This window comes from Alligator mississippiensis, chromosome 1 (assembly GCF_030867095.1).
Source record: "Alligator mississippiensis isolate rAllMis1 chromosome 1, rAllMis1, whole genome shotgun sequence".
Taxonomy (NCBI): domain Eukaryota; kingdom Metazoa; phylum Chordata; order Crocodylia; family Alligatoridae; genus Alligator; species Alligator mississippiensis.
This window is the reverse complement of record NC_081824.1, coordinates 82,558,379-82,619,326: the sequence shown is the minus strand read 5'-3', so window position 1 is coordinate 82,619,326 and position 60,948 is coordinate 82,558,379. Positions and strand designations below refer to the sequence as shown.

Here is a 60,948-nt window from a genome sequence, read left to right as displayed (position 1 = left end):
TGCGTGAAGTACATGGTTAGATTTTGCTGTTCCATTGCCGTAGCAGCACACTATACTGGGGGAGCAGGTCACTACGGCGATGTAGCTGGCGATCATGTGTAGCCCTGCGTGATCACTACGGTGCCGGAAGGCAATGTGTAGATATACCCATACACTATGTTCTTGCCATGTATAGAATGAAATACCACAGGAAGTAAGTTTCTCACCATGTATAATAACCATTAGTCTTTTTACTAACAGTTAGCAAACAATTCCAATTTTTCCAACATTTTTGTTTTTGTAAGTCATGTTTCCTAGTTTGTAATCATTTTTGTTGAATACTTCTGATCTTCTAATGACGTTTGCTGGACCCTTTTCAGTTTGTTCACATTTTTCTTCAAATGTGGTGCCCAGAACTAGATACAGTACTCAATCAGTGCTGAACAGAATGGAGGAGTCTCTTCCCTTGACTTGCGGGTGGGGTAACATTCCTGTTAACACAACCCAGTATGCTATTGGATTTTTTAGCAAAAAGAACAAGCTTTTGGCTCATATTTAGCTTGCAGTCCACTATAACCACCGTAGTTCTTTTCTGCAGTACTGCAGTCATTCCCCAGTCCCTATTAGCACATTTAATTGTTCTGATTTAAGTGCAAGACTTATAGAATTTCATTTGATTAATTTTGGACCATTTCTCCAATTAATCAAGGACATTCTGAATCCTAATTCTATTTTCCAAAGTGCAAAATTCACTCTCCCCAGCTTGGTGTCACCTGCATATTTACTAAGTGTACATTCAACCCCAGCTTCCAAATCATAAATGAAGATATTGAACAGTACCAGACCCCATAAGAACCCCACTAGATACCTTTACCCAATTAGATCCTGGAAATGTTTTTCAGATTATACTTGGGTGGGGAAAATAGTCTTAAGTATGAGAAAGAAAAACGTCTATTTTCTACAGTCAAACCTTCTAATTATCCGGAAGTTTCAGATGACCAGTGTTTTTGTCTACGACTTTGCTTTAATCAAGGTGACGTTACACCTTAGTCATAAACCGTAATAACAGCATTTAAAAATGCGAGCATTTGCACTTTAAAGCTCATCAATTTTTAAGTGCAGTCCAAGCATCTCTGGGCCATGCAACCTAGCTCATGTTAGCTCCTAGTCTGCTCCATGGAATTCAAACAACCAAGTTACAGTCCTCCAGCATCCCAGGAAGCACTGCTTCCAGCCCCTCTCCCTCCCCCACAGAACAGGGATAAGAGTCCAGGCATCCTGGCTCGTAGCCATACCCCCCCACCCATCAAGCCTCAAGTGGCAAGTCATAGCTGTGCAGGCAAGAAATGATATCTGGGAAGGGGCAGGAGACTGCTGACCGGGTTTTTCTCCACGATCCTCTTCTCTCACTGCAGGGAGAGAGAGGCTGGCCCCAGGGTGGCAGTTCAAGATCAGCCTAAGCCTGAAGATCAGGGTGCGAAAAGGGCCCGGGGAGTGAAGGGGCTGGAAAAGGACTGAGAGAGGGCACGCTGGGAGAGGAAGCGTCGGGGAAAGCGTTGGGGAAATGCCACAGAGGGAAGAGCCAAGGCAGAGAGCCTCAGCGTGGCTTGCTGGGAAGGGGAAGCTGCAGCAGGACGTCAGCCTGGAGAGGGGCTAGCAGCGAGCCAGGGAGCAGCTGGGCAGAGTGGCTGCGAAGATCGGAGGAGCTGGAGGAGATGAGGCAGAGCCAGGAAGCCTCGCATGGAGAGCAGAGCCATTGGCACGCCCCAGTAAAGAGCAGCTGGGCAGCTGCACGTGGCTCACCAGAAAAGCTGAGCCAGCTGTGCACCCTGGTGAAGGATGGCTGGGAAGACACATGTGGCTTGCCCAGAGAGCTGAGCCAGCTGTGCACCCTGGTGAAGAACTGGAGGGAGAAGGGCTCAGAGCTCCAACTGGACGGGCAGCATTGGAGCCCAGAGGTACCCAGTGGGGAAGAGTGGGGACGGAAGCCAGGAGGCAATGCCAGGCCTAGCAGGGAAGCCCCAACTGGACCTGAGGCTAGTCAGAGCTCGGAAGTGATCCATTGGGGTGAGAGTAGACCCTAGGAGGGCTGAAGCCCTAGTGATGAGGCAGAACATGAAGTCCCAAGCAGCATCGAGGCCAGGAGCGGTGGCTGGCTGGGTGGGTACCTGGGGGCACAGCAAGGCACTAAGAATTCCCACTCAGAGTATGGCAAGAACCGATAGCCACAAGTCTATACCAGCGGAGGCTGGTCAATTGTACTTTAAATTAATTCCTAAGTTATTATTGAAAGAATTGCCTAAAGCAAATCTGTGATGAGGTCAGTCACAGGGATGTTAGTCCATGCCAAAGGATGGCTGACAACAGGCCGACAACTTGGGAGCAGCACATACAGGCTCTTCCTGGAAGGGGCTGGGCTGGGATGCGCTTGGGGCAGGCAGCAGTGGCAGTGCTGGGAGGCCAGCTATGGGGGCGGTGGGGGGCTGCAGCCACCCCATTCACCACAGCCTCAACGCCCCCTCCCAGTGCTGCCAGTCACCCCGACCTTCCCTGGGTGCAGGCTGGCCCAGCCCCTGCCAGGAAGACCCCAGAGCAGCTCTGGCCCCAGTCCACAGCTGCAGCCTGCTCTGCCTAGATCTGGGAGGCACATGCCTCCCCACCAGGGTGCACACAGTGGCAGGCGCTGCCCTGCCCCCCGATGAACCATGGCTCCATCCTGAGCCCTGCCACGGCTGTGCAGCCCCAGCCTCACTCCCTCCCTCACTGTGGAGGCATTGATCTACCCCCACCCCCAAGTCTCTTCTTTCCCCCCTTCCCTTCCACCACAACAGACTTACCAGCTGGACACAGCTCTCCATACTGCTGAGCTGTGCTATGTGCTGCACTATGGCTGCACGCATGCATGGGGCATTTATTGGCCACATTATTGGCCACATCAGGCCAATTTCCGATGCAGTCAATTTTCTCTATAACAGTGCCGATCCAATATCGGACCCATGTATTGGTGCACCTCTGCTTCCTTGATTCACATTCTTTTTTTATAAAGTGCAGACAATCCCCTCAAACATTTTGTGGAGAGTGCAGAGTGAGTGGGGTAAGAGTGGAGATTGGGAACAGAACTGCTGCCTTGCAACCCCTTTCTATCATTTAAATAAAGCTATATTTAAAATGCATCTCTCTAGGAAAGTCTTAGAGAATTTATGGAGCAGTAATGAATCCAAAATCCATTCCCAGGTAACTTGATACAAGTGAAAATTCCCTAAGCAGCTGGGGAAAAAAAAGAAGGTATTAAAAAGAAAGCTGCAGCTTTGCCTAGGGAAGCAGTGCTTTGTTAGCAAGTCTGCCAGGAATAAGTCTAGTTGCAGAAGCCACATAGATACAGCTTCTAATCAGACTGCTGGAAAGGATGTAATTCTTATACTTAAAGGTCAAGAAAGTACCTTTTAGTTGAGAACAGGAATGGGGTTACATGTACTGCATCTCTTAGCAAATACTAAGAGTGTTGACAGTAGTAAGGTGTGGGGAGGGACTGACACCTAGCATTTAAAGCTAAGTATGTTGAGATTGATGTGCAGCTTGTTTTTCATTTTCCCTGATACACGAAGAGGTAGCCTTAGCTTCTGTAGAGAATCTCTGGTCTCTACGATATGTATCCTAAAAATAAACTGCTTTCCTATTCCTCATCCACAAGCCCATCATATGTAGAAAAAAAAGAAATTGAGTAAAATAGTGAGCTTTGAATAGACCATCTCTTCCCCCTCCACCCTAACACTTACCTAAGAACACTAAAGACTGTTCTTCTGCACTTGAAACATTCAGTGTTTACTATTTCTGGACCTAGAATACTAGCGAGCAATTAATTCCCAAATGAAATTTCCTTGAAGTCATCATAGCAAGAGAACATCACTGGGTCCGGATTGCTCCTTTCTTATTAATTTGAAAGGATGTCTCTTTTATCATTTCCATTTTAAGGCCTGCAACGTAACACATTCAATGCATTATGTAGGAAGACTTATAATAAGTTAATAATTTTTCTGTATTAGGCAAAATTACAGAGGTACTCAAAATGACTTGTAAAACAAATCAAATTAAATAGCAGCAATTGTAATCTAAGCAACAAGTATAAAGACCATCAACCACTATTTAAGTCGATAGCAGAAAATACATTTTAAATATTTCATTATTTAACTTTATTAAAATAATTGTAAATTTGCACACAATGTCAGATTAGATATTATTTACAAAAGCTATCAATGCCAAATAAAAGTGTTTACATTTAATATATGAAAATTAAAATTACTTTGAATGACAAATATTTCTTATATGCAAACAATATTGCTTTACCAAAGTTAAAGTAGTCAGAATATTTTCCCCCTTTTGCTTCTCACTGTCCTTTTTCATCAGGAAACATGAAATAGGATTATGTTTACCAGAATTAGGATGCTACTACCTTCGTCTCTGAGCTTGGGGAGAAGAGAATGAACCTGCTCTCTTTCGTGATTGGTACAAGACCAATACTTAGCCGTACTGAAGTTTAGTAATGCCAAAAAAAAGAGAACTATTTATATATTTCATTTTGAAAACATACATAAATGGGTAAGACAAAAGGCAGTATTTTGGTTGCATATTTGATGTAAAGTGGTTTTTCATTTGTTGGAGCAACATTTTAGGGGACATTTTAATTTAACATTACCCAATATAAACTCTACTGGAGATACAGGTTTTGTAAGTAACACTAGCTGTTTAATACCCCATAGGTACTGAACAATAGACAGCAGTCAATGGGGTCTTGACAAGAATAGAAGAGTTATTTTCATTGGGCAGGAATTCTCTCTTATCTTCTTATTCAGACTTGATCCTATGCAATATCTAGAATACTGAAAGCATACATAACAGCATACTGCAATGGCAGCATAAGCTGATGCAAACTCAACATACCTAAAACTGTACTTTTGAAAAGTTTCCTCTTTGAAACAAAGTAAAAATAAATACAAACAACATGAAAACTTTATCATTAATCAGTATTTGCAGAATTCAAATTTGCATACTTTTACAATTTCTTTTCTCCTTCCTTCCATCCAAAGCGAGTTGTTAAAATAAAACAAGGGGTGGAAATATAGTGAAATAACATCAAATACTTCTCAGAACAGGATAGCTCCAGACAAAAAAACATGTAGCAGAGAGTCAAACCGACATTTTACTTTCTTTTAGGAAATGTGTGCCAAGATGAACAAAATCTCACATCCAAATCTTTTTAAGTAAGAATGTCTCCTTACGGGATAGTGAACCTTTAAGGAACTGCTTTAAGAGTCATAAATGAGGCTAAGCCTGTCCACTAAATGAATGAGCAGGCTATGTTAGCTACTGCAGTCAGTGTCACCATCCTCAGGCCCACCCTCAATGCCAAATAAAGAACTACAGATAATTTTTTCCCTCATCAGTTTTCTAAGGGTTCCTTAATAAAGGAATGATTAAAAAATAACAATAGTGTATGGAATTCATTAGGAATGAAACAATCCTATATCTCTACCCATTAGTATATACATCTTTATTGGACTCATCCATTATTTTTGCTCTCTTGCAAAGCCAGGCCTGCACACTTTGTTATTAACCCTCCCACTGCCCAGAATAAAGCCAAATATTTCTGAAAACATACCAAAGATATAATAAACGAGCTTTCAATTCTACACAGTGTTGCTTTAAAATTATGGTTTAGGCATGCAAAAAATATTTGTGAATCCAGACAAACTTATGAATTGCTGTAATTACTATTCCATTAAGAAGAAAGAAAAAACAGTCAGAAAAGAACCTATAGACAGATATCGGAGAATGTGCGATCAAAGAATAACCATGCCTGAACCACCACATAAAAAGGTGCCATCTTAAAACTTTACCTTTGTAGCTAGCATTGCTCTTGCGGTGTTATATAACACAATGAATGCTCTTGAGTATCGTTTCATTTTTAAATAATTTATTCAGTTAATCAAATCTGTGATGAGCATCCATCTGTTGTGCTTTATACTGCATTCACCAGTACCATTAAAGTTTACCAAATCTAAGGCTACAATCCCATCCTCTACCACTACAACAAAATGAACATTATCCCTTAAAGAAAAAAAAAATATTCTGACTGTTTCATGGACTGGGATGAATTTATTAGATCTTTACTCCTCTGTTACAGAAGGTTTTCTGGGCCTGAGGACAAGATCTTTGACAGAGGCTGTCACTTCTTGGAGCTCTTTTCGAATATCTTCTGCACCTTCTTCCTCCTCTTGATTATCCATTGTGTCATCATCTCCTTGCCCAATCTTTTTATTCTGGTTGATCAACTGTTTCACCACTAATCCTTGGTATTTGACTAGAAGAGAATGCTGATCCTGAGGAAAAGAATGAAATGGTTATGGTTATGAAAAAACAGTACAGCTGAATTAAAAATAAAACGTTGCATAAAGAAACGGCCAATAGGAAACATTTTTCCATGAAGACATTTTACAACCTAATATTCTTGTACAAGTATTTTGTGCATCACAAATAAAAGATACAGAATAATAAAAATGCATCTGCACTGCAAATACAGTGTGCTTTGCTACTGTAGGAGGAAATGCCATTCATGGACCAACTACTATTTCAGCAGATTAGGATGTTGCATTTTGATAAATTTTGTGGTGCACCATTTCCTTAAAACTGAATTGGAAGAATTCTGGATGTATCCTTACTCCATCTGAGAGACAGAAAGGTCAGAGGATGAAGCCCAACCCTTGCAATGTGAATCCAATTAAAATCCAGATGTCTGTAACATCTGGTGAACGCTTATATTGCTTATTCAATTGAACTATTCTGTCAGTGGTTCAGAGAAAGGACAATGTTTTAACCACTGTCATCTAGACACTTCCTGCCTCTGAATCATCCTCATGGATCACTATAATTTACAGCTGTCACTTTGCTACAGAGTTAGTGACAGCAAACAGATCAAAAGTTTTATACTATATACAGACAGTAATAGTAACAAAAGCAAAATCAGTTAATCTCATCCACCAGAACTATTCAATGTTGGGCAGTCACAGGCTTTTCATGTTTTCTAATAGAAAAAAGGTACCATGCTTTTATTAAAAAAAAAGGAAAAGACATTACTGGATGAAAATTCATTACTGGAATACCTCTGGGATCTTAGTACTTAGGAAAGCAATGATCTGTGGCACACATCTTCCTGGTGCATGAACCATGCAGTGGGTTGAAAACTGAAACAACAGGACTGATGTAAGATGCAGAACGAGAGCTGGGTCTTCTGTGACTTTTAGCTGTTCAATCAAAGCCTGTCTATGCTGGAACAGAACCTGCCTACGGAAACAAAATATGTACTGTAAAAACGTTCTTTATCAAGCTAAAAATCTAAAAATGTGCTTATAGAGTAATATTCATTTTTCCTTCCTGGACTGATTCCTGACATTGGTGTAGGACATGGGTGTCAAATGTATGGCCCACAGGTCAACAGAAATAACATGGTCTGCTGCAGAATCAGAGGCCCTGTGACCCTGGTGGACATAATCATAGAAGGGTTGGGGTGGACATAATCATAGTAGGCAGAAGGGTGAGCAAAGGCTGTATCACCTTGCTCTCCCTGTAATCATCTGTTTCGCCACTGCTTGTTCTACCCCTGCCCCTCCCCCCTTCCAAAACTGCCCTAATCCCTGCCATTGTCCCCACCAGAGCTGTTGCCCTGTGCTGGGTCCTACCTGTGAAGGAGCCCCACAATCTAGGTCTACCTTGGATCACAGGGTGAGCCCGATATCCCGATTTAGGATTTTCAGCAGGGCTCAGTATTGGCTGAGAGCTTGTGAAAATCCCACCCTGAACTTTAAAAATAACCTCTCAATGCATCAAGTGATATAAAGAAATTGATTCCAAAACCAAAAATATTGTTTCACATTTACTTCACTCCTATATTGCAGGTTAAAGATATAAGCCTGGGTTGTATTCTGGCTACCAGCTATCTAAGATTTAGTAGCTGTTTGCCCAAAAAATGTGTCCTGCCTCAGGAAAGCAATCCTGTACCACATGGGATGGTGGGGGGGGGGACAGCTGTCCCACTGTCTCTATGGGTAGCCGTATACACTTAGGTTATATTCCCTCACTCATGGAGAAATCATTTACATAACACAAGATGCATAATGCGTCACAAGAAGCGCTCAGAACCTGGGACTTTCCTCAGACTTATGACACAACTGGTTCCTGAAAACCGTGTCAAGTTGAAACGTAACTCAGAACCAATTTTCCCATAGAAAACAATGTTATAAATGGGGGATTGGTTCCTGAACCAAGGCCCAATACCAGATTTTCACCAAAAATAACCCAGAATTTTGTACTCAATCAATTATAGATGAGTAATATAGCTACATTAATGTACTTATATTGTACATAGCAATCATATTGATTTGGAAGAACTTCTTTGAGGTGACTTTGCTGGACTTTTTGAAGGGTTCTTGGCTGGAGTCTTCTCAGGAGTCTTGGCTGCTGGTTTTTCTGGAGTCTTGTCTGCTTTCTTAAAGAAAGTGTCCAAGGAAGTTTGGACAGATGTTCTCCAGGGAGATGGGCAACGCAGCGAACTTGTTCGCTGGCGTGGCATCGGATCAAGCGTTGTAAAATTGAAACTGACGTCAGAAAGTTGAAACAGGGTGTCAATTCATAACCAACCGTTGTAAGTGTAAAACGTTGGAACTCGAAATGCTGTAAGTCAAGGACTGCCTGTAGTCACTTCAAAAGGCCACAGACTCAGACTCCTTCATGTTTACTGTGGCGGTGCACTTGTAGTGCCTGCCACTCTAAGGGCTGAGTCAGGCAGGCAGCAGGTGCCTGATTGTGGTGGCCATTTTAAAACACAGGCCAGCTATATAAACACAGCAGTTTGCTGCTGGCAGCCTTGGCTGAACTGCTGTATGAAACACCCGGCAGGTAAGCGCAGGAGGCTCTTGGTCCTGGGCATGACCTAAAAATGCACCCTGCCAGGGAAGGAAGGCGTGGTGGGACTGCCAGTGGCATGGCAGTCCCACTCAAAACCAGGACCACTCACCTCCCTTGTGAAAGGTGGGTCAGGGCACCTCAATAATCCCTAGCCCCCACAACTCTGTGGGTATAAGGGGGTCAGGCATGACTATGGCCACCTGAGCCCAGGGGGTGTAAGACCCCAGGTGGGGCCAGGCATGTCTGCAGCCACCTGATCCCCCACAGGGGACTGAGACCCCAGAGGCCCCAGGGAGGGGACAGATGTGTAGGCCCATAGAGGGGGCAGTAGTGAGGACCCTGATGAGGGTTGAGTAGGGCTGAGGGACAGCCTGAAGGGCAGCACATAGGACAAACCCCTGAGGAACACATTGCTGGATATGAGAGCCCCGGTGAAGGGCTACAGTGGAGTTAGCCCTCTGTGTGGTGAACTGGCTGGCCACTAACCAGGTGAGGGTTGCAGGAGAGGCACAGCAGACTGCATGTCACCACACAAGATGTGATCCGGATAAGGCCCCAAAGCCTATGGGAACCGCTCCAAGGAGCAGTGTAGAACAAGTTGTCGATGCGAGAAAGAGACTCTGTGAGAGGTGGCGGAGTGTGAGAGGCGCTAGTGAAAAGAGGGCGGTAAGAATGTGTGTGTGAAAGAGGCCTGACGAAGGAGTAAGTTAGCCCGGCTTTAGGCCAGGAGCATAGTGTCATTCTGGATGCCATCTGCGAGGCATGGGCCACCATGCAGGGGAGGTTCGGGGCAGTGGATAGTGCCCCCTGGCATCAGAAGTTATGGGAACAGCAAAGTCATGACAGGAAAGACTGGACAGACTGACCCACAGAGAGAGGTGGGTGGGCTGACTCGAGAGAAAGCCCTGAGCATGCCCTCTGTCACACTTACTTTCCTTCCATTCAGTCTACTAGTTTCAACAGAATGGAGAATGATCTTAGCAATGTCTTCCCTGGAGCCAGATGGTTAAGGTGCTTTCTCAGCAAATGGGAAATGTAAAGTCTGACTGACTAGGGGTGGGTCCAGATATATCCTGGGCAAGTGTGTCCTAGCTGCATGCACGAATTCAGCTTCAAATACCCACTCAGCATCTAAGGAATCAAAGATGATGGAACTGGATCAAAGCCAAGCAAAATTAGATGTCGTGGATGCCATTTAACTTGTTTCTGAAAAGTGCAGTAACCCAAATCAAGTTGCCTAGGGACCTTTTCAGGACAAACTGAAGGCACATAATAAATCTAAGCCTCTTAGTAGTTCTGCAACCGATAGGATACATTAGTGACTTAGAACTCAGAAAGCCATGTAGTACTACTTCACTGTCACAGAGGCAGGATAGGATATGGATCAAAGTGCTTGGCAATGAACGCCTGATCTGTCCTTAAAAAGAAGGGCTATAAATCACAACATACATCTATTTGTACTGAGGTTACCAAGCTAATTATTTTAAATTTGTACAGAAAGAAAGTGCTACATTTCCCACACTGAACAATTCGATGAGGCAAATAAATGTTACCTTTCTTTCTTTTTGTCCCCCCTTTTCACCATAATATCACAAGCAACTGCTGCAGAGTCAAGGCACAAAAGAAAATCTTCTAAACTCTATAAAAGTACAAAAATTATATCAAGATATAGTGGGTTAAAAAAACCCAGTTAATAACTACACAATTTTTTTAATAACCAGTGGCATTCAGGTCCTGCCTGAAAAGTCAAGTAAGAATAAGCAATGGTGACAAGGGGAAAGTAATATTCCATTCAAAATTAAACTGTGTTAAACCTTGAACAGCTCATATATTTAAACCTTAAAGGGCACATCTACACGTGCTTTCAAGCACGCCTAAACTTTCTGTGCATTCGCCTAATGTGCATTAAGGTGATTTATAGGTGCGTGTCTACACCTGCACACACTAAGGCACATTAATGCAGTGTGCAGACTGACTGGGGACACAAGTTAGTCCCAAGTCAGTCGATATACACAGCACTACACAATCTACATGTGCATTAGCATTTTAGCTATTCGTGCCTACGTTTGACACCTGGCTTTGCAAGTATGAAATTTAGGTACAAATAGTCTGAAATTGCCATTGGCTAATGTGCCTTAAATCGGCACATGTAGATGTGCCCAAAGAGTAACAATCTTAACCTGAATGCAATCTGTAATTAATATTACTGACATGTGGCAAGAAAGGAGATCATATTATCTACTTTTACTAAGGAAAATATGATTATGAGCCTTTTTGGAAATCAAGCAATAATAATTTTTCCATTTTGTTTTGCAGCTGCTGTAGTCAACTTTTCCCCCCACATTATGCTTTTTGCTAGCTAAACATGTAAATAAGTGACAGGCTGCATGTAGAGGATGCAGGAATCAAAGGCCAGACTCTATTTTGCCTTTAAGGTGCCTAAGTGCAATCCTATTCCACCCTGCTTGTATCCCTGAAAAAATGTTATTAACTGCCTACTTTTGTAACAACAGCACTGAACAAAAGGAGCACTTATGGCCTTGTTAAACATTACACTGCAACCCGCTCAAATGTTGACTGGTGTTAGTGCTAGCTTCAGTTTCAAGCAGTCACATGTTCAGACTAGCAAGGGCCTGGAGAACTGAAAGGTAAGAAACCATGCCACCTCCTCCCCACCCCTCTGTAATTCCAGGCTTCTTCCCTGCCCCCCCAGGGCTTCTTCCCTGCCACCCCACTTACTTGTGGCTGCCCCCACTGTCTGTTCTATGGGAGCAGGCAGGGAAGCACTAACAACTGTTGCCTCCTAAGACTGGGGAAGGACCATGGCGGTGAGCGGGGACCACCCACCACTGCTACTGGCAGTGGGGGAGAGGGGTGGTGAGCAGGGACTGCCTGTAGCTGCCAGCCATGGCGGGGGAGGGTAACTGTCTGCTGAAGCCAGTGGCAGCCAATCTCGGGGGGGGGGGAGGGAGGGATGTGCCCCCCCCAATACCCCTCCTATGCATCACCTATGCAGGGAAGGGTTAACCGGTCAGCCTGGCTGCTGCCACCACAGCTTCTGGGCTGCTGCTCTTATCCAGGCAGGGAAGGTGGGAGAGAAGAGAGCAGGGATCTGGGGTGCTGAGCAGGGTGTTTACACTAAGGTGTAACCTACAGTAGTTACACTTTAGTGTAACAAGCTGGGTAACACAGATGAGCTAATCCTGCCCTGAGGTGGCATAATTTTGAATGACATAACGAGCAAACCAGTTTCCAGGTGTTAAGAGCTCCAGCAGCCACCCAAAATTACTGTGTAGCAAGGCCGAGGCATCTAGCAAGTGGAACAGGATCTGGCCCAGCTGTTTAACTGAAGGTTAAGAAATGGCATTTTAAATCTCTTCTAAATGTAAAAGATACATTGGATCCAATGTGTAAACAGAGCTAGGCAAGTAACAACTTCCACTATGAACTTACTCCTTAGTCTTTGAATGTTGAGGGTATGAAGCTTTACTTATTTTTATTGATTTAAAAGAATCTGGCTTGTGGATTTTTGCGTACAGTCTTCGTAATAGCAGCAGTTACCCATCATATTCCTCAGCCTGGCTGAGTGTTGGCAGAATGAAAATTCTAAATTTTATATATATATATTTTTTGGAACAACTTACCTTGCCATTCAAAGAAGCATGTAGTTTTGTTAAAGCACCTTTGGATTCTTCAGGTAATTTACCTATAATCTTTTTCCTGATCTATTGTGGCAGAGAAAAAAGTATTATTTTTAAGACAAACTTTTAAGCGTACATTATTCAGTACTTTATAACTGAAATAACCTCTCACAAATAATGGTGAAAAGGCTACTATTCATCCATAAAGATTTATTAAGGGGAAACTGCCATGATAGGAAAGAAAATGGCATATACATACTTCACTTGTAATGGCAGTGTGATCATCTGTTGCCATCATTAATTCAGCTGCTAGAAAGTTGAAAATAAGATTTGTAATGTCTGTGCAAACAGTCTTCAGCAGGTGTTTGGCAAGGTTAGTTTGAGTCTCATCTGTAAAATATAATTTTTGTAATTAAAAGCAGAGTTGAAATAACTCATTGCATTGTCCAAGCCACCTACATCAGTGGTCTACCAACAGTGGACCACTGGCAGTCTAGAGAATGCTATCTGAACACGATATAATCTTTCCTATTTCCAAAATGTGTCTAACATGTTTAGAGCAAACAGAAAGAAGCCTGAAGTTATGTAAGGTAGCTGAGAGGATAGCTGCTCTTCTAAAGGAACAACTATATAAGGAGTGAAGCTTGTGAACCTAACTTAGTGGATTAAAGAGCTATGAGCCCCCAAGACTGAGAAATATCTAGAAGAAGAGAAACTGGCCAGGGGCGGTTGGGGGACGAGAAAGGAAGCTTGCACTTGGCACCTCCCTTTCATTCCTGGTTCGCTCAAAGTTTAAAACCAACTGTCTGACAGGGGCAGCAGCATTTCTAGTCAGGCAGGACTGAAGGAGTCAACTGACATCATGGGTCACTATAATCTACCTGATCCCGTCTAAACTCTTCATTCCACAGATGTTAATGACAGCCTCTTTTTAATTTTTTTTTATTTTGGGGGGGGAGGGGGGGGGGCTTGATATTCCACCAATCAACTTAGTTTTTGTTCTGTAATTCTGCTGTCTGTTAGGAGCTTCATTATCTGGAGCAGCTATTGCAGTCCTGCAGATGACTTTTAACTCATTCCAGTGAAGTTACATTGTTTTTGCTTCAATCGTAAACTGAAAAATACAGCTCTAGGTCCCTAGCATATTATTTAAGCTTCTCATTTATTTTTAACTGAAAAAAATGTGTTATTTCAGATGTGATGAAGCACCTCATCATCTCTGAAAAGTTCTATATCTGCCCATGGAACTGGCAAATAGCAGAAAGGCAGGTTCAGATAGAAAGAAAACAGTGGCAAACAAACACATTCACAGGTCAAATAGGAATGGAAGCTAGGGGGAAATGTAATGAACAGCCAGAGAGGACAGTAAAAGAAAAAGTTTGCTCTACCTGTAAAATGCTTTGCTCCCTTTTCAAATAATCTGATATTATTGTACAAGTTTGAGACCTCTTCCTGCAAGTCCCTGATGGTCTGTTTCCTGCTAGCTCCAGATGAAGAAGAAGTTGAAGATAAGAATACAGAACGTACCACTTCTTTATAGCTCTTTGTTAGGGGCCTCAGAATAGAAAAAAAAGATGATACATATTAAATAGAGCTTAAACGATTAAACAGAAGTAGCGATAATCCAAGTATATCAAAAACCATATACTCCAGCTGCATTCAAGGAGCCTGACCAACACTTGCTGAGTTGCCTTGGCATCCACTGGCCAGGCAGCAGCTCTAAGCAACTGCGTATGGGCCAGCCAGGCACCCACACACTGTGAAGAGGAGCTGGACAGGCACAGAAGGACCCCACAGGGGCTGGCCAGGTGGAAGGGACCCTGCATGGGCCAGCCAGACACACAGTGGGGAGGTACGCTGCAGGGGCCAGCCAGGAATCCTGCATGCTGCCAGGAGGGACCTGGCTGCAGTGACAAGGGACCCAGCACTCAGCAAGGGAACTAATGCATGTCAAGGCTCTAAGCAGAAGTAGGAAAGGATCCAGTGCACAGTAGCACTCACTAGGTTCTGGACAGAACTTAACAGAAATTGAGGTAAGTGTCAATTGAATTCAAAGTAATGTTGAATTTATGATTTACTGGTATTGCTATAGTTTTTTGTCAGTATTATAAAAACAATACCAAATTAAAATTTTGCCTTGTGTGGAATCAAGTTACTGGGGGGGTTGTTTTGAATTCAAGGCTGTCCCAAAACCAAGTAAATACATCCTTATTTTTAAACATGACTTTACTTCTACAGTTTTACAAGGCTTGTTCCTAAATCCAAACAAGATGTACACTGAAGTGTCCCAGTAATGGTGTCCTAAATAGGTTTCAAAGGGTTGATGAATGGATATCAGATCAGGAACTGGCACGAGAAGGTTACGACAGGTTTCAAATGGTGCAAACAGTTCACAACAAAGGAAACAGTTGCTGACAGATGATGCAATACAATTAACTGCCAGGAATAAACAGCATTTTTCACACCATTTTTGTCAGCACATCTTTTTATGGAGAGACGCAACCATATATAGAGGAAGTCAGAGTTAGGATTATGACTTTGACAGGAAAAGCTTTTGGCTGCTTACAGACATGAAAACAAACAAATAAGAAATCAGCGCTTTACTTTCAGCTTGGCACATCCCCACACTAAGCGCAGTGCATCCCCAGAAGAGCCATCGTGTTAGCTTGACCTGGCTCACTGAACATCTGTATACACTGGGCACTTCAGCAGGGTGTTTTGAAGATTGGATCAGCTCTTAGATAAAAGCACCAAAAATCCCCATTGAAGCATCAGTTCTATACAGATGCTGGGGAGCTTGGTCAAACTAACACACTTCCTTTTCTGGTAAAGCATTTTTTTTCATGTCTGCTAGCGCCTTTTTTTCTAGGCAACCAAGCAAACCAGAAGATTCATTTAAAATGAGTGATGAAATATCTAATGAATGAATATACTTACCTTATTAAATGTTCAGTAAGTTCTATAATAAGTTCTTCAGGACAGTCTTGTATATGGTTCCTTAAAACATCCTGAATCTCTTCCTGTGACATGAAAAGCATCTCCAGATGCTTATTCCTACCTGTAATGGCCATGAAAAATGCTTTAATAAAAGAACACATAGCTTAATTTAGTTGAAGCTGTCCTGTGGCACAGGACATGCGGACATCTCGTAGTTCTAACCTCAAATGAAAACATCAAAAAATGACTCTCGCCACGGTGATATGGAAAAATAAATTAGCGGTATTTCTCTTCACATGATTTGAAAAGTACTACTGTACAGTTCATAAATTATCTATACAACAAACATCAGCTTTACATTTTTCTCCCATCTGCCACTTGGTGCAGTCTCTCTTGAATCTGGTACAGACCACTAACTTGGAAACAAAACAATCAATTGGATTTACACACCTTTCCCAGAGAGAGAGAGAGAGAGAGAGAGAGAGAGACTGAATTGTATACAGCCTGTTTTGTTAATGGAAACCATAATGTATTTTGTACAGTTCACTAAATTACACCACTCATTTTGTGTTATCCCAAAGTAAAGGATAAAACCAGAGTATCATGAATTTCAGGTTAGAATGTAACGTAAGGGAGGTGATGAGGGTTATAGTAGTTCAATCACACAGATGTGCACAAATACATCTGGCTGGGTTTCTATTTTATTTATAAACTAATGGTTGTTTCAGACACTACGGAAGGGTGCTTTCAGGATGGATTAAATTAATAACAGGACTGTGTCTTGGGAACCAGAGCAGGAAAGAAAATCTGTGCATTAAACAGAGCATAAAGAGAGATACAGACCTGTCTGTAAATGGGGGATCAACTGGGAAAGTTGATCATTAAAATACAAAACTATGCAAACAGAAATAGGCAAAGTACTCTGTAATGCCCTGAAAAGGATAATATGTTTAAAATGACTTTACACTGGGTTTTCAATTAAGTCTGGTTGATTAACAGAAGCCATGCCCAGTAAATAAGCGATTTAGTGATGAAGTCTGTCAAACAGCACTTTCCAAATCCTATTCAACTCAGTATGTGTTACAACATATCAATACTACCAGTGAAGGATTATACTGTGCTTAAAAATTTGACAGCATTTCACCTAGTAGATGAATAGTCTGAAGAATAATCTCATTTTATGCAGGATCCACAAATCTATTGAAAGAGCTTTTACTTATTGTTGGGCATTGAACAGAGCCTTTCAAGTTATCAGACTGAACCACACAGCTTCTGGTAGCTATTTTCATTCATTGCCCCATATATGACAGTTATCATTAAAAAGCTAGGATTTATAAGCAGACAAATTTCTTTCTTCATTTAGCAAAGGAAGTAACTGTTGCTATTGTACTCGGTTTTCAATTGCACCTGCTGTAGGTCACCGAATCAATATTATCAGGTATGACTCTTTTTCTGGGGGGAAAGCAATCAAAGAATTATTACCAGTTATTACTAGGGGCAGATAAGTTAAGCCAGTTAAATTTTGGAACCAGATGAAAATTGCTACATCTGTCTCACTTATTTAGCAGATATTGAAAAGAACAAGCACAATATCCATCCTGAAATTAGAGATACTTATTTTGTATATCAACTTGATTGTAGCAAAAACTGATCTAACTCCTTCTACTTTGATTTTTTACAATAGCTTATAATGTTCACTTTATGTTACAATACTTATATGACTTAAATTGAGAATTTTTTCAGTTACATAATTTAACCTGAGCAATACACTAGTACTGCTTGACATTTTGCCTGATTTGCAAAGAGCTAATGAGAAGAAATATAGAAAGACATGCAAAAGCAGGAGGGACACATGCCAGCAAGAATAGATAACTATTCAAACATTACAAACTTGTGCTACTTGCTTGTGATTCCTCATCACTGTCAGCATCTTTTCTTCCTTTCTTTTTAGTTTTCTTAATCTTGATCTCTCTGGCATTTCCACCACCTCCTCCTCTTACGCTTCCACTGCCCTCTAGTGGAAAATTATTTGTTTAGTACACAGTGAAGGATTATCATTCAAAAGTGATGTGCTCACAGGCGAGGTAATGCATCTGAACTATGTATTAAAAGCCAATAGCAAAATAATTTTACCATCTCTCTAAAAACCTGCAATACATTTTCTAGATTTATGACTGTTTGGTTTTAAACACAGCTCATGTTTTTATAAGGTTCATTTTAATTCATTAGTGACATTGCAATTTAAAATGAAGCTTTGAACTAGAAGGGTTTTTTTTCCTGTTTTATTAATTATTAGACAGACACAGTAGTTAAAGAGCATTAATAAAAACAACCTTTCCCAGTACGGAACAAAACCAGATACCTTTGCCCAATATAGAAGCAGGTATCCTGTTAGCTGAAAATAAGATTTTATTAATGCACTTCAGAGATGCTGAATAACTAGGGTGAACATAAGTCCCATTTTAATTGGGACAGTTCCAAATTTCAGAGGCTGGTCCCAGCTGGCTGTTGGGATTAAAATGGGTATCCTGGAAACACAAGGGTGCAGGGTACAGTCTGGCTGGAAGTCAGAGCAGTAGAGTGCCTTGCAAGCGGGCAAACAGGCACCATTGCTTGCGTGGCATACAACCCTGCCCCCATCAACTTGTGAAAGTGTGGGGGTGGAGGGGAGAAACAGTGTCCTGAATGATGTTCCAGATTTCCAGGTTTTCCATATGATCAGCCTATGAATAACTGAGCAGCTCAAGAAGATTATTTTGGCTATATTTCACGTGACTTTGATTCTATTCCTACTTCGTATGACATGGAAATAATCCTGCTAACTCCTGTTTGGTAGAGGTGCACTGACACGTTGGTCCGATATCGGATCGGCACAAATATAAAGAAAATTGGCTGTATTGGAAATTGGCCTGATGCAGCCGATAAATGCCTGTGTGTATGTGCAGCCACCGCGCAGCACGGAGGCAGGAAGAAGCACAGCCTGGCAGCTTGGAGAGCCGAGTGCAGCTGGTAAGTCTGTTGTGGTAGAAGGGGAGGGAAGGGGCATGGGGGCACATATCAAGGCCCTTGCAGTGATGGAGGATGTGGGCCAGGGGCAGATGCTGCCCATTTGGGGCACTGCCCAGTGACCATGGCATAGAGCTGCAGCTCATTCGGGTGGCATGGCGGGGGGGGGTGTGCTCCCTGGATCTGCACGAGACAGGGTGGGTGGGCTGCAGCTGTGGGCTGGAGTTGGGGCTGCGCCGGGCTCTTCTCAGCAGGGGCTGGACTCACAGATTCATAGATGTTAGGACCGGAAGGGACCTCAATAGATCATCAAGTCTGACCCCCTGCATAGGCAGAAAGAGTGCTGGGTTCAGATGACCCCAGCCAGATGCCTATCTAACCTCCTCTTGAAGACCCCCAGGGTAGGGGAGAGCACCACCTCCCTTGGGAGCCCAGGAGGGGAGACTCAGGGCAGATTATGGCAGCACTGGGAGTGGGGCTATGGGGGGAGCTGCAGCCCCCCCCAAATTTTGCCACAGCCCCCCCCCCCCCCCCCCCCCACAGTCCCCATTCCCAGCACCACTGCTGCCCACCCAGCACAACCCAGGCTCAATCCCTGCCTCCACCCATGCAACGGGAAGACAGGCAGGCGGTGGCAGTGCTGGGAGGGAGACCTTTGGGGGGGGGGGTGCTGGTGAAATTTGGGGTGGCTGCAGTCCCCTGGTAGCCCCTTCCAAGCACTGCTCACTCTGAGCCCAGCCCCTGCCAAAAACCTGACGCAGCCCTGGCTTCAGCCCGCAGCTGTAGCCCACCAGCCCAACCCTGCGCAGATCTGGGGGCACACACCCCACTTGTGCCCTCCCTGGGTGCACGCAGTAGTGGGAGCTGCCCCCCTCCCCACACAGCCCCCCAGATGAACTGCAGCAGCCCACCCCGGCTGGGGAGCATCTGCCGCTGCCCTCACCACGAGGGGGTGTTTATCTGCCCCCTGCACTCCTTCCTTCCCCTTCCACCACAACAGAGTTGCCAGCTGGATGCAGCTTTATCAGGAAATCGGACCAGTATTGGCCAATATGCGTCCTTAAAAACTGGGTATTGGTACTGGCCCCCAAAATCTCTATTAGTGTACCTCTACTGTTTGGCTATGTCTAACTTTCTGAAAAGTGACAATATATTGATCGTAAAGCAACTGACTTTCTCTTTCTTTACAACTGCAGTAAGCCACCACCAAAGTCATCCTTTGAACATGTTGACAGAAAAGATCCTGAGCCAGATCCTATCAATCTCAAAGGCACTTCTAACTGCACTGTTCAACATTTAAGCACCTTGCCTGCTGTAGGTCAATCTTAACTAGCCATGTTAGGTACAAGAGGTTTTCTATAGAGCAACTGGGGAGACATCACACATCTCCCAGGTGTGGTCCAGACTGCCCAGTCATTCAGCAAGGATGTTATTTTTCTCCTTTGTGCAGAACTTCAGGGCACTTGTACATATGTGCATGCTGCAGTGCCGGGTGCTTTTAAAACTGCCCACTGCTGTGACAGATATTTGTATAAATGGCAAAATGTGCGTCAGTGCTGAGAAAATGGTGGCATCACGCTTTTTAAACGAAAACATCCAACGTGTTTTAGTTCAAAAGCACACCACTGCCATTTTCTGCACGCTGACACGCATTTCACCATTCGTACAAATGCATTCAATGCAGCGCCAGGCGCATCGGTTCACATGCTTTGTAGACTCAATTAATCGAGTCTGCTCCAACACGCTGGATTACCAGCACATCGGAGCAGACAAAGGTATGTGTATAAATGCCCTCAGAGCCTGCATCTACAGCTCTGTGTGGGACTGCAGGCACAGGGCTCTGAAGCACCATGTGGGGAGTGGGGGACCACAGCCCCTATAGGACGCCTTGAAGTCAGAAGGTGCAGAGCTGTGTATGGGGCTGCAGAAGCAGGGCTCTGAAGATGTCCTCTAGAGGAGGTGCTCCTTCCAGCTTGGCATTTTAAAGTTAGCTTCTTCCCTGCATGGCACTTCAAAAGGATACCTGCAGCCCCTGCCCTCCCTCCTCCAGACCAAAGGGAACAGGGGGAAAAGCCCCCAAACTGTTCTCTTATGGAAAAGGCAGGGAGCATTGCTCCCTGGTCCCCTGCCCTACCCCCTTCCAGACTGGGAAGGAAGCATACAAATATTTGTCTTACGAGAGATGTTTTTGCAAGGGAGATCTTCCAGGTTGATGTCTGGAAATCTTCTCCTGGAAGGGGTATGTTTCCTCTGAGGGAGAAATTGAACAGACACTTGTACAATTATCATGTCTACTGGGAAAACAGTGATTCTCCTGGTAGAACTGTAATGCTTGTACATGGCCCCAAATAGAGGGGATTTGAACAGAGATCTTTTATTCCCTAGGAAAAAGCCCCAACTACAAGGCTACACACTTGGCTGAACTGAAGTTAAGCCACTGGGAAGTCAAGGGGAAGGGGGCTCAGGAGGAGGGTAACAGGACACCTGACTCTAGTCTAGTGAGATAAGAACAGAGTGCAGAGTTATGGGCTCTGGTCTTCACATTATTTAAGAAAATCAGTTATGAAGACGCAATTGCTAGAAGTGCTGAGATATGGCCTATGAAGAATCCAAACAATATGTACATTGCAATCTACAATGTAAGCGTGATGGACAGTAAATCTACTAAAAGCAACAATGCAAATGTTTCTTAAATAGACTTCGCAAAATAACTGCATTAATTTTAACCTGAAATCTCAAATTTTGCAGTACACTATGAAATCCTTTTCGTCAGCACCAAAAGGATTAATGCCAAATCATGTCACATTTAGAACTCCTTAGAAGAAACACCTTGGATAGATTTTAGACTTTAATATATAGAGCAGCACACATTTAAGAGCATGTAAGAAGGCAATGTGACGTGTGTCATATTTAGTCAATATTTGCAGCATATGTAATAATGATACCTAAAACCTGAAACCATGGCAATGTAGTTCATTTGGATATAATATACCTAACATTCAGAATAAAAGACATCACTATAGCAGATTCACGCATAGTGCAAGGTATATTATACATGCATGCAAATATATTATAGACACACAGTATGTTTGTTAGCATCTTAGTCTTTAGAGTCCTGAAAAATGGAGTCATTTTATTTATGACAGTTCAATTAAAGTTCAAGCTACTCAACATCAACCATGCCCTAGAAAAATCTTCTCTCTCTTGTGGCAGGAACATGCTTATAGTTTCCATGCCAACGTACTTCTGGCCTTCTTAGGAGGAAAAACTAATGTTCTGTTTTAAAGATGTGTTTATACTCTATATCCAATTAAGATAGATGCATCAGTCCTCCAATTCTTAACAGGGGCTTAAAACAGATTTCTTAACTGCTCTGTAGCTATACAACAGGCCTCTTAATGTCTTCAAGACTTAATGCATTGTGTTTAATCTAAATATATTTTCAAAGTGACTGCTCAACAAAAGGATTTATACATTTATGATATGGGCCATATTAAGATATAGTGAAATTATTAATTTCTCAGTGGAGTTGTATATGTTCTTATTCTCTGAATCTGATCCAAAATATGCTTTAAAAAAAAAAAATTCGATCAAATAATTGTGGTATAACAACGTGGTAGAGAGAGGGCTTGCATGGTGTTCTCAGAAAGCACTCCTTCACTTTGAAACTCATTTCCCAATTTGGTCTGAATGAGTTGAGCTAAACTGAACTGTTAGCTTTTAGACCATGTTGTAAAACCTTTTCTTGTTTTTTGTAAAGATGAGAGAGAGAGAGAGAGAGAAAGGTAGTAGTTATTCTTCATTACCAATTTTCCCCCAACTTTTTAAGTTAGGCAAGCATGTGAAATGAGTTGTAAATGGGTATATTTTATATTTAAGTGCTGCCAAGGTTGGAAAGGTTGTTTTGGTGATGAAACAAAATAAATCTTAGTTTCTTACCTGTTGCTTTCTTTCTTCTCTCATCCTTTTTGTCTTTTTTATTAGCAAATGAGTTTTCCAAAATAGAACCCTGTTTTAGATCTTCTTCAGTGATCAAATGAACAGGGTTATTTTTCATTTCCTGAAATAAAGATTATTCATTTAAATCTCAAATAGGGGTGCACCGATAAAGATTTTCTTGACCAATACCAATAGCCAATTATTAAGCAGCCATATCAACCCATACCAATCCAAGAGCCAGTTTACAGAAATGCACCCGGGCAGCTTGGAGAGCAACGCAGGCCAGTGCTGGGGCGGTACCCAGAGCAGGGGTGATGCTAGGGAGGGTTTTGGGGGCTACAGTCACCCCAAAATTCCCCATAGGGCCCCTGTAGCCACACCTCCCAGTGCCGCCGCTGCATGCCCCAAGTGCAGCCCCAGCCCAGCCCCCCACCTGGAAGAGGCTGGCGCAGCCCCTGGCCCTGAGCCCACAGTAGGCAGCCTGCCTCTCAAAAACTGAAATCCAGAAACACAGCTTTCAGGTTTTCCTAGTGTTTCTTCAGCTTATTAACAGGACAAATTTTAAATCTCTGTAGAAGAAAAGATCTTTTCTCTTTATTTATACCTATATAAAATTTAAGTCATAAATAAAGTAAGACTAGATACTGATCCCAAAGATAGTTTTATTCCAGTGATTTCAATTAAATTTTCATTTGGGTATAGGTGATACCAGAATCAGTCAGTGTGTAAGACTATGAAACTTGTGTGTATGGATCAGTACGGTAGAATCTATAAATCTATTCTAATAGCAATTCATTTAACATAACTTTATAAAATTATAAATGATCATTAATCCTTTCATAAATTATAACTGCATAATGCTTTACAGATGTTATGTTGTTAGGAATGTAAAGATGGCTGTGTAAAAATGGCACTTCCAAACGTCAGGCATGTAACTCAGTCACGTCTTGCAACTTAATTTTTCAGCACATTCAACACCACAACTTGGTCCTAAAATAATCATTCCTTGTGCTAGCATTTCCAGAGATCTCAAGACAGCTGTGGCAGCACATTCTTCTATGGCAAACAAAATGCAAAGTTGCAGGATCTTTCTAAGTGCTTGAAAGAACATACACAGGCCTTAAGTTTGCCAGAGCAGCACTGGGAAAAAAACATTTTTACTCAGTCCTAAGCAGAAATTTCTCTGAAAGTCAATGATAGACAAACCCAGAAAAATATTTACACAAGATGTAAATGATAACATACTTTTTCAGCTTTCTGGTGCATCAAGTCACGGAACAGATCAGTACAACTATTTATAAATTTCTCACTGACCACAACAGTGTCAATAAAAACTATAGCTGAAGATTGTTTGTTGAAAGATCTCATCACTTGCTGAAGCAACATCCCAGAATCTTCTACTGATAATGAACTGGGCAGAAGAGTCTAGAATTAAGAAACAGGTGGTTAGCTGAGTTACTTTAAAGTCAGGCAGAAGGAGGGGCAGGGTGGCATTGCAACAATTGGGAGCCAGTTACCAGTCAGTGATGTTTTGGAAAAGTTTAACTGTTACGTGCATTCTACCTATAGAGACTAACTGGTTCAGAGATGCATGAGTTTCTATAGGTAACAATGTACCCTGTTAGATGCTATGATGAAGACAGCTGTTACCTACGAAAGATCATGTTTCTTAGTCCAGTGACTCTCATCCAGGGTGATATAGCACCCCAGAGTGCCGTGATATCCTTTTAAAGGTGCCATGCAACTGTTAGATGTGCAAACACTTACACATGATTCAAGAGATAACCCCAAAGCTTTCAAACAGGAATCCAGTGTTAAACAGAATTTGACCTGTAGTGATACTTCTGAGTTCTCTGCAACAGAAGAAATTCTCTATTTTTTTCCTATAGTCCAAAAATGAGCAAAAGCTACGAGCTTGTATTTTTCGAGGGGTGCCTTTTATCTAACCTAGTGGTTCTCAACCTCATTAGTCTCGAAGGTACTATCCTGCCCTACCTTATGCCTGACTTGAGAAACACAACTATTTGCATACACTTTAGTCTCTGAAGTGCTACCCTGCTTTACCTTGTGTCTGAATTAAGAAACAAAATCATTTGCATATACACTGCATCACCAAAATCAGAAAGGGGCACTTACATGCATTTAGCAGACCTTCAGGCTTGCCATCAATATAACTGTTTAAAATATACTATGCTTCAAAGAGCCAAATCTGTCTCTTATGCATACACTATTTATAATCTTCAAAGATCCCAAAGGGATCTATGAAGAGTAATTAATTTCACATAGCAATGATATGCAGCTACCTTTGGGATGGAATGCAGCAAGTACTTCAAAGCACAAGCAAACAGACTAGGACAGAAAGTGAAGAATTCTGTATCTAAATAAAAAAACGGGGGATTGAGCTAGATAGAATTCTACTACTAAAATTAGAATTTAGTTAGGATTCAGTGGGTAACAAACTGAAAAAGGTTTAACAATATTTAAACCTGAACCTCTTTAACAATATTTTTTAAAACAACACCTCTGAACTATTTTTCTCCTTAGCAGAATACCAAAATACTGGTTCTGAGAAATTATCCAAAATGATTTTCACAGCAAATTTATTACCAGAGTATTGTAAATGCCTGAAGAACAGCTTAAGGGTCTTGCTGGTTACTGTATCTTAAGTTAACAAGAGAAGATTTAAGCAAATACAAGTACAGCCACATTAAGTTGCCACTTGACTAAACCCGGTAGAAATAAAACCCTCAGAAAAAGAGAGCATACCGCTATGTCCACCCAGGTTCCAGAGCTGATGGCTTCATCTACAGAAGCCTCCACTTGATCCACAATTCCCTGACCAACACAGGCTGCGCTCAGAAATAAAAGATGTGAAGACTTGTATCTTTTCTTTATGTAGCTCACAGGGTCTGGGATGCCAAGCCTGGACAATGCATCAAATTCTATAAAGTTACAAGAGGTCTCAAGTTTTAGCCATTCATTAGACTTTCAAAAACAAAAAAGAAAAAGAAAAAGTTATTCCCAAGCACATCTACATTTCTATGTCTAGCTTCTATTTTTTGAAGCAAAGACTGATATTAAAAGCTAATGAAGCTTCATGGAAAATCTAGATATTTAGACACCATCCCTCCGCTAATCTGTTCATGATCCCTAGTAAAGTAATTTCAATCCTACATTTTACAAATAAGGAGGGACCCAAGAAACCAACTGTAAAGGTAACTGGTCCAAAGGCAACGCCTACTCAACCATGGTAAAGGATATCTGTGCTCCCACTGCCCCTTCCTAGTTAGAGGAATAAAAGTGGCACATTGTTTATGATGTATAATTTATATTTAACTACAATGCATCTTCAACATCATACTAATATACTGTACTAATACATTTTTCCCTCAGATGATTCCATTATCTTTTATCCTGGTATGTCTTTTTCTGTGTCTATTTCAGTCTTTAGTTTTATTTTTTACTCAACAGTCACATTTTCCACTCTACCTTTTCTATTTACTCCTCTCAAAATTTACTACCATAACATACTTTACATTTATTTAAATCAGTCTCTTCTCATACCTATTCACTGTAGTCCTGATGACCAGGTTTTACAAATTTTAGACTTCAAAAACAGAAGGTTAAACATTCTAGCCAAACACAATCTAAACTGCCAGCTAGAATGAAGGTACACAGACTCTGGCTCTCCCAGGAGAAATTCTCCTGACACTGATTAACCCCTGCTTGTTCCCAGGTTATTTTTTCTCCGGGAATGACCATTTTTACTCTGGGAGAAAAATCCTAAACATCTGTACACTCACGGTTTCTCCTAGGAGAGCAACAACGCTCCCAGCAGAAACTGAATGTCAGTATGTGACCTGTATTTGGTACCCAATTTCCATACTACACTGTAGTATGTAGCATATAAATATTGTTCCTGTGCGTATGTAACTTCTGGAAAAGCAAGCAGAATTAAGGTTGCCACCATGGCAATGTTCTTGGACCCTATAGTTCAGAGGTTGGCAAAGTTTTTGGCCAGGGTGCCAAAAAACACACCAACCTTGATCCCTGCCTCAACTCTGCATGCCACGGTCACATGCTGGGGGAAACATGAGGGGCCCAATTCTCATTGCTAGTGGTGGGTGCATGTGCATTACTAGGCAGACAGCACGAGAAAAGCTGGGGTTCTGCTGTCCCTCCCCTGCTGTTTGTTCTGAGGTGCGTGTTCAGCTGCCACTACTGCAGAGCCCATCCGGAGCTCTGGACCCCTGTGTAGCTGTTTGCAGCCTGCCAGTGGCTTGCCATAGTTGGCTTGGGCTCTGGGTAGCTGCAGCATATGGTGGGCAGGCTGCAAACAGCTGCACTGAGATCTGGAGCCGCGGCACTGGTTCTGTGGTGGCAGCAGCTGCACATACGCCTCCAGGAGAATGGTAGGGGAGAGGCCAGGGTTGTGCTGCCCTGGCCCCTTCCCCACCGTTCACCCCGAGGTGCGTGTGCAGCTGCTACCACCATGGGAGCTGGTGCCAGGGCTCCAGACCCCAGTGCAGCTGTTTGCAGCCCCCTGGCTGCCTGCCACAACTGGTCCCAGCTCGGGCTCCAGGCAGATACTGCCTGCCACAGAGCCCGGGCTGCTTCCAACAGGGCTTCCAGACTCTTGGCTGCTTGCTGCAAGCATCCTGGGCTCCGTGGCTGGGGCAGCTGTGGCGTGCCGAGCAAAACAGCCTCAAGTGCCATGCTTTGGCATGCATGCCAGGGGTTGCCGATCCCTGCTATAGTTACATCTTTTTTTTTTTTCTAAATGGCTGAAGTCCCCATAAATTCTCTACTTTTCATGCTTCTTGTCTGCTACAAGGGCTGCAAATCCACAACTACACACCTCGTTCAGTCTACATGTCTGAGTTATCTTCTACAATGACTACAGGCAACCCCCACTTAACAGTTTCGTTTAACGCTATTTCGCTATAACGCTCGTTGTACATTGATACCCAATTCCATTTAGCGCTCAGCGAGTTTTGTTATAATGTTCATGGGCATTGTACAGCTGGCAGCAGGTTTCTCTTAATGCTATTCCACTTAATGCTCAGTTTTTTGGGGAACCAACTAAGCGGGGGTTGCCTGTATTTCTATTTTCAGAAAAGTGAGGTTTGGAACAGCCTCTTAATAGGAGCAGCAAAATACCTAAATGGTTTTAGGTTAGGCCTTGATAATTTAGGTACATGACTGTCTAAATTCTGGGCAGTGGGGGCTGCTTGTCCCGCAGGCCACATGTAGCTCACATTGTACACCATAGGAGCAGCCCTCCCAGAGTCCTCCCAGCCATGTAGGCATTTGGACCCCATTCCCCACCCACACCGCACTGTATGGGCAGCCTGACTTGACTGTGCAAAGAAAGCATGCAGCAAGAAGCCCTCCCCAAACCTTCTCCCAGAATGCCATATTGCCCCAGGAGTGGAAAACTGGAAGAGCTGCCACAGCAGCAGGAACAGTGAGAGGAATAGCTAGGCAGGAGTCCATGGAACACATATTAACCCCTTGCAGGCTCCATGTTATCCTTTGGCCACCATTTGGACAGCCCTGATTTAGTGATATGGCTGACTGATACCAGGAGACCAATGTCTCAAAAAATTTCTTCCAGTTCTCTGTTCTTATATGAACAAGTTGTGTGTTATCTGCTCTTGAGGCCCATGGCTTTCGTGAGCTAGTAGCAAGAAAAATGAATTACTTCTTACCAGCTGCACTGGTACCCATGGGGTTCTGAATAAAAAACGTGAAAATTGACACGGTTCTGGGCAATTTTTACTCTACTGCTTCTCAAAACTGTCTTAAATTGGAGCAATTAGGGCAATCTGCAGATTTTGATGGATAGCACTACACGGGTTATACTTAATCTATTTCTGGAAGGTGGCCTTCACAAACAGAAAGAACCTTTTTTTTTTTTTTTTTAATTGGAACTTCAGAGTTTAGATTCTGCAAATCACAGAAACATATAAACGTAAAGGAGGGGAGGGACCTATGGAGGCCATCTGGTCCAGCTCCCTGGACAAGGCAGGATCATTCCTATCCAAACCAACCCAAACAAATGCTTATCTAACCTATTGCTAAAACAAGATTAGCTGGGGTCATCTGACCTAAGTGCTCTTTTTTGCCTAGGGCAGGGGGTCAGACTTGATGACCTACTGAGGTCCCTTCCGACCCTAACATCTATGAATCCAAGACAAACAACCATGTCTCAAATGAGTGAGCTCGTCAAATTCTGCTGTACAACACAAGCCCCACACTATGTGGAATTTTTCAAAATTTCCTTCTTTAGAAATTAATTTTTTCACTGTATACCTTTTAAAAGGCAAGATAGGCACCTTTATAGACTAATCAGATAAATCATAATCTTCTGTGAAATCATAATAATCTCCCTAACAATCTTTTGTTATGTCTGAGATTTATGAAAAGAAACAAGAAGGAGGAAGAGATGAATTCCGAAGCCCAAAAGAGGTCCTCATTTTTGGGGAACTGTAAGTAGTAGTGCGAGATGACAGAATCATAGAACCATGGAGTTGGAAGGGACCTCAAGTGTTACATAGTACAAGTCCCAGATTTGTAATGCCTAAACCATGAGGAAACAAGAGACAAAATGTTTTAAATATTTTTTCTACTACATATTTAAATGAGGCTTCAGCAAGCCTTCGAACAAGCACATGACTTAATTGGCAAACTGTTCTGAAAATAGGAAATCATAAGTTCTTTAAATATGCAACATAGATACAAAGCGAAATAAATAAGGTTAAAGCTAACACTGCCCTTGGTTAAAATTAGTGGGGTTGTAGAAAACAAAAGAACAGGAAATAAAAGTCTGAAAAAACTGCCTCACGGCCTTTACAATCCATGGCCTTAACTTAGAGTATTCCTCCTTTTTTCACTGTATTGCGCTATTAACTTTTAATTTCATAATTACATCTTCCAAGGGCATTTTTAAAATAAAATAATGGATAGAAAGTACATTGTCTAATAGTATCTATGAAACAACAGCAGTTTTTTTCCTCAAGTCTTTCTGGTCACTCAAATACACATGCCCATGTAAGTACTTTTTTTAAATGCCTGACACAAAACATTGAAGTTCCAAGTTATTTATCCTTGGAAATTTGGAAACATACATTGTTCACAGTACTATAATGTATCTAAAAGATACTCCATAGTTTAAAAAGAAAAAAATAGAATTAAACAGTTAATAGTAACCAGATCAAAGTGTTCTGAGTCCTTTGAAAAAACAAGTCTCCAGGTTATTGGAAGGACTGTCCTTTTAAAATAAAGGAACTTTAAAACAGCACTTCATTACTTTATCTAGAATACAATTTCCATCTTGGGAACAGCAGGCTCTCGTCACTCAAGACTTGGGCATCACTTATGCCTGCTACCCCTCACGCTCCAGTCAATTGATTGATAGATCAATAGAACCATAAGTAGACTGCTACCTCCCCTCCTATAAGTAAACAGGTTATCTTTACTTCTCTCAACAATGAAGCAATATATATGACTACAGCGAAACTGTCTTCTAGTTAGGCAAGTTCATAGGCAGCACAGCTTGCAAACCTAGTAGTTGCAACTGGGCAGTTTTAGATGCTTATATTTTGAAAGGTAAGACCAAGCCTTTACCAGAGGAATACAAACTACTGTTGTAGCATTTTATGTATTCTCATAAAGCTCAGTCATAGACAATGGCCACATTAGGGTTCATTTAATTACCTAAACCTAAGGCCGTTTATTCATAAAAAAAATTAAGATCAGTTACCTAGGTAACCGTTCTGCTTGAAAAAGGAATCCACCCAGTTGCTCTGTGTCCTGGCATAGATATCTGGAACAAACACTGCCTTATCCTGTCTCCCGCCAACCACTGTGCCTTTCAGACGTCCAGTGTTAACAAGTTCCTCTAACACAGCTGAAAGATAAAAACACACAAAGCAAGTTTGAATAAATATATGCATTACTAAATATATTTCAATTATTTTCCTTATTATTTGGTTTTCTTGTATTTATCCATAAGGATTTTTCTACTACCCATTAACTGAAAGAGAATAACAGAACTACAAGCAACTGTTGCACTGAAAGGGTATTTTTAAACACTTCTGGGAATTTCCTGATGAGAGCTCTGGCAAATGTACAGATCAAAAGAACAAAGCTACACTGACGGGATCAAAACTTAGAACACTGTAGCTCTGAAGTTATGAAACATAAGTCAAAATGCTGTTTCTCCTAGCCAACAAATAAAATACATGATGATTTTATTAATATGTTCTACAGTAATAAATATTTGGATGTTACTAATGACAAAAAAGGCACAAAGGTTTTAACATGAGCTGATAGTGAAAACATCCGAGGTACAAAACGCTGTCCAACTGGTAACTATAGCTGATTGTGGCAGGGCACTGTTTGTACCTGCCACTTCAAGGGCCTGAGACAGCAGCTGGCAGGTGCCTGATGAGGGCAGCCATTTTAGATTCAGGGCTGCCTATATAAACAGGGCATTTTGCAGCTGGGAGGCAAGGCAACAACATTGCCTGGCTGCTGGTATCATCTGGAGGCAGGGGAGGAGCTGTAGGGGATGGTTAGGAGGCTCCTCGTCCTGGGAACGACCTAAAACTGCACCCTGCCAGGAGTGGGTGGCCTGGTAGGGCTACCAGTGGTGGGGGAGCCCCCAGGAAGTGCCAGGCTAGGTACCACCCCGGTGAAAGGTGGGTTGGGGCGCCTTAACCCCTAGCTCCTACAACCAGGTGGGTTCCCCACTTCGTAGGGTCTGGAAGGAGGACCCCCAGAGAGAGAGTGGGTCCATAGACTCACACCTGTCTGGACTTCCCCTGACTGGTCAATGCTGGGGCCAGGACTGGAAGGTTTAAAGGGCTAGGGACCCACCGTGAGGAACGCCCAAGAGCTGAGGGCCTGGGCTTCCGACTGGCCTGGAGGTGGACCAGGGCTAGTAGTCAAAAGTCCCAGGGGGACCACACCTAGAAGGGGAAGCAGTTCAGGGAGCTATGCTGCCCAGGAAGAAGTCGGATTAGGTTGCCGGAATGGAGGGATCTTAGAGGGGTCCTGATTGGAGAAATCTGGGGCCCAGCATGGGGCCGGTGACTGTTGAGAACATCTGGATACCATCTGCGAGGCTTGGGCTGGGGTGTAGGGGAGGAACGGAGCCGCAGATAGCGCCCCCCTGGCATCAGGGCAAGAAATGGGCAGCCTCCCACTTGATTAACATCTATTAATTAATTACCAACAAGGCATAGCGGGTGAGAAGGCGGGCAGTTAGCCCAGAAACAGGTGGGCAGGCCACAGTGAGATTGGCTTGGAGCAGGCCCTGTTACACCGATCTTCAATAATTAGTTCACTAACTCCAGAGCTACATGCATTCTCCTGCCAAGGACACAATAGCAACCGGTACTACTAAACTATTATATTCAAACTATTCAAGGTGTATGGTACAGAACAGCCAAAATATTCTCCCAGCAAAAGAACACTAAATGTAGTCATATATAATAGTTCCTTTTTCTAATTCCACTACATGCTTTTATGAGATACAGAGACCAGAACTAAACACAGTATTGAAGATGTGAGCACCTTATGAATTTATATCATGATGTTTTATGTTTTATTTTCAGTTCCCTTCTCGATGATGCCAAACATTTTGTTGACTTTCTTGGTCACTGCTACACATTTTAGTGGTGTTTTTGGAGAACTAACTACAGTAACTCCAAGGTTTATTTTCTGAGTCATAATGGCTAGCCCAAGGCCTGTATAGGTTATTTTTCCCCAGGTGCATTACTTTGTACTTGGCAACACAGAAGTTGCTTAATGCTTATCTGACAATTTTTCTGTCCACTCACATGCCTGGTCTACCTAACTGGAATACTGAAACAATACAACAGATTATACTTCAGTTGACTTTGTTACTCATTTAGCAATGTTTAGTCAAAGCTTATGGGGAAACCCCTCCCCCTATAAACACTATTCATGAGATTTGTGATGCTAAAATTAAAAGTCACCACACTACAAAGTTTGCAATACATAAAGCACTATCAGTTAGATAGGTACTGAAATGAAGCTGCAGAAATTAATACAAAACCGATAATTAAAGATGATGATTCTTTTAAGGTTAGCTCAGGGTAATGACTGTGCTTTCACCATGCCTAACATAATCGCACCATAATCCTGTTTGAAACTTCTAGATGGTATAGTACTGTGCCAGAACCCAAACACTGTTAAGATGAAATGTTTGCAAGATGTACTCTCTTTTTTTTTTTTAATTTAGAAGTGAAAATGTATTTGTTGTGTCCCATAAGAGCTGAGTCATAGTTCAGTGAAGTCATGAAATTCTTTCATTAGATTTCAGTGGCTCTGGATCTGACACAAAATACTCAAAAATCAGGAAAATCTGTATTTTCTAACGTTACTTGCATGCTATTTCCTGAACTGAAATACTTTCATATTTCTTAAGTGGATGTATTCTTTATTATAATAGCTTGAAGAAGACTAACCGAAGGACATGATAATAGTTTTCAACTATTTGAAAGAATGTTTCTACATCTTCTTTATAGCATTCTCCTTTGCCACAAAAGGCAGGGCATATGGCAATAGGTTCAGACTGCAGCAAAGGAGGTTTAGATCTAATCTCAGGAAAAACTTCTTAACTGTAAGAACAGTAGGACAATAGTACAAACAACCTAGAAAAATGATTAAATCTCATTTACTGGAGAAGTTAAAATATCATTCACTTTTCAAGAAGACCACATCAGAAGATCAGTCTGAAATTGTTTAGAAACAACAAATCCTGCATCTGTGTTAGGACTGGACCCCTAACACCCTTGCCAGCCTTTTACTCTATAAGGTCATCTGAAGGATAAGAATATCATGGCTCTATTACAAAATAAATGATTATTACATTGGTTTTGGCAAGTTAAATTCAAAAAGTCCCTAAAATATGGTTAATGTTACAAACTCCAAGATGTAACACATATGCACTTTAAAACTTATTTCTAGTGGTACCATACATGAAAAAAGCAAGGAGACTTTATTCTCGAGCCCTGCTTATACCCTTTTGAAAGTGCTTTTCAAATATAACAACATTTGTGGTAGTGAAATGGTATTTCAGCAAATGGACAAAATAAGAGAAAAAAGTTTTAAAAGTAAAACTTCAAAGTAAATAAAAGGCTCTGATACTAATGAAACTGAGGAGAGAGGGATGGAGTATGAAAGGAAAGGTTTTCAATTGAAGACAATATGAAGAACAAAGATAAAACAACTGAAAACAGCCACCACTTCCAAAATCCCACAGCCACAGAAATTCACCCTGATGTTATCTACATGAAAATGTCACCAAACCTGAACTTCAGACATCAGGGATTTGAGAAGGTCTGACTGAAAGAAATTGTATCTGAATATCAAAAATATTAATACAAAAATATTAATGCAACAAAGTGTGACAGATGTGCCTCAAACTCTAGATAGCTGGGCAGATATAAACTGGCTATGCTGAAACACAGAGTGAGATCCAATTTGAAATCAAAGGATTTATCTGCTTGTCTCAATCCAGTGAGTGAACTGCTGAAAACAAACAATACACCAAAGGTCTCCTTCAGATAAAGATTTTCACAGATTAAGATCTTTTATCTTTTTTCTATTTATAAGTTCTCTCCACCTTTCAAAATCTAAATACGAGTCTTTTACTTTTGAACATTTTTTTCCACTTTGCCAGTAATAAACATTTTGTTTACTTATTATAGCTAGACAGGCTTCACCTATTGATTTTAGGTTAATAAGCTAATTTTGGAGGCTCTTTCTGTGTAGTCTTCCTGTAAAATGCAGCTCGGTGTGGCAGACTCACAAAAAGACAACTGAAGAAACTGTACCTAAGCATAGCACTATTTTTAATTAATATATTTGTAATAATTTATTAGAGTTCTTTTACTTGTCTAATTCATAGCATGCCTTAGGTGTGGTACAAACCTTTATGTGATGAACAGGCTGGCCATGTTTCTCAGTTTCTGGGTGAAGAAACAATAAATAATTCAGCCTGCCTATTCATTCCTTCTCTGGGGTGAAATTTTAGGTTAAAATTATAATTCATGTCAGAGGTATGGAGATCAAAGTAGTGATTTAACATATGTGAAAACAAGAATTTTATGCCCCCAAACAACACAGGGAGTTGCACAGTAAAACTGTGGGTACCCACTGGATTACCCTCTCTGCAAAATAGGGGGCTACATAGATAGCATACAAAGAAAAATGAAATGGGGAGCAAAAAATGAAGAACTGGGTTAAACTTATTTCTTCCTCGCGCTGTTAAAAGAAAGAAAATCATTATATTAGCGTTTATCACTTTTAGAAATTATTAGAGGTACACTGGTACATTGGTCCGATATCAGATTGGTATCAATATAAAGAAAATTGTCTATATCAGATATCGGTCTGATAGGGCCAATAATTTGGCCCATAAATGCCCATGCTGCATGCAGCTGCAGCACAACATGGGGCAGAGCTGGCAGCATGGAGAGCTGGTAAGTCAGAAAGGAAGGGGGGAAGGAAGGGACATGGGGGCACATCAACACTGCCTGTGGTGAGGGAGGGGGCAGGCGCTGCCTAGCTGGGGCAGGCGGGGGGGGGAGGGGGGGGACACAGGATGGAGGCACGGCTCGTGGGGTGGGGGCAGCTCCCGCCACCACTTGCACACCAGGAGGGCGGGGTCATGTGCCCCTGGATCTGCGCGGCTTGGGGAGGGCTGCAGCTGCAAGGTGAAGGTGGAGCCAGAGCCAGCGCTGTGCGGCTCTTCTCGCCGGGGCTGGGCTCGGGGCGGGCTCCGGTGGCACTGGGAGGAGGCTGCAGCCACCCCAAATTTCACTGCAGCTCTGCTCCCTGCCACGCACCTCCACCTGGTGCAGCCCCGGCTGAAGGCCCTGCCTCCACCCAAGCGCCAAGAAAAGCCGGAGCTGCACAGGGTGGTGGTGTGGGGTTGGGAGTGGAGCTGTGGCAAAATTTGGGGTGGCTGCAGCCTCCTTCCAGTGCCACCAGAGCCCACTCTGAACCTAGCCCCCACCAAGAAAAGCCCTGTGCAGCGCCGGCTCCACCCCGCAGCTGCAGCCCGCCCTGTACTGCGAAGATGTGGAAGCACATGCCCTCCCGCCTCCACCCTCCTGGGGTGCAAACAGTGGCGGGAGCTGGCCCCACCCCATAAGCTGCACCCCTGTCCCATGCTCCCTCCCCCTTTGCCCCAGCTGGGCAGTGCCTACCCCTGCCCTTGCCCCCTCCCTCACCATGGGGGAGCACTGATTTGCCCCTCCCATGCGCCTTCCCGCCCTCCTCCCCTTCCACCACCTGATAGCAGCTGTATCGGATTGGTATTGGCTGATATGCCTCCTTAAATATTGGCTATTGGTATCGGCCCCCAAAATCTCTATCAGTGTACCCCTAGAAATTATCGTTGTTTGTGGTTAGCTTAAGGTAATTAAGGCTGACAACATGTATTTATAAAGAACAGTCTTAAGGGAAAGGAGACAGGAGGAAAGGTGGGGTCAGGTGAGAAAAATCAGACATAGAAGGCCACAAAAGACGAAACAAAGATATATGACAGTCTAAAGGGGTGAATAGCCATTTAGAAGAGAAGGAAACAAAGATACATTAGCAGAGCTAAGCCATGCAAAGCCCTGAAAGTAAAGAAAAGGAGATTAACTTTTATATGAAAAAGATAGCAAGCTGGTAAAGGAATTTGAAGACAAGTAGGACATGGCCTGTCAGCAGATAAGACAGAAGATTTTTAAGACAGCATTCTGGATGGAAGAGAGATAAGTCTGGGTATTCAAAAAAAATACTGGCAATATTGGAAGCAAGATATAATCATGGCCTGCACAGGAGATTTGGCAGTTGAGAAGGAAGTCTTCATGGATTTTATTTTAAAAAAAGCTTCACAAAATAATAGTCAACAACGTAAAGTATACTTTCTCTCACATATAAAGAGATCTAGTGGAGAGCATAACAAAAATTCTCCCTCTCCTATCGCACAGCAAAGCCAAAAAATGAGAATTCAGGGCAGCTAATGTCATTTGGCAATGTAAAATCTGTCCCCTTTTGTGTGTTCCACTGATAAAACTGCCAGTAGCTGAGGGCAAATAATGAAACAAGTGACAAAACGAGTATTGTACTTCTTGCATCATTCTGCCCCTAGAGGCATTTTCATTGCCCTAAAATCCAGAGCAGCATTTCTAAGTTGTGGACAACTCAAGTTGATGACTTGTTAAATTGGAAAGGATATCTGTTACTATTTAATTCAGAACTAACGCTACATACTAACATACTTATTAGAAATTATTAACTTGAATAATTAAGAATGTGCACATTATATTACATGAAACAGTCTAAATGAAACTCACAGTAAAGCAAATGTTCCTGAAATCCATAACGAGTGATCAAGTTACTTACAGTTGTAGGCCTAGAGAGAATAAAAGGATAAACATGAGAAAGGCCTAGCAACTCTCAAATTAATGTAGAGTCCAGAAGAAAGGCAGGGCCTCCAGACTTGTCCTTAAGAGTTTTACTTTCTGCAAAACTACATAGCATATTTCCTATACTGCTAATGTCAACTTCCAACTGCTTATGAAGTTTCTGAATTGATACTGATCTGAAATAGAACGGAGCTACTGTAAATATCATAAAAATTGCCAAGTTCAGTTTGTGATCAATATAAACGAAAAAAGCCATTTTAATCATCTGATACAAAAAAAAAATTCTGAAAAATAAAGTCTGTTTATAGAATGTCACAATGATGTGACATGAATGACACTTTAAAAAAACAATAACAGGATGACTCAATGACAAAATCTGATCGGTTTAAATATAAATTACAAGTGTAATTTAATTTATTTGTTGGTTTCACTTAATCTCCCCTCCTCTGGGAACAAACCTCACTTTTCTATTCAAGCAGCTCAGTATATCAGCAGATGACTGGGCTGCTGCAAAAAACAAACAAATCTCTCTCACTGTAAACTGAATGGTATCTCTAGAAGTCTCATGCATAAGCCTTTATATTTCTTTTTTAATTACAAATAAATCATATTAATAAAGAATAATGGAAAACCTATTTCTACATGCAATTATGCACTTACCGAGTCATTGCACTAAACAGACCACGAATACGTGCCCGATGACGGGATACAAAGGCTTCTGTAAAAATCACCCCTCGGTTGTCCTGATCTATTTGTCCACGGATAATTCTACCCAGACGCCCAGACAATGCCTGTAAATAAAAGCTATGAAAAATGCTGGAAGGAGGTACTGTAATTATAGCACCCTCCCAAAATAAACAAACAAACAAAAACCCCAAAGCAAACAGACAAATGGTGTAATATAGAATCAGAAAGTTAATTCAGAAATAAGAATTCATTAAAAATTACCCTCTTTATATTGCAAACATGTCCTAACAGACAAAAGATTGTGTGCATGTATTCATCTGCAGGTGAAATGAATTTTTCAAGGGTGCACACCATAACCTGAACTATTGAATGATGACTTTCCTTAGCATTAGACATTAATATAGGACAATGAAAAAATGAACAAATTGTAAATATAATCCACTTTGTCTGAGGCTGCACAAACACACCTCAGATTTAATCTGAACGCAGGGCAAAATAAGTCAATAGCCTGTTTTTTCAAGATGTCAAAATGACTAGTTTTGGCAGAAAAAATACATGGACAAAAGAAAGATGGTTTCAAATGTGCATTCTAAGACATAAATTAAAATATTCAAATCACATAAGTACATGCGTCTGTTTTAGAAAACTTGTCCAGGAATTGATGGTGCTAGATTTGTATTATTCCTCAACTAAAAGGCCCGAAGGGACAACTATGAACACGTGGTCTGGATTCCTACATAACAAGATTTTCTCTTTCAGAAAAAGAATTAATATTGATTAAAAAAAAATCCCGTAACAAGATAATTCAAAATTCATAGTAAATTATTCCAATACTTTATTACTTCAGTGTTAAAAAGATTCAGATTTATTTCTAATTTGAATTTCTGTTTTCAACTTCCAAACACTGGATCTTCTTACTCCTTTTCCAGTTCAACTGAAAAGCCTTTTGTTTTCAAATATTCTATTCTTCATGGTATATTAACTGATTAAATCACATCATTTTCTTTTTCATAAAGTAAATAGATTATTGTATGAGACTTTCATTAACAGGTAGGTTTTCTAGTCATTTAGCTCTTTTGGTATATTCTTAAACTATCACAACAACTCTGAGGACAAAGCCCGGTTTGTCAGTCCAAGATGAACATGAGTTGTCAATGTGATGAAGTGATCAAAAGGCTAACCGCATTTTATTATGCATTAGCAGAAGCATGACGAACAGGTCCAGGGAGGTGATGCTTCCCCTCTATGCGGCACTGGTCAGGCAGCAGTTGGAGTATTGCGTCCAGTTTTGGGTGCTGCACTTCAAGAAGGATGCGGAGAATCTTGAGAGGGTTCAGAGGAGGGTTACTCGTATGGTCAGAGGCTTGCAGGCAAAGCCCTATGAAGAGAGACTGAGGGACCTAGATCTCTTCAGCCTTCACAAGAGAAGGCTAAGAGGTGATCTTGTGGCTGCCTACAAATTCATCAGGTGAGGGCAGCAGGGAAATAGGAGATGTTCTATTTACTAGGGCACCCCCTGGAGTAACTAGGAACAATGGCCACAAATTGAAGGAGAACAGATTTAGGTTGGACATTAGAAAGAACTTCTTTACAGTAAGGGTTGCTAGAATCTGGAATGGGCTTCCCAAGGGAGGTGGTGCTCTCCCCTAGTTTGGGGGTCTTTAAGAGGAGACTGGACAAGCATCTAGCTGGGATCATCTGACCTCAGCGCTCTTTCCTGCCCAGGGCAGGGGGTCAGATTCGATGACCTACTGAGGTCCCTTCCAACCCTAACATCTATGAATCTATGGATACTGGAATACTTGCATGCATAAAAGGTGTCATGGATTTAAGCCAAGGCAAAGTTACTTTTGGGGGTTCACCATGTAGCATGCAGGGATATTCTCCAAAATTAGGTTAACTCTTGTGGTGTTTAGTCTCTAACTGTAGCTAGTGCAAAAATGTGTTCAATTTCATTATTCTCATATCCATACCCTTATATCAAATACTGTACTATGACATAATTTTGATCTACCTTTCTATTTCAAGCATGGTTATGTCAGTAAGGCAGCAATTAACTTGAGCAGTCTTTAACTGTTCACGCTTAGAACTACAGTCGATGGCTGAAAATTAGCATTTGACTTTGGTTATTTGCTTCTCCTCCCTGCTCTGAAGCAAGGGAAGCCTGGACCTGGACTTCAAAAGAGCCAGAAGCCTGACACCTAACTAGTTTAATTATCATCTAGACGACAGGGATATTGGACAGCAAATTAACATGTGTAAACAGGATGCAGGTTTGTAGTTTAGTAAATATGTACCTCTGGGGGCAGGAAGCTACTCATGTAAGATAAGCTCCCCTAGAAATGATGTGTGATGTAGAAATGATGATCCAGACTGCCAAAGGTAGTTGGGCCTGCCTAGAGAGCATGCATTGTTCTCAGTTTTTCCAGGGAAAAGTGGGAGGCTGAGGAAAGCAAACTGACAGGAGAACTTGCAGGAAGCTCTGACAGGAGGGTCAGAGGCAGCGTCTGCATTTAGAGATGTGAAGCTGACTAGGGACTGCAACCTTGGATTTAAGGGCACTAACAGATGCAAACTCCACACCCTGGTGCTTTATTGGAAGAGGAAGCGCTTTAGTTTGACCTGGCTCCCCAGTGTCAGTACAGATTTGGGCACTTCAGTGGGGCTTTTTGTGCTGTTACTCAATAGTTGATCGATTCAGCTATGGGATAAAAGCACCAAAAAAGCCCAGCTGAAGCTCTCAATCTATACAGACATTGGACGACCTGGTTCAAACTAATGTGATGCCTATTCTAGGCATGTGCTTCACTTGGCATGGGAATACACTGAGCTGAAATTAAAGCACCAGTTTTTTTGATGTCTCTAAGCAGTCTAAGATACAGGGTAAGAACAAGTTAATGATCTGGTATTTTTTTTGCTCATTTACTCTCATACCTCTATCTATATTTCAGCATATGGCTACTAATTTCTTATGCTTGCTGTTGCTTTTTATAAATCCTCTGATGTCAGTAATACATGTTTCCAAGCTATCTGACCAATTCAGACTTGCCCCATTCCACAGAAAGGGGGAATCCATCTTTTCTAAGCATGTGATCAGACAAGGGTGTGATCCAGCTGGCACAATCCACTCTGCTTAAGGGCTGGCAGAGCTTGAGTGAGACAGATAAGGCTGAAGCACCACAGGCCAAGAAATGGTCCTCTGGTATACATCAGCTGGTTCTCAGTGGTCAGACAGTGAACAACAGAGAGGAATCTGGGGCAGAAGGTATGGAAGCACCTGGGAAGTGTCTCCAGGACACACTGAGGCCACATATGGGGTCAAGGTGCTATCATGCCAGGTGACTACATAATTCACTTAACTGTTGCTTAAATGGTACAGTGCCAGTACCAATTTATTGCGTATTTCTTCCAGTAATTACAGTTTGCTATAATGCATCTTGGAGAGTGCACGAACTGCTTTTGCGCATAACTTATTTCCAGCCTGGGTCTACGGTGTAACTTAATTGTACCCTATCTTAGTGTCAGAAACACTGAAGATGAAGGAGCTGTCAAAAGTCTGCTATTAGAAGCCTTGAAAATGACAGGAGCTAATCAGTTTCATGGCTGCCATCTCTTCTCACTTCAAGGCTAATAGCAGTCCCAACAGTGATTGTTAGAAGCCCTGAAAATGAGGGAACTAATCAGTTTCAGAGCTTTAAATACCACAGCACTGACAGTGCTGTTTATTTAACTAACACTGATTGTTTACATTAATTTTGGATAAGTGCAAATCTTTTTTCAGTCCCAAGGTTATGCACTTAGAGTACATGGTACTAAGGTGGCAAGTTTCAACATAAAACTGTTAACAGCTGCTAAAATGCAGCTCTCAAATTTAATTTAATACGCTGCTCAAATTGTCACGTACCTGTAACCCTTCCAGATTGCAAATGAAGCTTTTAACAGGGGAAACAGTTCTTCAGAAATAATTCTACATTTCTTTTAGAAAAATGTTAGATAGTATGATGTTACCTGTGTCAGGAAGTCTCCTGGAAGGTCATATGCCTTGCAGAGTTCAGATATTGTCACTTGGCCAGTTTCCTGTAGTTTATCATTTACCTCTTCTGCTAACTGGTCTAAGTAACTCCTTATATGAAACCAGGGAAAAAGATATTAGCATCACATCCAAAGTTTGATATGCTTCTCTTTAAATATAATTTTTCTGCCACATTAATTCATTTGTTCAGAATTACCATTTTTTCCATACTGTTGTAGGCTTGTCTAAATATGCTAGAACATGCTGGCAAGTGGAAATAGAGGGGAATGTGGAAATTTGTGTTAACCAACATAATTATACAGGGAAAAGTTGCTCTAGTAACTAACTCAATGTAATGTGAAAACTTGTCATTTATTTTTTAAACAAAATAAAAACGTTTGTTCACCATTCCTTAAACAAACAAACAAACTGACCCAAACAGGTGCATGGAGGGGCATGCACACACACAAAGATGTTTTCTGTTCTCAAAAGGGCCAGAAAAGAAAGACTTTTACAGGACATCAACTTTAACATTATGTCTTAAGACTAAAAACTGAAGAATAATCAACAAACAGAAGCACCCCCCATTATAGTCATAATGCACTGAAAACGTCTAAAATCACATTATCATCACTCTTGAAAATACTCACTCATCTATAAGCTGTCCCAGAACAAGCTGAATAGCTCTATCTGATTTAACAATGTCATTAGCACGGTTTTCAATATGTAGCAGGTCTACATTTATTATCTGAAAAACACACACACATACCCATTAGTCCTTTCAATTCAAATTAATTCTCAGATACTGAGACATTATTTTCACATTTGCATTTCTTGGGGATATCTATTTTGTAATAATCACATAGATGCACAAGTTCATATATATTATAATCGCACACTCTATATATGTATACATAAAGTCACACATTCTGTTCAGTAATGTGGAGTAGAAGCGTCCATGCTTTAAAAAAAATCTGCAATTGTGACAAGGTTAAAGGGGCCGATAAAATTAAGATTTCCATAAAGCTCTGCACGGAAACTATTCAAGCATCTTACAGAGAGATTTTCTGGTTCCAAAGTAATTTTTCTCCAGCCAGAAGCAAAAATTAGTTCGAGGAGATTATTGGTGGATAGAGGTTAGCAGAGATGTAAGATTAATGAAGGAAGAGAGAACCCAAAGAGGCACACAAAGTTAATTATGTTTCTATGTATGTCCTCTCAGCTCTACGTTTAAATGAAAACAGACTTTTTAAATCCACTTATTCTTCTAAATTCTCTGCTTTCTTCAGTTGAGAATTCAATCAAGAATTTAGCGCCCTTTTAGTGGCAATTTCAAAGATCCTGAAACAGCACAGGAAGAAATGTTGCAAATAAGAACAGTATTTTTTTTCTGAGGAAGCGTAGTACTTAATAAAGTGTTTGGGGAATGGTGCTTCTAATCTTACCAATGCTACTCTAATCTCCCCAAAATCTACTTCATCCATTTGTTTATCACTTTGTGAAGTTAGTGGTTTCACAAATATTACATTAATAATTCTGAACTAAGTGTTGGACTAACAGTATGCTTGGATATTGATAGACTCCCTACATGCAGAAATGGAGAACCACAGAAACAAAGTGTATTTAATTTTTAGAATAAGGAAGTTACCTGTTGTAAGTCAACAATGTTTACTCGACCTTAAAAAAAAATACAAGGGTAATTTAGTATATCAAATATCTTTGAAAAGGTTTATAACACAACACAGCCAATGATGCATGAACAATTTCTTCATTATATTTTTAATGGTTTCAGAAATCTCAAGCTAACAACACATAAAGCTGGAATCTGATCATCACAAGATTTCCCATAACATTCTCCTCCATGCATCTGACAACCTGAACAGAGACTCAAAGGGTAAAAGGACTGCTTAGGTTCCAGCCCTGTTACCTCACTGCCAAAAGTGCTGGCTATGGTGACATGTGAGCGTTGGTCCACTAGTAATAAAACTGAGCCTGCCAACCCTATCTACATACTGCCATAAACCACTGTCAAATGATATCACTTTCACTGAGGCAATAATCTGTTATTGGATCAACTGCAGGGTTAGAATAGGCTTAAACAAGTTTCTAGGTATCACAGTGAGACTCAAGGAAGAGTACTGATACCCAAAAACCTTGTTTAAGTCTTGCCCAAACATGCAGTTGGTCTAGTAAAAGATATTACCCACAAAAATTCTTCTCTTGCATATTTCCTCAACCATCACTGCTACAACCCTACTTCAACACTAGCAATAACTTTCACTGTGTGCTGTAGTGAATCAACAATGAGTCGCACAGTACAGGGTTACTTGAAGAAAAAACACTGGCTGCTGCACATAAAAGTGGCTAGTGTATTTGCTTATTTTCCAAACCATATGACCCCATATGCTACATAAAGGAGAGAAAGAATTAGCATCAGAAAGCACCATATGATTTCTTTTAATTTAAAACTATAGTTAAGGCATAATTGCTTCCAGTATGCCTGCAGTTTTACAGATCTAGATTAGAAATTTTACTGACAAAAACTAAATCTGTTTAGTGTTTTGCTCTTGTGCCTAAGAAACATTCTAAAAACATCTTACATTAAAACAATCATATGAGCACAGTGTATCTGCATGTCACCCATATAACTATGATCATCCTAAATTCATGGCTATGTTAGTAAAAATTTTCTAATTTGGAAGAGCCCTTAGAAGAGTCACTTATTGAGCATCTCTGATGGAACAGTCTAAAGTTCCATTATGGAAACTTTTATACTCATTCTTCTGACTGTAATTACACTTCTATATAAAGTACTAGCCAAGTGCCCGTCAAGAATGACAGGGAGGATGGGGGTAGGCGGGGACAGAGCGCCATCACCCACCAGCCTGAGCCGCTGTCGTCTCCCAGGAGCAGGTGGGAGGAAGCTTGCTCTGTCTTACCCTCCATCAGCACCCTGTGCCACCACTGCCTCCAGCGCTGCTGGCCTTGCCTCTGCTCCCCAGCCCTGCTCCTTGGAGGCAGTAGAGTGGCACCATGACAGCAGGGATAGAGCAGGGGCGAGGCCGCTAGCACTGGCTTAGTCCCCTCGCTCTGTCACTGCCGTCATGGCAACACTCCGCACCGATTGGTTGTTTCACTAACAAGCAATGCTAGTAGGAGAGCAATGCAGAAAGTAATACAGCTGTAATCCTTCCCAAAAGCAAATGGATGGTTAACTGCTTTCAACCTGCCTTTGCAACCTGACTAAGTATATCAGTGGTATTTAAATGAGTTGTGACTATAAGTAAGTAGAGCTCAGTAAAGTCCTCAACGCTGTAAACCCAAATGTACACCTACACGTTTATTTTTGGTCTACATAACCAGCTTAAGCATTCTGTACTGCAGGGGTGGCCAACTTGTGGCATGGACGCCATAAGTGACATGGGCAGCGCTTATGTGAGGCACACAGCAGACTGGCAGGGGGGAGGCGGGGGGGAACAGGCAGCAGTGGCAGAGGGTGCAGGGAGCCACCAGGAGAGAGGGCAGGGAACACAAGAGCGGGGGGAAAGAGCAGAGCAGCAGCTTGCTCGGGAAGGGCGGGGGTGGAAAGTGGGGCAGCAGAGCACACATGGAGCACAGGACAGGAAGCAAAAGGCCGGGCACCAGTTTGCTCAGGGAGCAGGTAGCAGAGCAGAAGAACAGATAGGGGAAAAGGGCTCCAAGTCGCACTCTTTTTTTTTTTATTTTGGAAAATGTTTCGTGTTGCAGGTCAAATTATCCAGATCAGTTCCAAATCCTTTCCAACTCAATCATTCAAACACCACACATGGTGCTGCAACCAGCAAATATGCTCCACCCTACCCTTTCCAGCCTGGGGCTTCAGATACTTCCAAGCCCACTGGCAGGCCCCCCAAGCCTGGAGAAAAGTGGCACTCGGCTTCGAGGTGGCCATGGGGCTCAGGCTACAGCTGGACCATAGATGGACGGTTCAGGGGTCAACTTCTCCATGGCCCCACCTGCCTGGAGCACCACTCCTGGACACCCACCCAGGGTCCCGCCGCAGCAAGCACAGGAAAGGGAGACTCTGCCGCCCCCCCCCCCCCCGCCTGGCGCCCTGCACAGAGCCATTCCCCAGACGCCCCGCCCCCGGCCCCGCCCTCACCAGCGCGCGCCTGCAGCTCTTGTCGGATCTCCCTGCTGATCTGCGCGGGGGTGACGTATTCCTTCCCGTCCAACGTGTGCAGCACGTCCAGCCGCCTCTCGGCCACCAGCTTGGCCACCAGCTCCACGCAGTTCCGCTCCGACAGCCTGCAGCGGCGGCAGCCAGATCGGCGTCACAGGGGCTTCCCCAACCTCACCCTCCAATGGGCTCCCCCGGGGTCCCCGCCGCGCTGGGTGGGACCTCCCCAACCGCCCTCACCCCGAGGGGGCTTCACCGCCGCGCATGCGCAACGGCAGCGGGAGGGGGACGAGGGCTCTCCAGCCGCCTCTGCTCTGTGGGCTTGGGGCCCCGGTTCTCACCGCTGCGTGACCTCGGCGAACTGGGCGCGCTGGAAGTCAGCCGCCAGGCGGCGGATCTCCTCCCAGGCGCCCGCCATAACTGTCTCGGAGCCGCCGCAGCCTCACGTCAGCGTCGCGACGGGCCGCGCGCGGGGACAAACGACTTCGGCGCCTGCGCGCTCCGGCGGCAGCGCCTCCTGGCGGGGCGGGGGAGAGGGGGATGTTCCAGTGAGGGGTGAGCGGGGGCAGGGCTCCGCGCACGCGCAAGGGGATTTCCTCAAAAGGGCGGCGCTGGGGTCGCGCTGTACAGCGGCAGACGTGCTAATGTTGGGTTCGTCTACACGGTTACTAATGTGTAGCGCTTACTGCATGTTTACTTAGTCCTTGTTTAATGACGTGCTAACCGAATGCACAGTAACTATAGTTACTGCATGGTAGCTGGTGCATGTCTTTTTTACCGATTTACTGCACAGTAGCATATTAGCACATTTTTTGCCCAGCAAGCTACTGTGTAGCGTTATTTAGGCCACTGTGCATTCATGGCCGGACACAGGCATGGGCGAACCGGGTGGCAGCCCAGGGCCCAGACAAGAAGGGGGTCCAAAATGGTAATATTAATAATAATAATATCTCTGGCGGGCGGGGGGGGGGGGTTGATACTAAAAGTTTGTCTGGGGCTGCCAGGAGTCTAGGTACAGTCCTGTGTGCATTAAGCGACTCATGTTGACACCCCCACTGTGTCCTAAGACAAAATGAAAAATAATCAACAAAAGAAGCCCTCTCCACTATAGTCATATTGTACTGAGACCATCTAAAATCGTGTTACATACAATGCTCTTGAGCAGTGCTACAGCCTGGGATGCCTGGAGTTCCTTTGCAGGCTGCTATGCAATGTTAATCACAATAAGTTGGCTGGCACCATTTGCAGTGGCCAGCTGTAGCCTTATAGACGCAAGGAAATCCCACCTGTGTTCTGATGGCCTGAGTCCTACCTTGAGTTTTAGTTTTTACCATTTCCTTAGTCTGTCAGGTGAATCACCACCCTGCCCTATGCCTGGGTGAAGGTGGCAACCTACCACACTCTGCTCATAAGATAATAAAAAGGCATATATCTGTCTCACGAGAAAACAAATTTACATTGAGGGAGGCATCCACTCACTGGACATGCATGAGTGTGGCCGTGGGCAGATCAAGAATTTTGAAATGGGAGGTTGGGATGGGCAGCTGCATAGTAACGTGCAAAACAACACCTATTTTTCTCCAGCTGGAAGGTAGAAGCTTTTAGCTGTACTGTTCTGATTAAGAGTGAAACTAAAACAAATATAACTTCACTGGAATGAGTTAAGAATAATGTGCAGGGCTGGGAAATCGGAATTTTGTATTCCAGCAGGTGCCCTCACCAGCTCAGAGGCTCCAGATGCACTTCACCCCATCCCCCCATAGTTTCAGCTTAGTTCCTTAGTACCTAGGCTCAGGAGGGAACCCAGGTGTCTGGGACCATGAAAAAGTGGAGCTGCCAACTTGTTCTGGACAGCACACTGCACTACACAGTGGAAGCAGGTGCAACCACACCACTGCAGCCCCTGGATCCACCCCAGCCTCATATGTTAATTTGTGTCTGCATTAAGTGACAAATAGTGTTTCAGACAAGCTTAGCTAGCCAACTTGCTGTAGCTAACTAACTTTTTAAGCCTGTTCCTTTAGTAGAGGCCAGTCTGGGAACAGATAGACTGATAGGGAATATTGATCACTGGAGTGCTTCTTGTAAGCAGAACATCGGTCAGAGAAACACTCTGCCTGCAGTGCAAATCAGACATAGGGATGGCCAGAGTGACACTATTCCCAAATACATGCAGCTTTTTCCATTATAACATTTGTCACTTTGGAAGCAGTTTATGTAAAAATTTCACTTTTAATTCCATGCTGACACAGCTAGTGCAGCATAGCTCCAGTGGTGTAAATGCACTGCGTTCTGCCAGTGAAGTTCCGTGTGCAGAGGAACATGACATCTTGAACAGGGAGAAGAAAGGCTGTGGAAGGATTGTAGCCACTTGCATGAAATTTAGAGAGGAAAACTAGTAGGAAGAAGAGTGTGGAGGAGGGACAAGGAAGTAAATCTGTGTGCATCTGGCTAGAAATTTAGCAGCTGTTGCACCATTTCTGAAAATAGTTATTTTGACGAGAAAATTCCATTCTACATGCATGGAGTCCTCCTGTGGTAACATACATCAGAAAATGGGGGAAGAAACAGGGATATCAAATAAACAGTATCAGTATATAGTATTGACAATCCCTGGCAGTCAAGGATGATTGTCTTTCATACTTTATCTGTGAGTCCAAAGATGGCTGACGAGGCCGATCTGGGATTGACAGACTCTGCTGCGATGCGGGCACATGTTTCCATGTGGAGTGGGTGGCTCTGGATTCTTGATTTGTAAATTCTGGATTGTACTGTTGTGTCAGGACTAACAACCACTTTTCTTTTTAAGAATAAGTACCTTTTTCCTTGTGGATCTGTACGCACGGCTATACAAATGGACACACGTTACACAAATGACCTGTGGCCCCTGGAGTTTTAACACCTAAATCTTATTAGAATAATCATAGGTATATTGACTGATTAAATTAAGGTCAAGTCAGAGGTAGATCTGCTTTAACAATAAAGAAAAACCTTCTGTGGTTAAAAAAATTGTCACCAGCAATTTGTCTTTTTTTTCTCACATACATACACAATCCATTTACAGTGAATTCAACTCCAATATTATTAGAGGCTTTTTGAGAACTAAGTAGGTACATAGGTAAGAATAAAGTAGGTACATAGGTAAGAATAAAGTTTATTGCATTCACATTTCATTTCAGAGCTTTACTGGCTCCAGTCACGATTCTCACAAAAATTGCCTTGTTCCATCGTTTCAGACAGTATACCCTCAGTGTTAAAAATTATATGGGCTTAATGATGGCAATTGATTGCAGACTCTTTACCTTAATATTATAATATGGATTGATAGTCGTATTTCACTAACACAAAACACAATGAATACAAGTTTGTATGAGGCCAACATATACAATCCTATTGAATTCACTTTGGGAGCATCAATTCCCTTGTCTTAATTAGGAACAATAAAAGAAAATGATGGGGATATTAGGGCTGTCAAAATGAATCAGTGCTGCAGGTGCAACATAAAATACATTATAAAGTTTCATATTATAAAATCCAGACATGTTCACACTCACAATTCTGAATTCTACTTCCAAAGGAATTAAAAGTTCTAGTTCATCAACTGATCGTGGTTAAAGGAACGTCAATTCCACTGATGATGTTCTGCAGTATTAAGGCATTATTCATTCGCCCAATTCTTGAAGAATTTTATAGTGGTGCTGGCTGCCAACAAATGGTCATCAGAAATTTCTGGCAAAATTAGGTATCTTTGTGTAAAGACTTAAAAAGGTCATTGCAGCTGTTACAGAATTGAGAGTAGGTGACAGGTACTGTTGAATACCACACATGTTTGTCCAGTGCTATATTTCCCTAACTTTTGGTACCTGGCACGCACCTTATTTCTGGATTAAAATTGGTACACTTCATTCTTATACCCAAGAGAGAGAGAGAGAGAGTCTGGATGCAACTACACATGCAATTAATGTGAAGCAATAAACTCCAGAGCTATTTGAGATGGAGTAAACTGCTCCCAGGTGCAGCGTCTACATGTGCACCTGGGATACCAGAAATTTCGCTAAGGTGTAGCAGACCTCCAGCTGACTAGGCTGACTGGGTCCAATGTATGCCTGTGGTTAGTGTCTACACAGGCGTTTCAGTGCAGTAAATTACTCAGCCATAAGATAGCATGGTGCCTGACAGTACTATCTTACAGCTGAGTTAATTAGTTTACTGCAGCCTAATACCAGCACACATGTAGATTGTGATGCTTTACTGCAGAGCTAATTAGTGTAGTCCTCAGTAAAGAGCACATGTAGATACACCCTGTGTGTGTGTATGTGTGTATTCATGTTCCATTCCCCTGCCAGAGGAAATAATACCAGTACTGAGATATCCTGTTAAAAAATGACACCAAATACACCTTTAAGCAAAGGATTAGTCTCAATACAGTGGCGATGCGTAGGGGGTGCATGCGCATGCCCTGAGAGCATTGGTTCACGTCCTATCAGGCCGTGTTCCCCACTTAGGTGATGGGCAGGGGGGCAGGCAGGAGCGCCAGTGTCCCCACCGTTAGCGCCGGCTGGAATGAAGCACTGGATGAAACAGCTGCAGCGCTCATGGAAGTGGCTGCAGCCGCTTGTAGGAGGTCCGTGGCCGCTTCCAGGTGAGTAAGATTGGCCATGGGGGACCCCCCGTCCCCCGGTCGGCGAGATTGCCTGTGGGGGGACCCTCTCTTGGCCGGACTGGTCACTGGGAGGGCATGTGCCCCCCCGACTCAGATGGCACCAGTCACCCATGTCTCAGTACCAGTGGTTCTTAACCTTTTTAGCCTCAAGGCCCCCATTATATTGTTTCTGAATGTTGTGGCACCCAGCTGAAAATCACTGAGATAGATCTAAATTCAGAAAAGATATGGAGGGGGAGCTAACTTTTTGAGGCTAGAAAAGTTAAGAATCACTGATTTAGCTGATCTGGTTTAAGGATGGTAGGGCAGGACCTCACCCTGCTTTCCACTGCCTATACTTTCCTGGCCCCTGGTCTGTACCTTGGGGCGGGGAAGGGAGGGCGGATAGGCAGCCCCCACTGCCAAAGCTGCTCCTGAAGGTTTTGCACACCAGCAACCACCTCCATGGCCTCTCTTGTCAGCCCCGGGAGTGTGGGAGGAGTGGAGGGGAGGAACCAGGTTGCAAAACACAGCTCTGTTTGTGTGTCCTGCCCACTCATCCTCTCATAGCAGAGTGCATTGAAGTGGGAGGCAGCAACAGCTGGCTCCAGAGGAGCCACGGCAGGCACAGGGTGCCAGACAGAGGAGGAGAGCATTTACCTCTTCACACAGTGGGCTGTCATGACCAGGGATCCTGGTTTTCTGTTTCCCATGGAAAAACAGAGAAAACCACAGATTTCCCCTTTTTATCAGAGAAAATGCAGAGAAACCCACCCTCTGCAGGCTGCTTGAGCTCCAGCTTGCCAGAGCTGTTTGCAAACAGGGCAGGAAATCCCCAGCCCTGTCCAGAAAGGAAGGGGAAGGGGGAAGGTGGGGTCTGAGGCTCTCAGTCAGCCACATCTCTACTCAGCTCAGCTTCACTCGTCGCTCCTGGAGCCTGAGGTAAGTGGGGATTGAAGGAGGCTGGGGGCCCCTCTGGCAGAGTTGGGGGGTTGCAGTTCATGGCTGGGGGCGGGCAAGAGCTGGCCCCGCCCCCACCCGAGCAAGCAGAGCAGTGGGAGACCCAGCTCCATGCTGCTTCTGCTGCCTGCTATGGGGGGGAAGGAGCTGTAGACTTGGGTCCCTGGCCCCATAGCCCTGGCAGCTGGGGGCCCCCTCCAGCAGGGCTGGGGGGGGCAGGGGCTATGGGTGGAGGCAAGAGGCACGAGTAGGGTGGGGGGATGTGGGGGCAATAAGGGGCACCAGCAGGGTTGGGATGGCTTAGGGGGCGATGAGGGGCACCAGCAGGGCTGCGGGAGTCATTTGGGGTGAGTGAGGCTGGACGTGTTCAAGTCAGCAGGTCCAGATGCTCTCCACCCTAGGGTGCTGAGGGAATTGGCAGGGGTTACTGCGGGACCCCTGGCATGGCTTTACAAGCACTTGTGGTGCTCTGGCCAGGTGCCAGAAGACTGAAAGAAGGTCAATGTGGTCCCCATTTTCAAAAAAGGGAGGAGGGAGGACCCGGGCAACTATAGGCCTGTTAGTCTTACTTCAGTCCTGGGGAAGCTCTTTGAGAAGATCATCCAGGAACACATCTGTGAGAGACCAGCAGTGGGGAGGATGCTCAAGGGCAACCAGCATGGTTTCATTAGGGGCAGGTCCTGTCAGACCAATCTGATAGCCTACAATCAGGTCACAAAATCATTGGGCGCAGGTGTCGTGGTGGATGTAGTCTTTCTGGACTTCAGGTAGGCCTTTGATACTATCTCCCACCCCATTCTCATTAAAAAGCTAGGCGACTGTGGCATTGATGCCTACACAGTCAGATGGGTCGCAAATTGGCTAGGGGGCCGTACCCAGAGAGTGGTGGTGGATGGGTCATATTCAACCTGGAGGGAGGTGGGCAGTGGAGTCCCCCAAGGCTCGGTCCTTGGGCCCCTACTGTTCAATTTCTTTATTAGAGACTTGGACGATGGGGTGAAAAGTACCCTGTTCAAATTTGCTGATGACACCAAGATTTGGGGCGAGGTAGGCATGCTAGAAGGGAGGGACAGGATACAACTGGACTTGGACAGGTTACAGGGGTGGGCGAATGGGATGGGATTCAATATTGACAAGTGCAGGGTACTTCACTTGGGCAGAAAAAACCAGCAGCATACCTATAGGCTGGGGAACTCCCTTCTCGAAAGCACAGTGGCAGAAAGAGATCTTGGAATCATCATCAATTCTAAAATGAACATGGGCTGCCAATGTGAGGACGCAGTCAGCAAGGCTAACTGCACCTTGTCGTGTATCCATAGATGCATCATGAGCAGGTCCAAGGAGATGATCCTCCCCCTCTATGCAACACTGGTCAGGCCACAGCTGGAGTACTGCATCCAGTTCCGTGCGCCGCACTTCAGGAGGGATGAGGCCAGCATCGAGAGGGTCCAGAGGAGGGCCACTCGCATGATCAGGGGGCAGCAGGGCAGACCCTACGAGGAGAAGCTATGGGACCTGAACCTATTCAGCCTTTGCAAGAGAAGGCTGAGAGGGGATTTAGTGGCTGTCTATAAACTTACCAGAGTGGACCAGAGAGGAGTGGGAGAGACCCTGTTCCCCCAAGTGCCTCCCAGAGTAACAAGGAATAACGGCCACAAGTTGACTGACAGTAGGCGCAGGCTAGACATCAGGAGGCACTGCTTCACAGTCAGGGCAGCCAGGATCTGGAACCAGCTTCCAAGGGAAATGGTGCTGGCTCCTACCTTTGGGGTCTTTAAAAGGAGGCTTGATAACTACCTAGCTGGGGTCATATGAGCCCAGTATTCATTCCTGCCCAGGGCAGGGGGTTGGACTTGTTGATCTGCTCAGGTCCATTCCAACCCTACATCTATGAACCTATGAACCTATACAGGGCACCAGCAGGGCTGGGGGGGAGGGTGCTGGGAGGGGGCAGGGGGCTGCAGGGTACTTTTAATTTTAATAAGGGATTTTGAGGTTATCATAGAATTTGTGATTTTTTGTCAGAAAACCAGGATCCCTGCTCATGACACACATGGTTCTTCTGACATGCTAATGTGCCACAACACACCCTTTGGGAATCACTTCTGTACACCCTTTGGGGTATATGCATCTCCTTTGAGCTGGTCAGTACCATAGCCCCACCTTCTTTATATTTTAGGAGAGGGTTAGTGTTGCTACCTAGAAACAGATTCAAAACTCAAAGGCCCTCATATTCCGTAGCTCTGGACAGATCTGAATGGGAGAAAACTATTTATGCCATCTATATGCATGAAAAAAACTATCCAAAATCAGGGTTGTTTGCATTCTTCTATTGTTTGATACACTTAAACATACTTTCACTCTGTATTTTGTATTTTGCAGCCTCTGCTCTTGTTTTATGCTGGGGGTTTTTTAAACTGCTAAATAAAAATGTATTAAAAGGTGTAATGAAGCAAGCAAACTAACTGTAGGTGCTTATATGAGACTATTAATGATCCTCTGTCCAGTCCTTCTTCATCACTGGGTAAACCATTACCAGGTCAGGAGTGCAAGCTTTTGAAAGAGCACACAAGTAAAAAAGAGTTCTTCAGGACAGATGTATAAGTATGGAGTATGCTTGGCATAATGTGAGTGAAACTAAAATAACGATAACCCTAACCCCTCTTCCCCCCTTCCACCACCACCATGGCTGGACAAGAGCCAAGCCAAGTGAGGTGTGGGTAGATGAGGGCTGCCCGCTGTGGGCTCAGGGCTCCAGGGCAGGCAGCAGCAGGGGCCACAACTCCATGCTGCTGCCACCCCCACTGCTGCCAGGAGGGCTTGGGGCACATCACCATGGTGGCACAGCTAGTGTGGGGCCCCTGGGGACAGAGCAGGAGGGCAGGGAGTCCTGAGACTGCAGCAGCAGTCCATATCCATCCCTGCCCCATGCACAAATCTGGTGTGGGGCTTGTGCCCCCCATTACCCTCGTTCCCCAGACAAAGCACCCACGGCTCTGTCCCACTCCCTGCCTGGTCCCATGCACCACCCTAGATGGGCAGCAGTCCCAGCCCTTGTCCCACTCCCTCCCTCACTGTGGGGACCTCGATCTGCCCCCTCTCCTGCCTTCCCTATACCCCCTTCCCCCATAGACTTACTTGCAGGGAGCTGCTCTCCACACTTCCAGGCTGTATTTCCCAGCCACATGCATGTGTGCAGGTGTGCACATACACGTAACACCCCCTGTGTACCGTTCCTGGCAGCCACTTTCAGGCTGGAACCCTGCCCACCTGCACGGGGAAACCTGCCCTTTCCCGATCCCTGTAGATGCTGCAAATCTGGGACAAATGCTGTTTCAGAGTCATGCAGCCTGAGACCGGGACTTGAAGTTCCCATTCTGCAACTGTCCCACCCACTTAAGGACAGGTGGTCACCCTAATTATGAAAAAGGGGTTTTATTAACTCCTGAATACAACTCTGTATGCAAATTGAGGCTCTGTCTATGCATCTCCCTGCCCATTCTCTAGCAGATAAGAAACAAAAACCTAGGAAACATATACTGAAACAAACGTGTGCTAACTTTGCCATAGAAACTGCACCTTTCCAGGTAGATTAAAGGGTAACTCCATTATCAAGAGAGAGTCCATGAGACAACAAGGAAATGTAAAATACGTATAAGTTGTATGCACAGACAGCTGAACTGTGTTACAGACTCATGGCTGGATGGGACCAGGGGTCATCTACTTCAACCCTTTACACAGCTGCAAGATTCACTATTAATTGCTCTTAAGCATACTTTGAACAATTAAAATAAATAATTGGTATTTTGGACATGTATTAGCTGTACAATGCTTCAGACTAATGAAGCCATGCTGCAGTGACTGTGTCATGAAGAGTAGCAATCCTTTTCATTGTCATTGTCCTCTTTCAAGGCACAATTATAAAGAACATGATGTTTTTCTTTCCCATGTTATTTTTTTCTCTTCTTATGTCCTGTCTTTTCTTTCTTATTCATGGTACAGTAGATGTGTTGAATACAAATGAGACAACACTTAGCTCAACCTCAGGCAGCCTTTTCCACATAATTCCTATGGTTAATAAACACCAGGCCTGCAATTAATTAGTCAGATTACCTACTTACCTGTGGCTAGGAGAAATTATGTATTCAGTCCTTCTTTAGCAGGGAATGTTGCTTCTCTGATAATGAAGCCTTCCTAGAGCAAAACTTTAATAACTGCACAAATAATGAAATAGCAAAGGCACATAGATAAAAATGCTAGCTACATATGCAGTTGCCTGCTTCGTACACAACATACATTTTTAAGAGTGCAATTTAGACATCCATATTTGAAACTCTAATCCTATTTATATTGTTTGATTGTTTAAAATAATTAATTTTTTTAGGGATAGCTAACACTTCTTTATTTCAAAATATTTAAGTCTAAATTCTGTCCATATTTGGGGAAAATATTTTCTCCATTTAGACTGGAGAACAGCTGAAATGTACTGAAGTATTTTAATGAGCAAATCCCCACATTGTGGACTGAATTAAATCTTCTTTGATCTTCTCTCCGGAAGACTGTGAAATATAATGTAGGGAACTTTCTATAACCGTTTGTTTCACGTGATTTTTGAATATCATGAGGAGTATTTAGAGGAGGAGAAACATGTTTTTGAAGGTTTTCAGCTGTTTACTCAGTTTGAAATCAAATTTATTGTCATGTAAGTAGGGAAAGTTGAAAGGAATCAAAGCTGTATTAGCTTCCCACATCTTGCCATGAAACTGAATATTTGACTAATATAAGAAGTAAGACTTGTCTATCTCTAGTAGCAAAGCATGTCACCTTAATGAAAAATAACTTTGATTTAATTATAGCAAATATCAAAAGTTTTTTAACTTGTTATATCATTTCAGTGAAGCTGATCAATGAATTAAGGCTTTATTATCACAAAACAAAAGCATCTATATATAATAATATATAATGGAGGGTAATGACCACCATTTTAAAATCTTATGTTGACAAATCACAAAATCCAAAACCAATCAAGGTGTTGAGCAGAGACTAAAGAAAAACTAGAGAAATGTGAGCAGCACTTAATACTGGGAAGAATGTGTATATTTCATTGGGTGCATCTACACATACATTTAAGTACAACTAAATGTAATGCACATTAAGCATTTTGTGGCAGGTGTCTACACATGCATGGACTTGGCACTAAAGTTAGTACACTGTCCCTGCAGCCCTGCCATTTGCCTCTAGTGGCTGGGCAGACCTGACCCTAAAGTTAGTTCCAGGTTGCTTCTACATGTGCGTAAAGCGCTTTTACTAATCACTTGCAGGTATCAAATTTAGGCGTGCTTAGCCTAATTTCACAATTTTTAATGCACATTAAGGGCGTGCATGTGTAGACATGTGCCCATAATGTACGTTAAATTAGGCTAATGCGCATTAATGCGTCTCATGTAAATGCACCCATTGTATATAATTTTAAATTTTATTATATTAACTTGGAGACAAAAATAGGTACCATAAATAGACACACAATGCAATGCAAGTATTTCTATTCCAATAATATTTTTAAATATAGACACACTTTTCCCATAGTTTTTAATGATGATTCTGCTCATCTGTATTGATTCTATATTTGTCTTTCAGTTGAAATTTGACTAGTGTTGGACTGAGAATTCCTATTTTTTTTGACACTCAGTAGATCAGTTCTGTCAAGTAAGAAGTGCTACCTCAGTTCTTCAGCCTAATTTCAAGAAACATTAGATATGATGCTAATGGTTTGTTTCCTGTGTTCTTTAGTATGGAACATCCAATAATATAAAATTATGCATTCAACTATAAAATCAGTATTTGCATTTACTATATAGCATCCTCAGTTGTATTTGCTTTTTAATTTTGGCTTCATTTATCTACTCTAAAAAAAGTTATGTAATATTATACACAAATGTAACAATTTGTATTTCACAGAAGCATAACATATAGAAAGAACATGGTCATTAGTTTCCCTATTATCAGATGCAATGATGTCATATAATCTCATTAAGAAATTTATAAAGTCCTGTCTTTAAACTGGTTAGGTTTTTGCTCTGACTGAATGCTATTCCAGGAAGCATTAACCTCACTACTCTGGTGGCTAGAGGCCTCCTCCTAATTTCTATGACTCATCATCAGTTTATGCCCATGTGTTATTGTTCAACTTTGTCTTTTGTATAAATAAAATTCCTCTTCATTCTATCATCAGTTTTTATCCCTGATATTTCACAAAAAATAGGAGAGACAAGTGATATAACCACAATATGGATACCAGGGAGAAACAAGTATGATTGTGAAAGAGAAGGTGCAGGCAGCCAGGCAGGACCAGGAGATGGGAGGATGAGGTGCCCCGCTAGCTCCAGTCCACTACTCCCCTTAGGCAGTGCCAAAGGCTTGTAGCCCACTGATTACCCAACTGGTTGGGAATCTCTGAGGGCCTCCCCAGTGCCAATTAGACTGCAATGTTACTTCAGGTACATCTAGGTAATCCAGCTGGATCACTTGCAAGTAAGAAGTTTATTTTCTGCTCCAAAGCCCAATTATAAGCACCTTTAGAACTTTGCAATTCAGAATAGAAGTGGTGCCTTGAATGTAGCTGCCTACTGAGTCTTGGTGGTGGTGCAACATGGCCCAAATGGACTGCTCTGTAGATTTTAGATGTGTAAATTCCACAAAAGTCCTGTTTAGGTGCCAAACTAAATCAGGTAGGTTGTGGTTGCTGAATCCTGTGGCGTATTGAGAATTTTATATGATATTTCTGTGTAGCTGCATTTCAGCACCAAATTGAATATCTTGAATTACATTCTGAAGCAGAACAATTGTTTTCTATTTTAGTCCAACACATTAATCCATTCCTTTCTGAATCATTTTGTTTAAAGGAGGCCTAGATGTCGCATACACTGCAAGTAGCACAGATGTGCTAGGATTAAAAAACTCCTTTAAGCAATTATTTTTTAGATTGATCTTTATGGAATGCCAACTCATGCTGAGAAGTAAATTCATCCTTCTGTTAAAAACAAACATAGCAAGAAAATCCAAGCCCTCCTCTTCTAAAATTACATTGACAAATATTATAGTCAAGAAAGCAAAATATTTCCCAAGTGCTGAAGTGGTAATTAATCAGGTTAGTGCATCAGACCTTCTGTGGAGAAAAAACAACCATTAGTGTTTGGCTGCCTCAATGACAGTGTGTTACACTATCTTACAATATATCTGTTGAAGAATATTTTGAATTTTGAATCGCAAATAATTAATTTGTAGAGAGTTTCATTCTCTGTTTTCCCACATTACACATCCCTCTGTGTGTTCCTTATTTAATTATTTCCTTAGAGTATTGGTCTATTTAAATACATTATAAGACTACCAAAAAAGCACAGGGAAACTTCTGTTAGAGATTGATATGAGCATTAAAAGAACAACAAAAAATGGGAGAGAAAATTAACTCAGAATTTATGTCCCCTTTCTTGAATGCCAGGGTATGATTGTGCATTTTACAGTGTCAGTCTAGGGTTTTGTGTTTAGTTTAATCCTTATTTAGCTCTATCCCTCTTTTGCTGATGTAGCTTCCTTAAAATAAATTTTAAAGTAAGAAAAGGGGCTTCGAACTCAGTTTAGGCGCTAACACACGTCTTGGGGAATTTCTATTTTTTACAACATTTAGCAGTGAGCTTGATAGTGTATTGGAATCACAGCTTCTCATGTTAGCCAGTATTGTTCACTTATATTCCCCCTTCCTTTTGTCAGTCTCTGTTGTCTCTTATCTCATCCTCAGACTGTGAGCTCTTAGGGCAGGAACTGTCCATTTAGTCTAGGTTTATACAGTGCACAGCACAATGGATTCCTATTCCTTGAGTACAACTCTCAGGTAGGACAGTACAAATAAAGCAATTACAACTGTAGTTCCTTTTTAGAAGCAGAGATGGATGTGGTTAAGGAAATCAAGTCTAGGGTAAAGTGGCAGTCTAGAATGAGTGACTATTGACCTTCACTCAGAGAACATGGCCTCAAATTGTACATACAAAATTTACTGTTGTTCCTGGTAATAAAAACAAACAGCCTTTTGAAGGTGCTAAGCAACTGTTGTCCAAAACTGCACAAGAATTTTTTGACAACAGCATAAACAGAAGCCATGTCTTTCAACACTTAATGATGCGTCTTTGCTGGAAGACAATCCTAGTCATCTTCTGCAGTGAACCTTTATTTCGAAGAGATAATTCTCTAGCATCTAAGGGTGTCCATACACATGCTCTGGGGTGGCAGAGGGGGTGCGCTTTAATTAGAGTGCCCACAGCGTCACATGTATTCAGCATCCCATACTTCAAAATCAGAAAAGCCAATGGCACTTTATCGTGCATCAGCAGATGCATGACGAATAGATCCAAGGAGGTGATACTCCCCCTCTATCGGGCGCTGGTCAGACCGCAGTTGGAGTACTGCGTGCAATTCTGGGCGCCGCACTTTGGGAGGGATGCGGATAACCTGGAGAGGGTCCAGAGAAGGGCCACTCGTATGGTTAAAGGCTTGCAGACGAAGCCCTACGAGGAGAAACTAGAGAGCCTGGACCTATTCAGCCTCTGCAAGAGAAGGTTGAGAGGCAACCTTGTGGCTGCCTATAAGTTCATCACAGGGGCACAGAAGGGAATTGGTGAGGTTTTGTTCACCAAGGCGCCCCCGGGGGTTACAAGAAATAATGGCCACAAGCTAGCAGAGAGCAGATTTAGATTGGACATTAGGAAGAACTTCTTCACAGTTTGAGTGGCCAAGGTCTGGAACGGGCTCCCAAAGGAGGTGGTGCTGTCCCCTACCCTGGGGGTCTTCAAGAGGAGGTTGGATATGCATCTAGCTGGGGTCATCTAGACCCAGCAATCTTTCCTGCCTATGCAGGGGGTCGGACTCGATGATCTATTGAGGTCCCTTCTGACCCTAACATCTATGACTCTATGACTCTATGAATCTATGAATCTATGAATCTATGAAAATGGCAGTGGGGGCTTTAGTTAAAGCTATGAGCTTTAGTTAAAGTGCCCTTGCCACCATTTTGAAATACGGAGATGCTGAATACACGTGAGAGAGGCTGCTGGAGCATGCTAATTAACATGCTTCAGCAGACTTGATTAATCGAGTCTGCTCTGATTCATGCTCATTAGCATGCACTGGAGCAGAGGTATGTCACATGTATAAGAGTGTGACAGGGGGCCATCTGGAGGCCAATCCAATCTTTGTCTCACTCACCTGTGTAGAGCAGTCCGCCCACCTGACTCACCTGACATGCCTTTGTTGGAACTAAAAAGTTGTTCATAGGCAGAAAGCTGCCCATTTATTGCCGTGATGTCAAGGGTATAATACACAGCTCCAAACCATCGTTACACTGTGTCCCATGCCTCACAGATGGTATTCAAAAATCACTTCCCTCAGCTCCTTCCTGTCAGTCTCCGGCCCACATTTGGCCTCAGGTGTCCTCAGATGCATCTTGGCTTGGCCTCTGGCCCAAACGTGGCCTCAGGTGGCCTCAGACATGCCTGGGGCACATGCCACCTCTCTAGGGCCAC

At 42.9% G+C, this 60,948-nt stretch overlaps 1 protein-coding gene across 2 annotated transcripts; it reads right to left on the bottom strand.

The window, feature by feature from the left end:
• Positions 1-4,141: 4,141 nt before the first annotated feature.
• On the bottom strand, positions 4,142-46,254 carry UFL1 (UFM1 specific ligase 1). 2 transcript variants are annotated; one of them, XM_006265942.4, is made up of 19 exons: positions 46,116-46,250; positions 45,757-45,902; positions 43,264-43,292; positions 42,266-42,363; positions 41,612-41,726; positions 37,577-37,707; positions 36,845-36,903; positions 30,226-30,372; positions 25,227-25,402; positions 23,706-23,885; positions 22,461-22,581; positions 17,407-17,529; positions 15,516-15,636; positions 13,967-14,133; positions 12,838-12,968; positions 12,582-12,662; positions 10,491-10,576; positions 7,137-7,317; positions 4,142-6,356 (listed from the first exon to the last, which is right to left on the bottom strand). In XM_006265942.4, the coding sequence occupies exons 1-19, from the start codon at positions 46,190-46,192 to the stop codon at positions 6,144-6,146; spliced, it is 2,382 nt and encodes a 793-aa protein (XP_006266004.1). In that variant the 5' UTR covers positions 46,193-46,250; the 3' UTR covers positions 4,142-6,143. The 2 variants fall into 2 exon arrangements, with proteins under 2 accessions (XP_006266004.1, XP_059588127.1); XM_059732144.1 differs by lacking the exons at positions 4,142-6,356; positions 10,491-10,576 and having other exon boundaries at positions 7,210-7,317; positions 46,116-46,254.
• Between the last annotated feature and the right edge of the window lie 14,694 nt (positions 46,255-60,948).

What these genes read in the sequence shown, in the direction of transcription:
- UFL1 (XM_006265942.4), bottom strand. Translation starts at nt 46,192, where the DNA reads ATGGCGGGCGCCTGGGAGGAGATCCGCCGCCTGGCGGCTGACTTCCAG. An exon ending in ACATTGTTGACTTACAACAG is followed by an intron (nt 42,364 to 43,263) that starts GTAACTTCCTTA and finishes TGTGTTTTTCAG; the next exon opens with ATAATAAATGTAGACCTGCT. An exon ending in GGGAGCAAAGCATTTTACAG is followed by an intron (nt 12,969 to 13,966) that starts GTAGAGCAAACT and finishes TATATTTTACAG; the next exon opens with ATGAGACTCAAACTAACCTT.